The 72,089-nt window shown below is 45.4% G+C and overlaps 1 protein-coding gene and 1 long non-coding RNA gene across 2 annotated transcripts; both read right to left on the reverse strand.

Annotated features, from left to right (window-relative positions):
- Positions 1-288: 288 nt before the first annotated feature.
- LOC140722342 (uncharacterized) lies at positions 289-9,299 on the reverse strand. Its single transcript, XR_012097592.1, has 3 exons — positions 9,178-9,299; positions 3,018-3,104; positions 289-452 (listed from the first exon to the last, which is right to left on the reverse strand). It is a non-coding gene; the product is annotated as an uncharacterized lncRNA (long non-coding RNA).
- A 7-nt stretch (positions 9,300-9,306) lies between these two features.
- On the reverse strand, positions 9,307-34,046 carry LOC140722347 (NACHT, LRR and PYD domains-containing protein 12-like). Its single transcript, XM_073037112.1, has 5 exons — positions 34,037-34,046; positions 31,789-31,965; positions 24,195-24,260; positions 10,318-10,915; positions 9,307-9,319 (listed from the first exon to the last, which is right to left on the reverse strand). Exons 1-5 carry the CDS (start codon positions 34,044-34,046, stop codon positions 9,307-9,309), a joined length of 864 nt encoding a protein of 287 aa, XP_072893213.1.
- Positions 34,047-72,089: the final 38,043 nt, after the last annotated feature.

Raw genomic sequence — 72,089 nt, forward strand, 5'->3', positions numbered from 1 at the left:
ACCAGTTTCACTCCTGAATCTCCCAGTTTATTAACACTCAGGTTCAGCCCCGTCAGTGATGGGTTTGTACTGAGAGCGGAGACGAGATCCTCGGCACCAGAATCTGTGAGACCGACATTGACCAGCCTGGAGATGAGAGAGAGTGAGGGTGAAGGACACAGAGAGACAGGAGACGGTACAAATCCCCAGTGTTTATCAGTAACACAATTACTGGTCACATTAATGTTCAGTGTCAGACACCCGGTGACTGTAAACACAATCTCCCACAGTCTGGTACTTACACCAGTTTCTGTATTTTACACTCCGGGTTCCTCAGAGCCGCAGACACCAGTTTCACTCCTGAATCTCCCAGTTCATTATAACTCAGGTCCAGCTCCGTCAGTGATGGGTTTGTACTGAGAGCGGAGACGAGATCCTCGGCACCAGAATCTGTGAGACCGACATTCTCCAGCCTGGAGATGAGAGAGAGTGAGGGTGAAGGACACAGAGAGACAGGAGACGGTACAAATCCCCAGTGTTTATCAGTAACACAATTACTGATTTTTTTCTTCAGCACGACTGCGCAAATCGGCCAGTGAGAAGAGCGAGAAGAGTTTAAAAGGAAGACAGATTTACAGAGCGAGCGTCAGAGGAGCGGGAGACAGAGTAGGAAGGCTTTGGCTCGATGGGGCTTCGGCGATAAAGGGTCGAGGCGAGGTAGGTTATCTGTTTACAATACAGACAGAGAGTATGTGTGTGAGGCTGGTTTTCTGTGCTCGGTGTCAGATGTGGGAGATCCTGGAGACTCCCAGCCTCCTGGACGGCAACATCTGCACCCGGGTGTGTCGAGCTGCAGCTCCTTAGGGACCGAGTTAGGGAACTGGAGATGCAGCTCGATGACCTTCGTCTGGTCAGGGAGAGCGAGGAGGTGATAGAGAGGAGTTACCGGCAGGTGGTCACACCGGGGCCACAGGAGACTGAAGAAGTGGGTCACAGTCAGGAGAGGGAAGGGCAAGAAGCAGGTACTAGAGAGTACCCCTGTGGCTATTCCCCTTGACGATAAGTACCCCTGTTCAAGTACTGCTGGAGAGGGGTGGGGACAGCCTACCTGGTGGAGGCAACAGTGGCCTTGTTGCTCAGAAGTGCGGGGAAAGGAAGAGGAAGACAGTAGTGATAGGTGACTCTGTCGTTTGAGGGCCAGACAGACGATTCTGTGGACGCAGGAAAGAAACGCGGATGGTCGTTTGCCTCCCAGGTGCCAGGGTCCGGGATGTTTCAGAACACGCCCAAGATATCCTGCAGTGGGAGGGAGAACAGCCAGAGGTCATGGTATATATTGGTACCAGTGACATAGGTAGGAAAAGGGAAGAGGTCCTGAAAACAGACCACAGGGAGTTAGAAAGGAAGTTGAGAAGCAGGATCGGCAAAGGTAGTAATCTCGGGATTACTGCCTGTGCCACACGACAGTGAGTACAGGAATAGCATGAGGTGGAGGATAAATGCGTGGCTGAGGGATTGGAGCAGGAGGCAGGGATTCAGATTTCTGGATCACTGGGTCCTCCTTTGGAGCAGCTGTGACCTGCACAAAATGGATGGGTTGCACTTGAACGCCAGGGAAACCGATATCCTGGTTTGCTAAGGCTATTGGGGAGAATTTAAACTAGAATTGCTGGGAGGGGGTGGGAACTGAAATGAAGTGATGGCGGAAAGGGAGGTTGGCTCACAAATAGAGAAAAATTGGAGACAGCGCGAGAGGGAGGATAGGCAGGTGATAGAGAAGGGACGCTCTCAGACCGATGGTTTGAGGTGTGTCTATTTTAATGCAAGGAGTGTTGTGAACAAAGCAGATGAGCTTAGAGCGTGGAACAGTACTCGGAGATATGATGTGGTGGCCATTACAGAGACTCGGATGGTGCAGGGACAGGAATGTTTATTTCGAGTGCCCGGCTTTAGATGTTTCAGAAAGGACAGGGAGGGAGGCCACAGAGGTGGGGGCATGGCACTGTTGATCAGAGATGGTGTCACAGCTACAGAAAAGGAGGACGTCATGGAGGGATTGTCTGTGGAGTCTCTGTGGGTGGAGGTTAGGACCAGGAAAGGGTCAATAACTCGACTGGGTGTTTTGTATAGACCTCCCAACAGTAACAGGGACATCGAGGAGCAGATAGGGAGACAGGTTCTGGAAAGAAGTAATAATAACAGACTTGTTGAAGTGGGAGATTTTAATTTCCCAAATATTGATTGGCATCTCCCTAGAGTGAAGGGTTTTGACGGGGTGGAGTTTGTTAGGTGTGTTCAGGAAGGTTTCCTGATACAATATGTAGATAAGCCTACAGGAGGAGAGGCTGTACTTGATCTGGTATTGGGAAATGAACCTGGCCAGGTGTCAGGTCTCTCAGTGGGAGAGCATTTTGGAGATAGTGATCACAATTCTATCTCTTTTACCACAGCATTGGAGAGGGAGAGGAACAGGCAAGTTAGGGAAACCTTTAATTGGAGTAAGGAGAACTATGAGCGTATCAGGCTGGAACTTGTAAGCATAATTTGGAAACAAAATGTCCTCGGGGAAACTGACCAAAGAAATGTAGAAAATGTTCAGGGGATATTTGCGTGGGGTTCTGAGTAGAATCGTTCCAATGAGACATGGAAAGGATGGTGGGGTACAAGATCCGTGGTGCACAAAGGCTGTTGTAAATCTAGTGAAGAAGAAAAGAAGAGCTTCCAAAGGGGTCAAAAACTAGGTAATGATATGAATCTGGAAGATTATAAGGCTAGTCTGTCAGCGAGGTTGATATCAGGTTCAGCCCCGTCAGTGATGGGTTTCTACTGAGAGCGGAGACGAGATCCTTGGCACCAGAATCTGTGAGACCGACATCCCACAGCCTGCAGATGAGAGAGAGTGAGGGTGAAGGACACAGAGAGACAGGAGACGGTACAAATCCCCAGTGTTTATCAGTAACACAATTAATGATCACATTAATGTTCAGTGTCAGACACCCAGTGACTGTAAACACAATCTCCCACAGTCTGGTACTTACCGCAGTTTCTGTATTTTACACTCCGGGTTTGTCAGAGCCGCAGACACCAGTTTCACTCCTGAATCTCCCAATTTATTATCGTTTAGTCTAAACACAAACAGACAAATTGATGAACATAGTGATTAAAACCGTGGGTCTGAGGGCATTTCTCTCACTCGGATATTTCAGGGAACATTAAACGCTTTATTAATTCACTGATCGTAGTTCCCATCACTGTCAATGTCCCTCACTGCCAAGATCCAATGATTTCATCGAATGTCAGTGATTTTGAATGTCGGTGAGACCCTGTAAACTCCACATACTCGCTCTCATTCCCTGGTGGTTAGAAAAGTGTTCCTGACGTGAGACAGTCGGAAAGGGCATGGGTGAAGGGGAGAAAGTCAAACAGTGAGGAAGATTTGAGAATAGGGAAATGTCGATGGGAGTTGGAGGAAGAGACATCACCTAAGGTAAAGGATGGAAAGACACAGAAGGAAGTGGATGTGGAAGAGAGATCCCACAGGAGGAAGGGGGATGTGGAAGAGAGATCCCACAGGAGGAAGTGGGACGGGGGGAGAGAGATCCCACAGAAGGAAGGGGGATGGGGGAGAGCGATCCCACAGGAGGAAGGGGGTCGGGGGAGAGAGATCCCACAGGAGGAAGGGGGATGGCGGAGAGAGATCCCACAAGAGGAAGGGGGATGATGCAGAGAGATCCCACAGGAGCAAGGGGATGGGGAAGAGAGATCCCACAAGAGCAAGGGGGATGGTGTAGACAGATCCCACAGGAGGAAGGGGGTCGGGGGAGAGAGATCCCACAGGAGGAAGGGGGATGGCGGAGAGAGATCCCACAAGAGGAAGGGGGATGATGCAGAGAGATCCCACAGGAGCAAGGGGATGGGGAAGAGAGATCCTACAAGAGAAAGGGGGATTGGGAAGAGAGATCCCACAGGAGGAAGGGGAATGGGGTAGAGGGATCCCACAGGAGGAAGGGGGATGGGGAAGAGAGATCTCACAGGTGGAAGGGGGATGGAGAAGAGGGATCCCACAGGAAGAAAGGGATGGGGAAGAGAGTTCCCACAGGAGGAAGGGGGATGCGGAAGTGACATCCCACAAGAGGAAGGGGGATGGGGGAGAGGGATCCCACAGGAAAAAGGGATGGGGAATAGAGGTCCCACAGGAGGAAGGGGATGGGGAAGGGAGATCCCACAGGAGGATGGGTGATGGGGAAGAGAGATCCCACAGGAGGAACGGGGATGGGGAAGACAGATCCCACTAGAGGAAGGGGGATGGGGAAGAGGGATCCCACAAGAGGAAGGGGGATGGGGAAGAGGGATCCCACAGGAGGAAAGGGGATGGGGGAGAGAGTTCCCACAGGAGGATGGGTGATGGGGAAGAGAGATCCCACAGGAGGAAGGGGGATGGGGAATAGGGATCCCACTGGAGGAACGGGGATGGGGAACAAAGAACCCACTAGAGGAAGGGGGATGGGGAAGAGAGATCCCACAGGAGGAAGAGGGATGGGGAAGAGTGATCTCACAGGAGGAAGTGGATGGGGGAGAGAGATCCCGCAGGAGGAATGGGGATGGGGTAGAGAGATCCCACAGGAGGAAGGGGGATGGGGGAGAGAGATCCCAGAAGAGGAAGGGGGATGGGGGAGAGAGATCCCACAGGAGGAAGGGGGATGGAGAAGACGGATCCCACAGGAAGATTGGATTGGGAATAGAGGTCCCGCAGGAGGAAGGGGATGGGGAAGTGAGATCCCACAAGAGGAAGGGGGATGGGGAAGACCGATCCCACAGGAAGATTGGATTGGGAATAGAGGTCCCGCAGGAGGAAGGGGATGGGGAAGAGAGATCCCACAGGAGGAAGTGGGACGGGGGAGAGAGATCCCACAGAAGGAAGGGGGATGGGGGAGAGAGATCCCACAGGAGGAAGGGGGTCGGGGGAGAGAGATCCCACAGGAGGAAGGGGGATGGCGGAGAGAGATCCCACAAGAGGAAGGGGGATGATGCAGAGAGATCCCACAGGAGCAAGGGGATGGGGAAGAGAGATCCCACAAGAGCAAGGGGGATGGTGTAGACAGATCCCACAGGAGGAAGGGGGTCGGGGGAGAGAGATCCCACAGGAGGAAGGGGGATGGCGGAGAGAGATCCCACAAGAGGAAGGGGGATGATGCAGAGAGATCCCACAGGAGCAAGGGGGATGGTGTAGACAGATCCCACAGGAGGAAGGGGGATGGGGGAGAGAGATCCCACAGGAGGAAGGGGGATGGTGTAGAGAGATCCTACAAGAGAAAGGGGGATTGGGAAGAGAGATCCCACAGGAGGAAGGGGAATGGGGTAGAGGGATCCCACAGGAGGAAGGGGGATGGGGAAGAGAGATCTCACAGGTGGAAGGGGGATGGAGAAGAGGGATCCCACAGGAAGAAAGGGATGGGGAAGAGAGTTCCCACAGGAGGAAGGGGGATGCGGAAGTGACATCCCACAAGAGGAAGGGGGATGGGGGAGAGGGATCCCACAGGAAAAAGGGATGGGGAATAGAGGTCCCACAGGAGGAAGGGGATGGGGAAGGGAGATCCCACAGGAGGAAGGGGGATGGGGAAGAGAGATCCCACAGGAGGAAGGGGGATGGGTGAGAGCGATCCCACTGGAGGAACGGGGATGGGGAACACAGTTCCCACAGGAGGAAGGGGGATGGGGAAGAGAGATCCCACTAGAGGAAGGGGGATGGGGAAGAGGGATCCCACAAGAGGAAGGGGGATGGGGAAGAGGGATCCCACAGGAGGAAAGGGGATGGGGGAGAGAGTTCCCACAGGAGGATGGGTGATGGGGAAGAGAGATCCCACAGGAGGAACGGGGATGGGGAAGACAGATCCCACTAGAGGAAGGGGGATGGGGAAGAGGGATCCCACAAGAGGAAGGGGGATGGGGAAGAGGGATCCCACAGGAGGAAAGGGGATGGGGGAGAGAGTTCCCACAGGAGGATGGGTGATGGGGAAGAGAGATCCCACAGGAGGAAGGGGGATGGGGAATAGGGATCCCACTGGAGGAACGGGGATGGGGAACAAAGAACCCACTAGAGGAAGGGGGATGGGGAAGAGAGATCCCACAGGAGGAAGAGGGATGGGGAAGAGAGATCTCACAGGAGGAAGTGGATGGGGGAGAGAGATCCCGCAGGAGGAATGGGGATGGGGTAGAGAGATCCCACAGGAGGAAGGGGGATGGGGGAGAGAGATCCCAGAAGAGGAAGGGGGATGGGGGAGAGAGATCCCACAGGAGGAAGGGGGATGGAGAAGACGGATCCCACAGGAAGATTGGATTGGGAATAGAGGTCCCGCAGGAGGAAGGGGATGGGGAAGTGAGATCCCACAAGAGGAAGGGGGATGGGGAAGACCGATCCCACAGGAAGATTGGATTGGGAATAGAGGTCCCGCAGGAGGAAGGGGATGGGGAAGAGAGATCCCACAGGAGGAAGTGGGACGGGGGAGAGAGATCCCACAGAAGGAAGGGGGATGGGGGAGAGAGATCCCACAGGAGGAAGGGGGTCGGGGGAGAGAGATCCCACAGGAGGAAGGGGGATGGCGGAGAGAGATCCCACAAGAGGAAGGGGGATGATGCAGAGAGATCCCACAGGAGCAAGGGGATGGGGAAGAGAGATCCCACAAGAGCAAGGGGGATGGTGTAGACAGATCCCACAGGAGGAAGGGGGTCGGGGGAGAGAGATCCCACAGGAGGAAGGGGGATGGCGGAGAGAGATCCCACAAGAGGAAGGGGGATGATGCAGAGAGATCCCACAGGAGCAAGGGGGATGGTGTAGACAGATCCCACAGGAGGAAGGGGGATGGGGGAGAGAGATCCCACAGGAGGAAGGGGGATGGTGTAGAGAGATCCTACAAGAGAAAGGGGGATTGGGAAGAGAGATCCCACAGGAGGAAGGGGAATGGGGTAGAGGGATCCCACAGGAGGAAGGGGGATGGGGAAGAGAGATCTCACAGGTGGAAGGGGGATGGAGAAGAGGGATCCCACAGGAAGAAAGGGATGGGGAAGAGAGTTCCCACAGGAGGAAGGGGGATGCGGAAGTGACATCCCACAAGAGGAAGGGGGATGGGGGAGAGGGATCCCACAGGAAAAAGGGATGGGGAATAGAGGTCCCACAGGAGGAAGGGGATGGGGAAGGGAGATCCCACAGGAGGAAGGGGGATGGGGAAGAGAGATCCCACAGGAGGAAGGGGGATGGGTGAGAGCGATCCCACTGGAGGAACGGGGATGGGGAACACAGTTCCCACAGGAGGAAGGGGGATGGGGAAGAGAGATCCCACTAGAGGAAGGGGGATGGGGAAGAGGGATCCCACAAGAGGAAGGGGGATGGGGAAGAGGGATCCCACAGGAGGAAAGGGGATGGGGGAGAGAGTTCCCACAGGAGGATGGGTGATGGGGAAGAGAGATCCCACAGGAGGAACGGGGATGGGGAAGACAGATCCCACTAGAGGAAGGGGGATGGGGAAGAGGGATCCCACAAGAGGAAGGGGGATGGGGAAGAGGGATCCCACAGGAGGAAAGGGGATGGGGGAGAGAGTTCCCACAGGAGGATGGGTGATGGGGAAGAGAGATCCCACAGAAGGAAGGGGGATGGGGAATAGGGATCCCACTGGAGGAACGGGGATGGGGAACAAAGAACCCACTAGAGGAAGGGGGATGGGGAAGAGAGATCCCACAGGAGGAAGAGGGATGGGGAAGAGAGATCTCACAGGAGGAAGTGGATGGGGGAGAGAGATCCCGCAGGAGGAATGGGGATGGGGTAGAGAGATCCCACAGGAGGAAGGGGGATGGGGGAGAGAGATCCCAGAAGAGGAAGGGGGATGGGGGAGAGAGATCCCACAGGAGGAAGGGGGATGGAGAAGACGGATCCCACAGGAAGATTGGATTGGGAATAGAGGTCCCGCAGGAGGAAGGGGATGGGGAAGTGAGATCCCACAAGAGGAAGGGGGATGGGGAAGACCGATCCCACAGGAAGATTGGATTGGGAATAGAGGTCCCGCAGGAGGAAGGGGATGGGGAAGAGAGATCCCACAAGAGGAAGGGGGATGGGGAAGAGAGATCCCACTGGAGAAAGCGGGATGGGGAAGAGAGATCCCACAAGAGGAATGGGATTTGGGAGAGTGATCCCACTGGAGGAAGGGGAATGTGGAAGTGAGATCCAACAGGAGGAAGGGGGATGGGGAAGAGACATCCCACAGGAGGAAGGGGGAAGGGGGACAGAGGTCCCACAGGTGGAAGGGGGTTGGGGAATAGAGGTCCCACAGGAGGAAGGGGGATGGGGAAGTGAGATCCCACAGGATGAAGGGTGTTTGCGAAGAGAGATCCCATAGGCGGATGGGGAATGGGGAAGAGAGATCCCACGGGAAGAAGGGGAATAGGGAAGAGAGTACCCACAGGAGGAAGGGGAATGGGGAAGAAATATCCCGCAGGAAGGGGGGTGGGGAAAAGACATTTCACTGGAGGATGAGGAAAGGGTAACAGAGAGCCCACAGGAAGAATGGGGATTGGGACGAGATCCCTAAGAATCGAAGGGGGATTGGGATAAAATGTCCCACAGGAGGATTCCAAAGGTAAACGATAATCCTACAAAACGAGAGGATGCAGAACATTTTTGTACGTTTGTGCTGGGTCTGAACAGAGACCCAGAGGAGATGCAGCCTCGCTCTCTGTGTATCTGGTAGTGAGCAAAGTCACAAACAGGAAAGGACAGGGAGGACAATCTCATAATGGTATTTCTTTCCTTCTCACTGGGACAGTCTGCTGACGGTCTCTTGTCCCTCACCGGGAAGGGGGTGTGAATCTCTGACCCACCTGCTGCAGTCAGTGTCGGTCTGGGTGTCAGTAACAGTGAGAAGGAACATTTGTCAATGGACGTGTCACAGCAGCAGGAAACACGGCCATTCCTGTGATTTACTACCATTAAACCAATGGCCGTTGTTCACTGATCTGATGAAGTCTCCAACATCCCTTCACAAGGAACCACAGAACCCTCCCGTCCTTGGGGAATTACTGACCGATCCCCTGGGCATTTGTTACAATTCTTCACAATCTGATTTATCACAGTTTAACCCAAATTCCTTTACATTGAAATGACACAATAGAACAGTTTCACAGTTCCGAGTGAGAGATAAATCAAGTTACCTCAGTTCCTGGCACTTGTGCAGCCCGGGTCCCAGCCGCTGGATTCCTTCACACTGAATGTGGCACTTCCCCAGGTTGAGGTGTTTTATTATGTCACAGAGTCCGATGACATGAGACAGGACCGCGCAGTCAATCGGGGTCACTGTGATTCCACGGAATGAAAGTGTTTCCACAGATCCCAGTGCGTCCTGAGCCAGTCCACGATTCTGAGACTCAAACAGGTAGTGCAATGTGTTCAGGAGGCTCCTTTTACCACCTTCACTCCCTGTGTTTCCACTCTTGCGTTTAACCTCCTCCTTCACCCAGTCAATCACCCGGCAGGTTGTTTCATGAAGAAATGGACCCAGAAACTCCTCCAGGCCCCGAGCTGTCATTGGGGAGGAGAGACCAGCAACAAAACGGAGAAATACCTCAAATCGCCCATCTGTCGTGTTGTGGGCTTCAGTGAGGAATTTCAGGATATCCCCGGGATGTGGATTCAGGAATTGTGCGACTGCAGCTACAAACTCTTGGATGGTGAGGTGTGGGAATGTGTACACCACGCTCTGGGCAGAATCCTCTCTCTGCAAAAGCTCCATCAGAAACCCGGACAGGAACTGGGAAGGCTGAAGATTGTACTGGATCAAATCTCCATCTGTAAACACAATCTTCTTCTCGGACACTCCTCTGAAGGCCATCTGACCAACCATGAGTAACACATCACGGGGGTTCTCAATCTCACGGCCGTGGTTTTTCAGGATGTTGTAAATATAGTAAGAGTACAGTTGGGTGATGGTCTTGGGAACTCGCTGTGGGTCCCTGACTCTTTGTGTGAAGAAGGGGCCCAGTGCCAGAGCGAGGATCCAGCAGTAGGAGGGGTTGTAGCTCATGGTGTACAGGATCTCGTTCTCCTTCACGTGTTTGAAAACAGCTTCCGCCACCGTCTGATCTTCAAAATGTCTGATGAAATATTCCTTCCGTTCCTCATTAACAAATCCCAGAATTTCAGCCCGGACACTGATATCCGCCTTTTCCAATAAATGTAACGCAGTGGGGCGGGTAGTCACCAGCACTGAACACCCTGGGAGCAGCTTGCCCTGGATTAAACTGTACACAATGTCAGATACTTCACACCACCACTCGGGATCTGGGCACTGGTACTTCAGATCTGGTTCTCTCCGACTGTCCGCAAAATCGATTTTGTGTTTGAATTCATCCAAACCATCGAATATAAACAGTAATCCCTCTGCGTTATTCCAGACTTCACTCAGGAAATTCCCAAAGTAAGGATACTGATCCAGAATCAGTTCCCTCAGGTTTATTCTACAATTAATACTGTTTAAATCTCGGAATTTGAAACTGAAGACAAACTGGAATTGTTGGTATATTTTCCCCATGGCCCAGTCATAAACAATCTTTTGTACCATCGTTGTTTTCCCGATCCCCGGGACTCCGGCCACTGCTGCTGAACTCCCAGATTTGGATTTACTCCGGGTAAAGCTGCTCTGGAATAACTGATCAGTACGGATTTTTTCCAGCTGTCTGCGGAGTTGTTCCTCTCTATAATCCTCATGGTCTCTGCCTCTTGCCAGCAGCTCATGTTCCACCAGTCTCCGATCACGAACAGTAGAAATGACCGTGAGCTCAGCGTATCGATCAGCCAGCTGGAAAACCTTCACCTTCTCCGTCATCAGGATCGTGTTCACTCTCAGTGTTTCAGTTTGTGCCCGCAGAGTCTCCTTGTGTTTCTGTTGAACATCTTCCATGGGAACAGAGAACATATTCAAAACGTTAAATGGCTCATCTGACAAAGAACTTTATAATGGTATTTCAGCATTCAGTGTTTGTGATTACATGAATAAATTCAATGCTTCCATGGATATTAGGACAGAAAGTAAAATTCTGTTCACAGACACGGAATTGACAGCAATGGATATCCCTGAAAATGTCCAATCCTCATGTTCTGGTTCTAGTTATTTGTGAAGGTGAACATTCCCCTGATTGCACTTTCTGAGGAAGCTTAAACAAGCATCACTCCCCACTAACATCTTAACTACATTCTACAGAGGCGTGGTTGAGAGTGTGCTGACCTTTTGCATCACAACCTGGTACTCCAGCTGCAGTGCTGCCGACAAAAAAACCTTGCAGGGTGTGGTTAGGGGAGCAGAGAAGGTTATTGGGGTCTCCCTACCTTTTGTCCAAGACCTCTTTCAACGTCGATGCCTCCAGAAGACACGGTAGATAGATAGATAGATAGATAGATAGATAGATAGATAGATACTTTATTCATCCCCATGGGGAAATTCAACTTTTTTCCAATGTCCCATACACTTGTTGTAGCAAAACTAATTACATACAATACTTAACTCAGTAAAAAAAACTATGATATGCATCTAAATCACTAACTCAAAAAGCATTAATAATAGCTTTTAAAAAGTTCTTAAGTCCTGGCGGTAGAATTGTAAAGCCTAATGGCATTGGGGAGTATTGACCTCTTCATCCTGTCTGAGGAGCATTGCATCGATAGTAACCTGTCGCTGAAACTGCTTCTCTGTCTCTGGATGGTGCTATGTAGAGGATGTTCAGAGTTATCCATAATTGACCGTAGCCTACTCAGCGCCCTTCGCTCAGCTACCGATGTTAAACTCTCCAGTACTTTGCCCACGACAGAGCCCGCCTTCCTTACCAGCATATTAAGACGTGAGGCGTCCCTCTTCTTAATGCTTCCTCCCCAACACGCCACCACAAAGAAGAGGGCGCTCTCCACAACTGACCTATAGAACATCTTCAGCATCTCACTACAGACATTGAATGACGCCAACCTTTTAGGAAGTACAGTGGACTCTGTGCCTTCCTGCACAAGGCATCTGTGTTGGCAGTCCAGTCTAGCTTCTCGTCTAACTGTACTCCCAGATACTTGTAGGTGATAACCTGCTCCACACATTCTCCATTAATGATCACTGGCTCCATATGAGGCCTAGATCTCCTAAAGTCCACCACCATCTCCTTGGTCTTGGTGATATTGAGACGCAGGTAGTTTGAGTTGCACCATATCACAAAGTCCTGTATCAGTTTCCTATACTCCTCCTCCTGTCCATTCCTGACACACCCCACTATGGCCGTGTCATCAGCGAACTTCTGCACATGGCAGGACTCCGAGTTATATTGGAAGTCTGATGTGTACAGGTACATCATTAAAGAACCCTCACAACCTCTCCATGAACTGTTTGTTCTTCTGCCATCAGGCAAACGTTACAGGAGCATCAAAACTAAAACCACAAGGCTACTAAACAGCTTCCTCCCACGGGCAGTCAGACTGCTAAATAGCTGCTCTACCTGACTCTGCTTTGGACACTTTTAACTTGGACCGGACACTTATAACTTGATTTAAAGCGACATGTGGCTGTTGTGTTTTATTATTTATTGTGTTTATTATTTAGTGTTGTGTTTGTTATGTTATGGTTGCACTGCTCCTGGGAAACGCTGTCTCATTCTACCCTGCAGAGCTGATGTACGGTTGGAATGACAATAAAGTTTTTGAATCTTGAATATCCTATTGCAGTCCTGACTGCACTCCCGTTACAACAACATTTCACTATATTTAAAGCATTGTTTGCCTCATTAACTGACGATGTTAATGTTGATCTGGTGTGGAACTATGGAGAGCAGGACACTGTGCATTTTGGCCAATCTGCACACTGGGGAGTCACAGGTGTCCACTGCTCTTGCATCAAAACAGGAGCAGAATACGCGGGAAATACTCAAGTCGGGCAGCGTCTGGGGGAGAGTCACAGTGAAGTTGCGGATCGATAACCCATCGGAATGACAGGAATGAAAATGGGTCGTTTTCAATCGCAGTGATGGAGGATTGGTGGAAAGATGGAATATCTGTTAATGGAAGAAGCCACAAGCGTCTGTCTCAGTGATGTACATCGTGTCTGTGGGAGAGGATGGTGAAGTCTTGGCAACTGTTACTCATCAGTCTTGCTGTGGGGGTGTGGGGCTCTGTCTAATGAGGCCTCCGTCTGTCAGAGTCGACCATAGATGTTCTTCCCCTGCAAGCCGGGACACTCCGATATGGAGAGGAAGCTTCTGCCGATGTTGCAAACTCTCTCTCTCTCCATGCATCTGATGTACACAAAGGAACGACATAGACTGACACAGCTTGGCACCAGAGGTGTCGCAGGAGATGCCAGTCTGCGTTGAACACCATTTAACACTGACTCAGGTACTCCAGCTCCGGGCTTTTCCCATTGGGTTTACTCCCAAACTCTTCCCCATGAGGGGTTACAGTTACAAGGCAGTGGGGTTTTGAGATCAGAGTTTTCTTGTTCCTGGGTGAGCTGCCAATCACGGCCGATGAGACCCATCTGCCCAAAGCGACTGGTTGTAAGGCACCAGTAACCCACCTCTGCCCCTTCTCCTGTCAGAAGAAACGCTTCCACCTGGATTAGTGGCTAAACAGCACGTGAAGGCCAAGAGCTGGACAGAGGCTACTCGCCACTGGGAGCATTTAATAGGTCGTGGCAGCTCATCCGCACTGTCACCCCACCCCCTACACCCCGGTTATAACAATCTTAAGCAGCCCAGGGGCGCTGTATTATTGACAATGAATCGGTAAATTGGTTTATTATTGTGACATGCACCACTGTAAAATGGAAAACTTTTCTGCATGCGATCCAAATAGATCATTACATCACATCGGTGCAATGAGGTTGTACAAGGAAAAATGGAACAGAATAGTTCAGGGAAACAGTGTTTCAGTTGCCGAGAAAATGCAGTGCAGGCAGACGATAAGGTAGAAGGCCAAAGGATCATTGGGAGGTCAGCGTTGAGTTTTTTTGGGACTATGTTCCTAAACTGTAGAATTCAACACCTTAAACTACAGTACTGTGCAGAAGTCTGAGGTGTATATTAGGACTGACACATTTTGTCTTTTATTTTATAGTTTGCACTTTATCCCGTTGTGATGCGGTTTGAACGGCATCGTCTGGATGAAAGGTGCTTTAGAAATAAGTTGTTATTATTATTATTATTATTATTATTATTATTATTATTATTATTATTATTATTTTCATAGCCTAAACTGGTAAAACTTGAGGTACAGGCATAGCCAAGCACACTCATGTCTCAATCGATAGGAGATTTCAGACTATTCTCGTGGTGTATAGTGTTATGGGTTTTCGAAGATTTACACAAGTATCACCGTGTGGGCTTAATTTATTAATACTGTTCTGTAAAGCCTTTAGGATGATACCAGTTATTGATATTACGACTGGGATAAATAATACCCTGTTCGTGTTCCATAGTCTTTCATTTTGCCCTTTCAATTCAACATCTTTCTGGTATTGTTTTTTACTAATTCATTTCTGTCAGTTTTGTGTGTTTGGAATGGCTATATATATTTAAAAAGTTGATTTTGCTTGTTTAACCTGTAAGTTACATCCGAACGCAGATCATGTATTATCCTATCTGAAATAATGATGGGACGCAGTATGATAGAAAGGACTCTAACTCTAAAATTGGAAGAGGCTTGTACGTTTAGTAAATTATGGTGGTTTTCATCAGTTGCAGTTTAAGCAATGTTTTTGTGAATGTTGTCCGCCATTTTATTGTGCTTGTACAAGTAATGAGATTCAGTTGAACTACTGCAGAATCTTGTAAAGTCAGATTGTTTGTAGTTTCTCTTATAATTTTCAGCATATATCGTCTTGGACCTATGAGTTGTTCATTCTGTATTATTGATAACTACATGTGTCAACATCCTTGTCCTGTATTGCTACAATGATCCCTTCTGTTTCTGGGAAGAGGTCTCCAACTCTGAGACAGGGGCTCGACGCTTCCTTGTCGACATCTAATCGGCTCAGATCGTGTGGATGTCCTCCGTGGGGAGTCAGACTCTTCCATTGGTTAACGTTTTCTACTGTTATGATAGTTTCTTCATTTTTATGGGTTATGCTTTCATTTACGTTCAGTGATGTGTACCCCTTATTGGATTTGCATATGCGTGTATGGACTGCTGAATCCTGCTTGCGTTATGAAAGTATGTCAATAGAGCTAATTGTAGATTTCAGAAAAGGCAAGATGAGGGAACACGACACACCAGTCCTCACAGAGGGATCTGATGTGGAAAGAGTGAGCAATTCTATATTCCTGGCTGTCAATATCTCCGAGTATCTAACCTGGACCCAATATATCGATGCAGCTACAGAGAAGGCACAACAGTGGCTATATTTCATCAGGAGTTTCCAACATCACTTGAATATTTCTACGGGTGTGACTTGCAGAGCATTGGAACTGGCTGCATCACCGTCTGGTTCACGAGGAACGGAGTAAGGCGCACACTCAACGATTCAGGAGCAACTTCTCCTCTACCATCCAGTTTCCGAATGGACATTGAACCCATCGAAAGTGACTCACTAATCTCTTTTTAAATTGCTATTTCTGCACTACTTATTTAGTTTAATATTTCATATAATCACACAGACATGCACAGCTATATATGTTCAACTTCCAGGCCCTGAAGCCACTTCGCTGCTCAGCCAGATCCACCGTCTGACAGGCCACATGTCTCGCATGGATAACTCCAGGTTACCGAAAGCAGTACTCTACGGAGAGCTCTCTCAGGGCGAAAGAGATCGTGGTGCCCCGCGCAGGATGTACAAGGACCAAATTAAGCAGAGGCTCTCTCAGGTAAATATGGAGGTCAACAACTGGCAGCCGCTGATCCACGGATAAGCCAGGAATTCTGAGGAACCCAGAAGAGCGACTGCTGAAAAGAAGAGGGGATGCAAGAAGGATCCAACTACTCAAGCGCCTGCATCCCAGCTGTCCCTCTGTCCCAACTGCTCCAGAGTCCACAGATCCAGAATTGGCCCCTATCGTCACCAACAATCGTGTCGTCATCCAGTACCACCACCCCCCTCACAGTCACTCACACACACACACACACACACACACACACACACACACACACACACACACACACACACACACACACACACACACACACCACCACCACCACCCCCCGCACAGACACACACACACACACCACCACCCCCCTCACAGACACACACACACACACACACACACACACACACACACACACACACACACACACACACACACACACACACACACACACACACACACACACACACACACACACACACACACACACACACACACACCTATTTGGGAAGAGAACAGGATTTAGGGTATGGTTCATGATCATTAATGCTTGGTGGAACCCCGGAATGTCCATGCCCTCAAATCCTTTTGTTCCCCCGATCTGGAATACCTGGTGCTGCTGTGTAAACCTTTCCGGCTGCCAAGGGAGTTCCCGGCTGTTATTATCACAGCTGTATAATAACAACATCCCCCAGTTGTGTGTTATTGTCACGGAGTGGGGATGATTTCCGTCAGAAATCGGTCAGGACTTCCCAAACCACAAAATTTGTATCAACAGTTCTGTGTGAACAGCACTTGACGTGTGACCGACTGCTTACATTGCCGGTGATCAGCAGGAGCTCAAGAAATTCAGCTCCGATCTGTGCAAAGTCATCCAGGCAGCGAAACGACAATACAGAGATCGTATTCAGGCACAGCTCTCCACCAACAACACACACAGCTTATGGCAAGCTCTGCACCCCAATGCAGACTTCAGAGCTAAGTGCAGTGGTGCTGCCAACATCGCTGCCTGTCTCCCAGAGGATCTAAGTCTCTTTACGCTCGGTTTGATATCGCCAACACTGAGACCCCGAGGAGAGCCGACAAAGCGACCTGCACATTGGTCATCTCTGACGCTGAAGTTCGCAGGTGTTTCCAACGAGTGGACAGTCGCAAGCCTGCGGGACCGGCCGGCGTCCCAGGGCGGGTACTCAGGATGCGCGCGACACAACTGGCAGGTGTATTTACGGATATTTTTAATCTCACCCTCTCCCAATGTAGAGTTCCCTCCTGCTTCAAATCATCCACCATTGTTCCTGTACCTAAAACAACTAAGGCAACATGCCTGAACGTTTGGCGTCCTGTCGCATTCACCTCAATAATAAGCAAATGCTTTGAGAGGCTGGTCAAGGACTGCATCTGCAGCTTGTTACCACCCACACTGGACCCCCTACAATTCACCTACCGACACAACCGATCAACAGATGACACAATAGCCACTGCTCTGCACACCTCCTTAAACATCTGGAGAAGAGGGATGCTTATGTGAGAATGATGTTATTAGACTACAGTTCAGCATTCAATACCATCATTCCCTCCAGGCTTGACAAGAAGCTCAGAGACCTCGGCCTTCACCCTGCCTTGTGCAGCTGGGTCCTGGATTTCCTGTCAGATCGTCGGCAGGTGGAAAGAGTGGGCTCCCTCACCTCTACCCCTCTGACCCTCAACACAGGAGCCCCTCAGGTCTGTGTCCTAAGCTCCCTCCTTTACTCTCTGTATTTCTCCTTTGAAGGTCTCCCACCTACCAATCACATCCTTGCCAGATAACAACCTGTCCCAATCTACGATTTTTAGATCTCTTCTCATTTCTTCAAATTTGGCCCTTTTCAGGTTTAGAACGCCAACCCGAGGACCAGATCTATCTTTGTCCATGATCAAGTTGAAACTAATGACGTTATGATCACTGGAACGAAAGTGTTCCCCTACACACACGTCCGTCACCTGCCCTAACTCATTTCCTAATAGGAGATCTAATATTGCATCCTCCCTAGTTGGTACATCAAAATATTGATTTAGAAAACTTTCCTGAACACATTTTACAAACTCTAACCCATCTAGACGTTTAACAGTATGGGAGTCCCAATCAATGTGTGGAAAATTAAAATCCTTTACAATCACAAATTTCTGTCTCCTGCAGTTGTCTGTTATCTCTTTGCAGATTTGCTGCTCCAATTCTCGCTGACTATTGGGTTGTCCATAATACAACCCTATTAATGTGGTCATACCTTCCTGTTTCTCAGCTCCACCCATATGGCCTCAGTAGACAAGCCATCTAATCTGTCCTGCCGAAGCACTGCTGTAATATTTCCCCTGACTAGCAAAGCCACCACCCACCCTTCATCCCTCTGTCTCTATCACGTCGGAAACATCGGAACCCTGGAACACTGAGCTGCCAGTCCTGCCCCTCCTGTAGCCAAGTTTCAGTAATGGCTATGATGTCATAATTCCATGTGTCAATCCAGGCCCTCAGCTCGTCTGCCTTTCCCACAATACTCCACGCTTTGAAATATACACACCTCAGAAGATTATTACCAGCACACACAACCTTGCTATTTGTGACCTTGCATGAACTACCAACATCATTTATTTTTACCCCCGTTCCACTATCTGCTCTGGCACTCTGGTTCCCATCTAGTTTAAACCCTCCCCAATAACACTAGCAAACCTCCCTGCAAGTGTATTGGAGCCCTTGTAGTTCAGGTGTAACCCGTCTCTCTTGTACAGGTCCCACCTGCCCCGGAAGAGGTCCCGGTGAGCTAGAAATCTGAAACCCTGCCCCCTACACCAGTTTCTCAGCCACGTGTTCATCTGCCAGAGCATCGCACTCTTACCCTCACTGGCACGTGGCACAGGCAGCAATCCGGAGATTACTACCCTCTGTGTCCTGTTTTTCAACTTCCTACCAAGCTCTCTGTACTCACTCTTCAGGACATCCTGACTCTTTCTATCTATGTCATTGGTACCGATGTGTACCACGACATCTGGCTGATCACCCTCCCACCTCAGAATGCTGTGCAGGCGATTAGAGACATCCCTGACCATGGCACCCGGGAGGCAACAAACCATCCGGGAGTCTCTGTCACAACCACATTATCTCCTGTCTGTACCCTTGACTATGGAGTCCCCTATCACTACCGCTCTCCTCTTCCTCCTCCCTCCGTTCTGCACTGTAGAACCAGACTCAGTGCCAGAGACCTAGCTGCCGCAGCTTGTCCCAGGTAAGCCATTCTCCCCCACCCCCCAACAGTATCCAAATTGGTATACCTATTTTGGAGGGGAATGACCACAGAAGAACCCTGCATTAACTGCCCTTTCCCCTTCGCTCGCCTGACGGTAACCCAATTACCTGTGCCCTGTTCCTTAGGTGTAACTACCTCCCGGAAGCTACTATCTATAAACTGCTCAGTCTCCCGAATGATCCGGAGGTCAGCCAGCTCCTGCTCCAGTTCCCTAATGCGGTCTGTTAGGAGCAGCAGCTGGATACACTTCTTGCAGGGATCGTTGCCAGGGACACTGGATGTCTCCCTGACTTCCCACATCCTGCAAGAGGAGCATTCCGACATCCTGCCTGGCATATTCTCTAGTCTGAACAAAAAAAAAAACAGAAAAACAGATGGTTGAGATGGTTGAAGACATTTGGGATGGGCCCCTAAATGCTAACGATTTTCTATAGGGGCACAATTTTGTGCATCCTGACTGGCTGCATCACTGCCTGGTATGGGAACTGTACTTCTCTCAATCGCAGGACTCTGCAGAGAGTGGTGCGGACAGCCCACTGCATCTGTAGATGTGAACCTCCTACTATTCAGGTCATTTCAGAGATAGGGGGTAAAAAGTGCCCGAAGCATCATTCTGGACCCCAAGTCTCACCAACCACGAACTGTTCCAGCTGCTACCATCCGAGAAATGGTACCGCAGTTTAAAAGCCAGGACCAACAGGCTCCGTGACAGCTTCTTCCACCAGGCCATCAGACTGATTAATTCATGCTAATACAATTCTATTTCCACAATTGTACACATAAATACAGACTCACTGCACACACTTTACTGTAATCGTGCTGCTGGCGCAGAAAAACAATTTTCACGACATGTGTCCATGATATTAACCCTGATCCTGAAATTTTTTATCTGGCTGTTGTCTCATTTTTTTAGATCTGTTATTCATCATCCTCATACTGTCCTCGTTCATATCAATCCAAGTGCACTCCAGTGCACACGGTGTTTTCCAGAAATTGCTATTTAAGTTCTTATTGTTTTGCATATTTTCCAGATCTGTTTCAGACCAGGATATTTTACCAAAATTATACATCAATATGGGCACAGTGAGTGTTTACGACCTTCGTTATATTTTTATCTGTTCAGCTCTGTTTGGCAGATTTTCTTGATCCTTGATGTAAATTCAAAGTTTGTTCAGCCTTGCAGTAAATTCAGATTTTCTTCAGCCTTGAAGTAAATTTTGTTGGAAGGTTTTCCTTTATCACACTATTATCTATTTTCTTTGCTTATTGATATCCTAAATATCCTTTTCATATTCTGTTGCATTGCATCCCGATTCTCTGTTTGATATTCTACCGGCTCTATTGCACCTTTCTTTATGTATAATCATGTTCTGTACTTTCCTAGTCTAAAGTTCATGCTTATATATTTGGAAATTAGTCCCAGTATTTGAATTATTTGTTTCAGCTTTACTGCTGCAAGAGCAAATAATTTCAAATCCTCAATGTATAACTGTGTCAAGGTATAGTTCGTATATTTTTCTGATTAGATACCTGATTTTTGTCTGTTTCAGTAAATTATGAGTTGGCTTAAAGCTAGACAAAACCATAGTGGGCTTACTGAGTCGCTTTGGAAAATCCTTCCATTTATTTTGATAGTGGTCGTTGCTCCTCTGTGGTTGTTAATAGGATGATTATTTTACGCGAATGCTTCATCAGTTGTAGAAATTTCACAAGTATTGTATGAATTTTATATATATTTGGAACTTCTCTTAAACACAAGGAACAGAATCAGATGTGGTTTTTTTTTGATTGACAATATAACACTGAAAGTTTTCTGCTTTCCACAGGGTTTGAAATAGAATTACATAATCTGTTATTTGTTGTTCAAACCCGAACGGTATTCTATCTGCTCTCCTGTGAGTATATTGTGGTTATCTACATTGTTATCTGAGTTGTTATTAGTTACGAGATGTACGATGCTATAATTTTAGATATAAAATTGTCTTATTATTATTAAGAGCCAATAATAACATAGTAGGTGACCATTTAGTAGTCTTATAAATGCAGAATAAAGCTGTCGTTGAGACTGGTGGTACATACCTTCAGCCTTTTATATGTTCTGCCCCATGGGACTATGACAGAGAGGATGTATGAGGTGGATTGGGGTTCAGTAGCAAGGCTTTGGGTCGGGTTTGTGCCTTGCCAGCTTGATTGAGTTCCTCCAGGAGGTGACAAAGGTGACGGATGAACTTACACATGCATATTGTCTACTTGTATATTGGTAGAGTGTTTGACAAGGTCCCACCTGGGAGGCTCATACAGAATATTAACATGCTTGAGAACTGTGGGGAATTGTCCTGGCTGCCAGGGACACAAACTGGGAGAAATTTCTTGGCTGGTGGGTGGTGAATCTGTGAAATTATTGTCATACACGGCTGAGGAAGACCCTTCATTGGATATATTTAAAATGCAGGTCGATATGTTCCTGATTAAGAAGTGTATGGGACATTCGAAAAATGGTTGAATTTCTCCATGGGGATGAATAAAGTATCTATCTATCTATCTATCTATCTATCTATCTATCTATCTATCTATCTATCTATCTATCTATCTATCTATCTATCTATCTATCTATCTATCTATCTATCTATCTATCTATCTATCTATCTATCTATCTATCTATCTATCTATCTATCTATCTATCTATCTATCTATCTATCTATCTATGTTCCTGATTAGGAAGAGCATCAACGTTTACTGGGATAATGGGGTAGAGATGAATTGAAGAGCAAATTCACTGAGCCGAATGGCTTAATTCTGCTACTAGGTCTTATGGTTTTCGGGAGCATCTGGAGTATTGTGTTCACTTCTGATTGTCCAGCTCTTGGAAGGATTGGAGAGGGTGCAGAACAGGTTCATCAGGATGTTGCCTGGGTTCGGTGACATGTGCTACAAGTAGAGGTTTGATAAACTTGGTTTGTTTATTCTGGAGTTAGAATAGAGATCTGACTGAGGTGTACAAGTTTGAGAGGTAAGAGTTTGGGTCGACAGCTTGTATTTTGTTTGTTATTTTTTACTTATAACTGGTGTCTAATACCAGAGGGCATTTGGTTAAGGTGAGATGGGGTAAATTTACAGCAATTGTGGGTAGTTTTTTAACAGAGTTGTGGGTGCCTGGAATTTACTGTCTGGGTCAACATGGCTTTGTGAAGGGAACGTCGTGCCTCACGAGGCTAATTGAGTTTTTTGAAGAGGTAACAAAAAGCAATTGATGAAGGTACGGTAGTAGATGTGGTCTACATGGATTTTAGCAAGGCATTTGACAAGGTCCCTCACGAGAGACTCATCCAGAAAATCATGAGGCACGGGATAAGTGGAACCTTGGCTGTTTGGATAAATAATTGGCTTACAGGAAGAAAGCAGAGGGTAGTAGTGGAAGGGAAGTATTCTGCCTGGAGATCGGTGACTAGTGGAGTGCCGCAGGGATCTGTCCTGGGACCCCTGCTATTTGTGATTTTTTATAAATGACCTGGATGTAGAGGTGGAAGAATGGGTGAGTAAATTTGTGGATGACGTGAAGATTGGAGGAGTTGTGGATGGAGCTGTAGGTTGTTGAAGGTTACAAGAGGATATAGACAGGGTGCAGATTTGGGCAGAAAAGTGGCAGATGGGGTTCAATCCGGATAAGTGTGAGCTGATGCATTTTGAAAGGACAAATCAGAATGCTGAGTACAAGTTTAATCGTTGGTTACTTAAGAGTGTGAATGAACAGAGGGACCTTTGGGTTCAAATCCATACATCCCTTAAGGTCGCTGCACGGGTTGATAGGATAGTTAAGAACTCCTATGGGATGCTAGGCTTCATTAATAGGTGGATTGAGTTCAAGAGTAGAGAGGCCAAGTTGCAAATCTACAAATCTCTGGTGAGACCTCACTTAGAGTATTGTGTTCAATTCTGGTCACCTCATTATAGGAAGGATGTGGAAGCTATGGAGAGGGTACAGAGGAGATTTACCAGGATGTTGCCTGGTTTGGAGAACAAGTCATGTGAAGCAAGGTTAGCAGAGCTGGGACTTTTCTCTTTGGAGCGTAGAGGGATGAGAGGACACTTGATAGAGGTCTAAAAAATTATGAGAGGCATAGATAGGGTGAATTGCTAGAACCTGTTTCCCAGGGCACCAATAGCAAACACTAGAGGGCATATGTACAAAGTTAAGGGAGGAAAGTTTAGGGGAGACATCAGGGGTAAGTTTTTTACAAAGGGTTGTGGGTGCCTGGAACAACTTGCCAGGGATGGTGGTGGAAGCTAAAACATTAAGGGTATTTAAGAACCTCTTGGACAGGAACATGGATGAAAGAAAAATAGAGGGTCACGGGGTAGTGTGGGTTTAGTACTCTTTTTAAAGGAATACATGGTCAGCACAACATCCAGGGCGGAAGAGCCTGTACTGTGCTGTAGTATTCTAGTGTCTAGAGTCTAGTGACTAGGGTCATGTCGGAGGCAACTATGTTATAGATGCTCCTAGTTATTCATGAATGTGCAGGAAATGGTCAATAATATAAGAAAGGATACCAAAGTATTTTTTTTTCTTTCCCAGATATATAAAGAGTGAAAAAAGGGAGAGGGTCGATATCGGACCACTAGAAACTGCTGTTGTAGTTGCAGTAACGGGTGAAAAGGAAATGCCAGACAAACTCTGTGCAAGTCACTGGCAGAATTCCAAAAGGTAAAGATCATCAGCAAACGGAATTGCGTGTAGTGCTATTACAAAGGAAAAGGGGCTTGGAAGATGAAAGGTCTGAAGATAGAAAAGTCACCTGGACTGGGTCATACAGTGTATCAGGAGCCTGCCTGGGGTGTGTTGGGATTCCCAGAGCGTTAGGACCTGGAGTGAAGGCTTCAGCAGAACCAACAGCTGGATTAATAGAAAAATATATTGTAGAATATTCAGGCTGCAAAGAGAGATTCGTTCAATTGTTACTTGAATCCAGAGATCAGCGAATGATTAATGGCGAATTTTGATTCCCAGGTTTTGCCAAGTCACAGACTAACACTTGAGATGTGGTTTGAACTGTGCATTTGATCACTCACCGATCAGCTGAGTGGGTAATTCAGATAAACCTTGGCCGATGTTCATGTATTTCTGTGGATCAGGACCTGTTTAAACATAAAATTAAATCCATGGAAACAGAGCTAAAATAATTAAAATAACTAAAATGTTTATCTCAATGTGCCTTTGTGTTCAGTGCGTGGTTTTAACATACCGAGTTCCTGTATTTCCCTCAGTATTCTGTCCAACTTCGGTAACTCAGTCCTCCACGTCAGAAAGGATTCCCACATCGCCCTCCGGGCCCGGGAGCCTTTGCCATTCACCAAACTGAGGAAGAGTCTGGAACTCTCTGTCCGGTTTCCCTTCTCTGTCAGTTCAGTGACATTCTACAAAAGGAAACAATGGACTTATTGTGGAGCAGACAGACAGACATGGAGAATGTGTAGGAAAGTATCTGTTCATGGCCACAGTAGCTTCAGAACAGATGCAGTCACTGGGTTGTTGCCTCATCCTCTCTGGGTTCAGTCATTAACAGAGAAACAGTAACTGAAGGAAATTCTAAATCAATAGTGTGTAAGAATAAGGATTTCCTGACACCCTGCAGTAGATGCAATGTGATTAATTTCCTTGATCTGTCAATGTGCAGCATTACATCAACAAGATGTGACAACAAGAACGGGAGAGAGGCGAGAGAGAGCAAAAACAAATGGATGGCGGGCATCACTGAATCGTGGCTGACAAAAGTTTATAGTTGGGTGCTTAAATCCAAGGATAAATATTGAATCAAAAGGATATGCAGGTAGGAGAAAGTGTTGCATCTAAGCTGCTGTCATTAAAAATGAAAAGTCCTGAGAAAGAGGTGATATCGGATTAGACGATGAGGATGTTAAGAAACTGCGTAGGTAAAATGACCCTGATGGAAATTATATACAGGCTTGTTAACAGTAACCAGAATGTGGGCTACAAATTACAACGGGGGAGAGGAGAGGCATGGAAAAGGTCAATGCTAAAATTGTCACGGGGAGTTTCAATATCCAGGTAGCTTTGGAAAATCAGGTGGGTGCTGAATCCCAAGTGAGGGAATTTACAGAATGCCTATGAGATGGCTTTTGAGAGAAGCCTATGGTTGAGGCCACTATAGGAAAGGCGGATCTGGAGTCTGTGTTGTGTATTGAACCAGATTTGATTAGGGAGCTTCAGCTAAATAAACCCTTAAGATGCAGTGATCATAAAATAGCAGAACTCAGCCAGCAGGTTGAAAGGGAGAAAGTAAAGTTAGAGGTATCAGTGCTACAGTAGAATAAAGGAATTACCTCGGCATGAGAGAGGAGCTGGGCAATAATAAATTCGAAAATGACACTAACAGGGACAATGGCAGAGCAGGAATGGCTGAAGTTTCTCGGAGGACAAACAATCACAATGATGAAGAATTATTCTAAAGGGAGGATGATCAACCGTGGCTGACGAGGTAGTCAAAGCAGCACAAAAGCAAAGGAGAGGGCAGAGAAAATTACAAAATATAGTAGAAAACTGGAGGACTGGGATGTTTCTACAAATCAACAGAAGGCAATTCAAAAACCGTAAATAGAGAAAATATTTAATAGGAAGGCAGGCTAGAGAATGATGTAAAATAGCTTACCAAAACGAACGTCTGATATATGAAGATTGAAAGAGAGGATAGTGGATATTGGACCACTGGAATATGACAGTGGAGCGGTCCTGTCAGGGGACAAGGAAATGCCGGAAGATATTGGTCGGCATTTTGCGTCAGTCCTCACTGTAAAAACACTAGAACGTGCCAGATATTTGAGAATGTCAGGTGGGAGAAGTGAGTGTATTTGCAATTATTGCGGAGAAGGCGCTTGGTAAGCTGAAAGTTCTGAAGATAGATGAGTCCAGATCAACTCACCCGATTGCTTCTGAAAGAGGAGGCTGAAGAGATTGTGGAGACATTAGTAATGATCACTCAAGAATCACTAGATTTTGGAATGGTTCCGGAAGACTGATCATTTTAAAGTATGGGCCAGTTAGTCTGATCAGCGTTTGGGAAGATGTCAGCAGTCGATAATTGAGGATAAGGTTTCGGGGTATTCGGACGCACATGATAAGAAAAAGGCCAACATCCATGGAAGGGAATCCTGCCTGACAGAAATGTTGGAATTTTTTGAGAGAACAGCATGCTGAGTCGACAACGGAGAGTCAGTGCAAGTTGTTTACTTGGACTTCCCGAGGACCTTTGACCAGGTGTCCCACATGGACCGATGAAAAAATGGACACATCAGTGGCAATTGGAATGTAGTATAGTGAGGTACGTGGCCATATACTTTAGCAGAAATAATGAAGTCGTAGACTATTTTTGAATCTGGGAGAAAATTCAGAAATCGGAGTTGTAAAGAGTCTCTGGAGACCTGGTGCAGGATTCCGTGCAGGTTGAGTCGGTGTTCGGAAAGACAAATACAAAGCTAGCATTCATTTCGAGAGGATCAGAATATAAGAACAAGCACTGGCCAGACCACACTTGCATATTTTGATCCCCTGTTCAGAGAAAATATGTGATGGCATCGTGAAAAATCCAGAGAGGAATCTAAACTAACAGACCCTGTGATATTAAACCAGATTTTGATGGGAATGGATCCTGGATGCACCTGTAATAGCTGGAGTGTGAGAGGATGAGGGGGGAATCTAATTGTAACCTGTGGAATATCGAAAGACATTAAGAGGATGTGGAGATGTTGTTTTTACGTGGGGGAGTCTAGAACCAGACGGAACAGCCTCAGATTAGAGGAACGTCCATTTGGAACAGAAATGAGGATATTATTTAGCCTAGGAGTAGTGAATCTGCAGAATCCATTGGAACTGACAGCTGTGGAGACCAGGTCATTGAGTATATTTAAAACAGGTGTTGGTATCTTCTTGACTCGTCTGGTCAGCAAAGTTCACTGGGAGAAGGCAGGAGAATGGGGTTGAGAGGGATAGTAAATCACGCATGATGTAATGGCGGAGCAGAATCGATGGGCCTAATGGCCAATTGTGTTCTGATGCCTTATGGTCTCATGATGTATAAAGACAAAAGAAGATTAAGAAATGTCAGTGCGGCTATCTTATAATGGAGATGGTTACTGCCTGGCACTCATACCGTAAAATGGTAATGACTTCCTGAATGCAGGCATGGGTTTCCTGATTAACTGAGGAATTATGAATTAAACATTGAATAGTCTTCAAGCAACATACACCTATGATGGAATTAAGGTAACTGAATATGGATGGGCTTAGGACATTGCTCTGAGAAATAAGAGAGGCAGCGTTTAAGGGTAAGCACAACATTGTGGGCTGAAGGGCCTGTACTGTGCTGTACTGTTCTATGTTCTATGTTCTGTGTCCCTGATTTGAATGATTGATCTCCTAGAACAGATATCAGTAGGGAATAATGGACAATAATTATGAAATAAATCAGCATAATTCCCTGATGGCCCACTGCACTGTAAAATAATCCCTCAGTTTCACTGCTAACAGGTCTGAGGAGTTACCGTTGTGAAATAAATTTAACCAGTAAAGCAGACGTCTCCAGATGATGAATTTATAGATCAGCGTCATATTTACAGATTACCTCTTGCCTTTGGATGATGCCTGTGAGATTCATTACAGACAGCGCCAATGAATCCCAACGAGAACAGAGTTACTCACGGGTGTAACACACTTGATTTTCTAATACCACTCATGGCTGAATAGGTCAGATCTAGGACAAGACAATCACTGTTTGTGAGCTCCAAGGAGAGCGACCTGAAATGGTGTGTCCCTGTCTCTCATTAGTTAGATATTCAGCAAGTTAGCAGTTTTTTTTTTTTTGTTTGCCCCTTCCCTTTCAGGAAATCCTATTGATCTTCTTCCCTTTCAGGACAACCTGTTGATTTTTTGGGATCATGAGATATCAGCTAGTCACCAGATTTATTTTATGTTTTGTGCTTTCTTCTGCCCTTTTAGTTCAAACTATTGATTTTTGTGGTCATAAGATATCAGCTTTGTGCGTGATCTTTCACATCTAATCAATCTCAGAGATTTTCGAGGAAGTTACGAGGAAAGTTGATGAAGGCAAGGTTGTGGATATTGTCTACATGGACTTCAACACGGTACAGGATCAACAGGTGTACCTTGTACACCTACAAGGTCCCGTACAGGACGTCGGTCTAGAAGATTCAGTTGCTTAGCATTCAAGATAAAGTAGTAAACTGGATTAGACACTAACTTTTTGGAAAGAATCCGGAGTGTCACTATAGACTGTTGCATTTCTGTTTGGCGCCTGTAACTTGTGCAGTGTCACGGGAATCGGTGCTGTGCCTGTTGTTGTTTGTCATCTATATCAATGATCTGGATGAAATTATGGTTAAGAGCATCAGCAAATTTGCTGATGACTCCAACATTGGGAAGGAGCAGTTGACAAAGAGGTAGATTACAAGAGCTTGCAGTGAGGTCTGGACCAACCGGAGAATGGGTTTAAAAAGGGCCGATGCAATTTAATGCAGACAGGTGCAAGATGTTGCACTTTGGATGGACCAATCAGGGTAGATCTTACACAGCGACGGGTAGAATAAAGTGATCTGGGAATACAGGTACATAAGCCATTGAAAGTGGCAGCAAATGTTGATAGGCTCTGAAAATAAGTTTCTTAGCACATTATCCTTGGTAATTGAAAATATCGTGTACGATATGATGTTGTATAAGACATTGGAGAGGCCTAATTTGGATATTATGTGCAGTTCTGCACACCTACCTGCAGGACAGATGGAAATGTTTGAAAGAGTACAGAAAAAAAAAAAACATTACAAGGATGTTACCTGGACTGGAAGACCTAAGTTATAAGAAAAGAGTGAACTGATTAGGACTTTATTCATTGGGACATGAAAGATTGAGCGGAGATTTGATAGAAGTATACACAATTACATTGGGATATAGATGGGATAAATGCAAGCAGGCATTTTGTACTGAGGTAAAGAGGTACTCCAACAAGAGGTTATCACTAAAGGGTGAAAGGTGAAAAGTTCAAAGGGTACAAAGGTGAAACCGGTTTACTCAGAGGGTGGTGAGAGTGCGAAACTAGCTAGCAGGGCAAGTAATGTAAGTGGTGAAGAGAATTCTGAATAGATGCTTGCGTAATGAGCGTATAGAGTGCCATGGCCCGGTGCAGGTCAATGGGAATAAGTAGATTCTGTAGTCTGGCATGCAATAGATGGGCCAAAGGGCCTGTTTCTGCACTGTACTTTGCTGTGACTGTGACATGTCAGCCACACATTGTTTGGGAACTCACGGAGCCAAGACAAGCTGTGATTAGCTGGTTTCCCTCCCTCAGGTACCGCAGTGAAGCCGGTTGGCCCAATTGACAGTTTAATACTCATCCTGGATTAATGAGATGATGTGAAACTACCCGACGGTTCAGCCAAGATTTGAAATTAGTTTCAGACCGAATGCCTTTTGGAAGTCCAGATATGCAGCCACTGCTCTTACTTCACACTGATAAATACAGCAGGTGATACAAGAAAAGGTGATGCTAAACCTGCAGTTCCCAGTGCTCCCCACCTTAAAAACTGAAACCAGATCTGCGAGAGACGAGTCAGAGATCAAAGTCTCCATTCCCAAGTCGATCTCCTAAAACGTGCAGGAGATTAATGTTGATCACTATTCCCTCTGATACCAGCAGATCAGTGACAATACACGAACTGCACTCACCTCATTTTCTTCTCTACTGAAATGTCCCTCCTTTGTCAACATCCAACCGAGTCTCTCAACCTTTTCTTCAATTGCTTGTTTGAGTCTGTCCCTGTAGAACTTTGTCAGTTGGTACAGTCGATATTCCTCCCCCTGTGCCAGGAGGTCAGAGATTGTAAACTCTGGCTCTGTGAATATAAAAAGGAAAATGTAGGCTTGAACTCAGATATCCCTCGTCTCCACCGCTCTCACCCAACTCAACAAAAAACCGTGTCTTGAACCTGCCTCCAGATACAAAATTGGATTAATTCTCCATCTCCAACACCATCCCACTGAGCACGGAGTCCCCCTACGGCTGTGTGCACAGACCACTGCTGTTCACTCTGCTGACCCACGACTGTGCTGCAACACACAGCAAGAACGACGAGTCAGCTTACAGAGAGGAGGTGCAGCGGCTAATGGACTGGTGCAGAGCCAGCAGCCTGTCTCTGAATGTGAACAAAACAAATTTCTTGGTGTTCATCTAGCGGAGAATCTCACCTGGTCCCTCAACACCAGCTCCATAGCAAAGAAAGCCCAGCAGCGTCTCCACTTTCTGCGAAGGCTGAGAAAAGTCCATCTCCCACCCCCCATCCTCATCACATTCTAAGGTGGTTGTATTGAGAGCATCCTGAGCAGCTGCACCACTGCCTGGTTCGGAAATTGCATCATCTCGGATCGCAAGACCCTGCAGCGTATAGTGAGGTCAGCTGAGAAGATCATCGGGGTCTCTCTTCCCGCCATTACGGCCATTTACACCACACGCTGCATCGGTAAAGCAAACAGCATTATAAAGGATCCATGCACCCCTCATACAATCTCTTCTCCCTCCTGCCATCTGGGAACATGTACCGAAGCATTCGGGTTCTCACGACCAGACTATGTAACAGTTTCTTCCCCCAAGCTATCAGACTCCTCAATACCCAGTGCCTGGCCTGACACCTTACTGCCTGATTGTCACGTATATTATTTATTGTAATGTCTGCACTGTTTTCTGCACTTTATGCAGTCCTAGATAGGTGTGTCGTTTAGTGTAGTTGTTGTGTGTTTTTTTTCTTTTCCTCTGTTGTTTTTTACGTAGTTCAGTCTAGTTTTTGTAATGTGTCATGTAACACCATGGTCCTGAAAAACGACTCATTTTTACTATGTACTGTATCAGCAGTTATGGTCGAAATGGCAATAAAAAAGTAACTTGACTTGACTTGAATCTAACACTTGCCTTAAAGCCTACCCAACAATGTTCTAGGCATTACGTAATAGAAGGACCACATTTAATATAAACCAGTCCATCCCCCATCCGACCCATTCACCTATTTAAATTTGGATGGGCATGAATGTTGGGACTGTCGGTAATATTCGCTTCCCAGAGATACTCTCTCCATCCTGGCGTATACATTTCCCCTGATACACATCCCAGAAACACTCTCCTCATCTGGACAGCTGCATTTCCTCCAATTCACATCCTGGAAATCCTCAGAGCGGGTAGTACATTTCCTGTAATGGGGTAACGGCTGCCCAGTGCACCACATGTACCACACCCACACATTTTCCCTCTCCTCTGACCAACCCTCCAACAAGGCCTCACCTTTACCCTCCACCCTGCCGCATTCTGTGAGCACATCACCCTCATATTTCACTCACCTGCTCCGTCTTGTGGACTTGACAGTTCTGTGTTCAATGAGCTTCCGAGCTGACAGACAGTCGCCTCACTTGTGCTGGTTCCAGGGTCCTGATCGGTGTCTCTGACGTCACTGTCTCTGGGCTGACAGACAGTCACCTCACTTGTGCCGGTTCCAGGGTCCTGATCGGTGTCTCTGACGTCACTGTCTCTGGGCTGACAGGCAGTCGCCTCACTTGTGCTGGTTCCAGGGTCCTGATCGGTGTCTCTGACGTCACTGTCTCTGGGCTGAATTTTCTTCTCCGCCTCTAGGGCCGGACCGCATTCCATTGGGACATCGCTCTCAATCTGACCCTGCTTTCGTACCTTGCTTCCCGTGTCCAGATCATCTTCGCTCGATGATCCGCCTGGTAAAAACCTCTTCAGTCGTTTCGCTACTCGTTTCCATTTCCTACCTGAAATAAGTGATGAATTGCAGGTCATACAAGTATGATTTAGATCTGAGCAAAACTGATTCAGACTGCAATGGAACTGAGACTCAGGCTGACCAGATTTGGAGTGGAACTGTGCTGGGCAATGTGAACCGTACATCCTGTCAGGTGATCATCCCGATAAGCCGGTGACTGGACACATTTACTCCCAGTAAAATAGCAGGATAGGCACAGTAATACTAATCACAGCAGTTGAATGCACGGATGACCACGGGATCATAATGCACTGGTGTCCGGTGATACTGGGAAATATCACTGTGATTATCTTCCACAAGCTAAAATCTCCCTCGGTCACTAACTGTCCAGTAGTCTGTGTCACACAAAGACCAGCAACGGGATTACACGTGGTCCAGTCTGCTGGATCACACATTCTCCAGTTGCTTTGTCACACGAGGGGCTGGAGACTGGACAAGGGGACTGGAGTTGCTTTCTCCAGTCCCCTTGGTCACAGACTGACCATTCCCTTGAGACGCACGTCCTCCGGTCCCCTGGGTCGCAGGCTGACCATTCCCTTGTGATCTATGCTGACCTCTCCTCTGGTTCCCATCTTATCCCCCACCTGCTGATCATCATGTAACAACTATGCATGTCATTGGCAAATTCTTGGTTATAGAGCTTTGTGTGTAGTTGCAGTTGCTAATCTATAGGATGGAGGTGATGAAGCTGGAAAGTGTGTAGTGAAGAATGAACACCACGGTACTGGGCTAGGGTGTTGTTTTTGTGTTATATGGTTGGGCTGGGACAGCTTGCCCTGGAGCTCAGGAGCTTGAAGGTGACCTTACACACACACACACACACACACACACACACACACACACACACACACACACACACACACACACACACACACACACACACACACACACACACACACACACACACACACACACACACTAATCAGGGGTGCAGATAGGATAGATGGTCGCAGTCTTTTTCCCCGGGTAAGGGAGTCTGAGACTCGAGGGCAGAGATTTAAAAGGGACCAAACGGGCATTTGTTCACGTGGTGGCTGATGGGAATAAATTACATCCATCCGGAGGAGGCCGCAAACACAAATAAAATTACAAAATTGAGAACATGTGGGCAGGAAAGAGGGGAGAAGAAGTTTACTAGGGAAATTTGGGAAAACTGCAGGAAAATGGGACATTTAGATCAGCATGAATTATATGGGCCGAAGGACCCGTTTCCAGGCTGGAGCATCGTTTTTATTCCAGCTGGAATCTCAGATTTGAGCACAATCACATTGTCTACAGGTGACAGAGACATTTGGTCATTGGTTATGCCGGGTTTCCCAGCCAAGATCCTGGGAATTTAAATTCATGTGGAAGATCACATCAAGAGGGAAATATTTAGAAACTCAGGTTCACCATTTCTCCACAGCCCAGATATTCACTGGGGTATTAAAACTCCGAAGCAGATCACAAATGTATCTAGAATGAGCTGCCTCCTGATCCTCAGCCATTCCCAGCACCGGCAATGATCTCCGCTCCGCTACAGAAAACAGATTTCGGTGACACCCCTCCTCCTTTGCGTAGCAGGCAAGAAAAACCAGGGGGGAGTTGGTAGCTTTCCTTCCAAAACCTGAAATGCTGTGTTATCATAGAATCTCGGAAATCCCAGAAATGCTCCTATCATCTGCTTCTGAATTTTATAAATGAAAGTTGAGGATGTCTTACACATCAGGGCCTGTCTGGAGGTGAAATGGACCCTGACCCTGAACATTCACATAAACCACAAGATCGCTGTCACATTCCTGTCTGTGTTTCACTCACAACCACCTGATTCAGGAGCCTCTGCTCCTTTCGCTCAGCTGAAGCTTTGTATGATGAGCGGAGTGATTCGACCATTACTGGTGTCAGGTCCCTGCGCTGGAACTGTTGGATAGATCAATTACTCAAGGCCGCTTTACCAGTGGGATAAATGACACTGCTGGATGAAACTTTTCTATGCACTGTTAACACCTGTCAGTTTGTTCATCTGAACTATTGTGTACAAACGCGATAAAAGTTTAATTCAAAGATCCCTGTGATCATACCTTTGTCCATTCTGACTCTGACTGGCGATTGTTGATTGTCGTCGTCTTGTTTACACTTTGGTCGCTCTGCAGGACAGCTCCACCTGCTGGTGAGGTCTAAATTTCAGAACAAGCAGACAGTGAGTCAGAGAGTACGACGACTTTGCAAATATGACAGTATTTCCATCCCCTGTAGCATTTGGCATGGGGACCAAACATTCCCTGTTAGTAACCACTTCCACACCATATCTGTCCACTGATAACTGGCGCATCTGCTGACAGAGCCACAGAGCAATAAAATCCAAATTCAGAGCGTTCAGCCCAACGAGACAATGCCAACCACAGTGCCCACTGAGATGGTCACAATTTCCTGTGATGGGGCCATCTCCCTTCTGGCCTCTTCACTCCATCTACACACCCCAACTGTTTTTTGAATTATGCAACTGCACCTGCCTCATCCACTTCCTCTGGCTGTTTCCTCCACATGATCCCCAACATCTGCATGAATCCGCTGCTGATCAGATTGGCTTTGCAATCTCTTTACCAGCCCCTGTCCATTTAGATCCCCTAGATGCTACGATAATCTTCTCTGTGAACAGCAACTACTAATGTTGTGCATTCTGCGAAATTACCTGTCAAGTAATCCTTGTGTAATCGCATCCAAATCATTGCTATAAAATAACGAATATCACAGGTCCCAACTTGTAGCCTCATGGCAGACCGCTAATTACTCGCCTCCATTGCGAGGAGAAACCTTCAACCAGCACTCTTTGCTTGCTACCTTAAAGATTATTTAGAATACATCCAATTTGCTCTCTCCGGACAGCATGGGACCTGATCACCGAGACCAAGCTGCCATGTGACACCTTGTCAAAGGCTTTGCTGAAGTCCCATGCACAACATCCATGGGAACATAACTTTGAATTTCCACCTCTGCTTAATGTCACGTTCACAGGTTCTGACAATGTAATTAGCAGAAAAGTACTTGATGAGGCCAAAGTATGTCAGTGTAAATTATGGGTTGCCATGTGCTAGTGAGGACTGAATAAAATGCAGTGTTGGGATATTTTGCTTTATAAATGGTCTGTTCTCAGCAGAGGCCTACGCGACGATATATTCGAGGGTAAGTATATCACTGCAGATTGCAATAGCCAGAGGGATCAAGGGCATGTTGCTGCAGTTCATGGTAATTCCACATTTCTACAATCACTACAACACGACACACTTGGGGCTTCTTATAAAGGCAGGAAATTGTCAACGCATTTTAAGATGATTATAACGTAACAAGGAAACATCAGAACTAACCAAAAGCTTCTTCAGATGATGCAGGACCTTCAAATGAGCAAAGACTGAGAGAATATGAGTGACTGTAAAGAGCTGGGCTTCTGAAAGCACATTACCAGACCTGGAGTGATTGCAACTGGGACTGACAGAGGCATTCCACCTATTCTACCAGATCTTTAGTGATTGGAGCTGGGTCAGGCAGAGGCAACCGGTATCTCTGGGCACATTCAGTCCATTCCACCTATTTCGTACCTTCCTTGGTACAGGAATGTAATATCTAAAGGACCAGTGTTTGACTAAATGAGACTCACCAAACTTTCTCCTGACTGAATTAATGGAAACTCTGAGTCAGAAGAGTTCCTCTCCTGTTGATGCTCTCAATCCTCGGGCTGGTTCATTGTTGCTGCCCCCTCGTCTTCAGTTGTGGTTTGCTTCCAGTGGTGGACTTTTCTTCCAATAAATCTCTCACCGCAGGTCTAACTTTAACCAGAGAGATAATGAAGCACATTAAAACGTGCCCACTGAGTGTAGACTTCTTTTCTTTTATCAACTGCCAGTGAGATTTATTACAGGAATATTTATCCTAAATATCACTGCTAGATATATAAAGTTTTTGTTAAAAAAAACACAAACAGAATAAAACACACATATTCGTTAATCCACGCAACCCTAAGGACAATATTGAACTGATAGAAACAATAGCATTACTAGTGAGACCAGTGGGCGTAATAAAGCACCATAGCATTTCCCCTATGACCCTGTCCTTACCTGGTGCTGGACTCCTGATTCTGTTTCCAGCGAATCCGAACATCTGAATTTTATGGCGCTACCAGTAAGTGAACACACCCTGAGCAATGTTCAGTTGATAACACGCTCATAAACCTGAACTTCAGCCTATTCAGCATGTAACGCCACACCCTGTTCCACAACGCTTGTGTTAAACCACATAAAAGCTTAATTTCCATGAACAAGTCACTCTTACAAGCAGTCTGAACCAGAATTAATACTACAGTGCAAGCGGTGCAGTAATTTCCTCTCTCCAGAATACTTGATCTGCTCTAGAGAGGAATCGCAACCCGCATCCTGGCGTCGACACTTCAATTTATTGTACCAGTTAGGGCCAGTTTATTGTCAGATTATAAACTCCAGCGACAGCTCAGGGCAAAGATCGCCGTGGGTTTATTGCACAGAGACAGCAGAATAAAGGGCGCTCTCAACTCTGATGGAATATTATGTATTTGGAATAATGTTCTCTTTTGAACAGGAGGCATTCCTTTTCTCCAGATTTAACTGTGTCCCCTCTGCCTGGAGCAGACTTCAAGGTCACCCTGTTAATAACGATCCATCTTTAACAGTTGTCCGCAGTTGGACCATTGCAGTAATGGGCCGACTGGAGAGCAGCTGTCCCGAGATAACCATCTCCCAGAGATAACAACCGGTCAATGTCGACAGCGAGATATGGACGCCCTTCCCCTTCAGTTTATTGCTCACTTACTGGAAACAAGTTACCATGGCAACGTAGAACCATATGAAATTATGACCATGTCCCGCTGGCCAATTTGGCAGGCATTGCACTTATTTTACAAATACATCTACCGTTCCTCGTCTGAGATCGAAGGAAAAACATCAAAAGTTAAATACACCGGGTCTCTTATTTGTCAGAGTGTGCTACTGGTCTATTGAAGTAGTAACAGGACATTCGTCCCCTCAGTCCTGTTCCGCCATTCTCTATGATTACAGCTGCACCGTGATCTCAGTGACACATCCCTGCGACCGGCTGCAACACTTCACTCCGTTGCCTGTCGAGGATCTGTGCGCTGCCGAATTAACCACATTGAAAGAAAACTCTTCTTCTCTTTCCCTTTGAGGAAAAGAGACACTAGTTCCACCTCAGTGGGAAAAAAAAACTGTTTCCCCTTACAGCAGCAAACATGTTCCCCACATTCCTGTTCGGAATCCAGGTGATGTTCGATGTCTCCAGCATAAGCTTAATTCATTTATGTAACCACCAGCGGATAAAATCTCCTCACCTTCATCTAAATGACAGCGAATACAATCAACTCCCCGTCTTTATCGAGTTCCAGCGAACACAGAGTAGAGGTCAGCATTGAAGCGAACGGGTAACAGCAGCAGATGCTCCCGGACATGCACTCAGTGGCCACATTATTAGGTACGGTAGGTACATAGTAAAGTGCCCACTGAGTGTAGAATCTGCTATTTACGTCTACGGCCAGTAAGAATTATCACATTATTTGTTAATATAAATATCACTGTCAGATCTACCTCGTCTTCGCTGAAAAAACACATACAGAATAATCGAGCGCGCAGATCCGTGAAGCCGCGCGGTTTCAATGGTAATATTGAAATGGTATAAATATTAGAAATACTGCCGTTAGAAGTAGGCTTATTAAAACACCATAACATTCCCGAATACAGTCCATGTTCTTACCTGATGCAGGACTCCTAGGTCTGGTTTCAGTGAATCCGAGTATCTGAATTTTATGTCCCTAACAGTAAGTGAACACACCCTGAGCAATGTTCAGTTGATAACACGCTCATAAACCAGAACTTCAGTCTATTCAGCATGTAACGCCACCCCTTGTTCCACAACGCTTGTGTTAAACCACACAAAGACTCACCTTGCTTGAATGAGTCTTTCTAACTTGTAGTCCGAACTAGAATTAATACTTCAGTGCGCGACATTTTACCACCTCCAGAAAGGAATCATAACCCGCATCCCGGTTCCGTTCGGTTGGTGCCGTCGCTTTGAGTTATTGTTCACCTTGGGACCAGTTTATTGTCAGATTATAAACTCCAGCGACAGCTCAGGGCAAAGATCGCTGTGGGTTTATTGCACAGAGTGAGCAGAAGCAAGGGTGCTCTCAACTCTGATGAAATATTATGCATTTGGAATAATGTTCTCTTTTGATCATCGGACATTCCCTTTCTCCAAATTTAACTGTACCCCCGTAGCCTGGACCTGCACTGATTTTAAGTTGGCCATTTAAAAGCCATCTTTAACAGTTGTTCGCAGTTGTTACCTTTGGGTAATGGGCAATTCTGGAGCGGTTGTGTCGAGATTACCATCTCCCAGAGATAACAACCGGTCAAAGTCGACAGCAAGGTAAGGATGCCCTTCTCCTTCAGTGTATTTTTCACTTACTGGAAGCAAATTGCAGGATCACAGCGCCATCATTTGCATTTTAGACCATTTCCCGCCGGTGAATTTGCCTGATATCGCATTTACTTTGCACGTACGTCAATCGTTTTCAATCAGTGAGCGATGGAAAAACTCGAAACATTAAATTCAGGGGGTCTTTTATTTGTCGGAGGTTGTTGCTGGCATATTGAATTAGCAGCAGGATATTCGGCTATTTTTATTTGAAGAAAGAACAAGCAGGATAGAGAGAGGTGAATACGTTGATGTTGGGTGCTTGGATTTTCGAAAGGCCTGTGACAAGGTGCCACCCTTGAGGCTGCTAAATAAGCTAGGAGCCCATGGTATTACAGGAAAGATTCCAGCATTGATAAATCAGTGCCTGATTAGAAGGAGGTCTTATGGTCTTATGGAAATGCAGCTTCTCTGGAGGTGGAGGAAAGAGGTGGAAGAGCCAGTGGGAAGACATGGTTTGTCAGGGCTGGAGGGGGATGAAAGAGGTGGAAGAGCCAGTGGGAAGACATGGTTTGTCAGGGCTGGAGGTGGAGGAAAGAGGTGGAAGAGCCAGTGGGAAGACATGGTTTGTCAGAGCTGGAGGTGGAGGAAAGAGGTGGAAGAGCCAGTGGGAAGACATGGTTTGTCAGGGCTGGAGGTGGAGGAAAGAGGTGGAAGAGCCAGTGGGAAGACATGGTTTGTCAGGGCTGGAGGTGGAGGAAAGTGGTGGAAGAGCCAGTTGGAAGACATGGTTTGTCAGGGCTGGAGGGGGAGGAAAGAGGTGGAAGAGCCAGTGGGAAGACATGGTTTGTCAGCTCTGGGAACTAGGTGAATGTGCCATAACCTTCAGACTGAATCAGAAAACCATTCTGAGGGAATTGGAAATGTCAGAAGCAGGGGAGATGTGATCACATGTGTTGGGGGCAGGGGTTGTGTCTCCATCAGACCCTCAGTGAGATGGTTCAAGTTACATTGTGCAGGGAAATGTGCAGATGAAAGCATAGTGTTTGGAGCAGGTTTAAATCACTGATTCTGACACAGTGAGAGGGTTAGCTTTGCTGTAAGGAAGCAACATTAATCGAAGAAAGCTAAGGAACTTCAACAATTGCCAGTTGTTTAGCTGAAGTGTCCAATCTGTATGTTACCTTGACAGAAACGGATATTCGCAGTGGTGACAAAGGGGTTCAGTCTGGTTCATTTCAAATTGGAGAGGGGTGTGGAGTTTTGAAATCAATGCCTTGCGGTGCCACCATCTTTAATTCAGCGTGTTCGGAGTGGTGGATCACACAGCACGGGAACAGCCTTTGGCAGGCATTACCTGTTCTGACCATCCACTCACTGTCTACACTGGTCCCATTTATCAGCACTTGGTTCATATCCGACTGTCTCTCGGCAGTTTCAATTTTCAGCAGGATTATTCCCTGGATCACGTCTTGAATGACGGATCAATATGAGGTACTAGCCAGTTCTCCAGGAGTTTGCTTGTGGCTAGGCCGGTCACAAGTGTATTGGTCAAGGACCCAGCAATCTCTTCACTTGCCTCTCTCTGTAACGTGTAGTATATCCCATCAGGGCCTGGAGACTTTTACGCCTTAATGCACTCTAAGAGACCCAACACTGTCTCCTCCCTTACTTCAAAATGCCTGTGTATACTTGTACTCTCCGCACTGGTCTCCCTATCCTCCTTGTCTTTCTCCTTGGTAACTACTGATGTAAGTTACTCATTAAGGACCTCACACACATTCTCGAGGGCTCTGTTTGATTCGACCTTCCTGAGCTTTACATACTTTTCCGTTTCCTCCTTGACTAAATTCATCACTTCTCACGATATTTAAGGTTCTCTGACGCTGCCGATCTTGTCATTTCATCATAGTGGAATATACGCGTCCTATACTCCGTGCAGATGGACTTTAAACACCCTCCACATCTCAGATGTGGACGCCAGTGTTACGAAGGATGAACAGCTCTGATGGGCAGAAGGGTACAGAGTTGCCCATGTCACACCCCCCCCCCCCCCCCGTTTGGAGAAACACTAACCATTCCTGTTGCTATGCTGCTAATGAGAGAGAGAGATGTAAGAGAAAACATGCTGGAATTGGAACATCTGCTACAGATAAGAGAGAGATAAAGCAGGTGAGTGAGACTTGTTGATCCACCATATTATGACTTCTGAAATACTTATGGCTTCTGAAAGGGTTGTTTACCTTGTACCATTCTGTTCATTAAAATTCCTCAGTGGACAGCTGGAGTGGGCTGGTTTGATGGACACAGCCATTCAAAATTGATGGACAACTGAGACCCCGTGAGAAGGGATAAAAGTGAGGTCTGGGGAGACTCCCTTCAGACACACCAGGAGACACACTATTGAGCACTGCTTGAGTGTTGGAACGCACGTGAATATGTGGGGCATCGGAGACCGAACAAAGGGATCGGTCAGTTTAACTCACGGTGTTATAGCAGGGCCGGTGGTGGCTTGTGCGTGTGTCCACTCATCTCATGCCAGAGTGCCGAGTCCACCACAGAAGAACGGTCTAGCTGAAGGACAGAGGGGTCATACCTGAATGGCCACAACACATCGACGGATCAAGAACGTAAAGGAAGGTTTGCCTACCTGTAGCTGTTACATCTTGCTCGCTCTCTCGCTCTCTCTCTCTCTCTCTCTCTCTCTCTCTCTCTCTCTCTCTCTCTCTCTCTCTCTCTCTCTCTCTCTCTCTCTCTCTCTCTCCCCAACAATTACAACACAACGACCAACATCTACCTCAGCACATATGAACTGAACTGAACTTTATATTCACATATGACAATTCATTATCCACTAGACATTGATAGAGCTTGTTTATTATTGATTATTATTATACCCACACTTTTAGGTTTAGTATTGCTAACATGTATCATATATATATATATATATATATATATATATATATATATATATATATATATATATATATATATTTGCATTATTGATATTGATTTGTGTATTTTACTAATAAAACCTGTTTGAATATAGTACCACCAGACTCCAGCGGATACTTCCTTTTCTGCTGGTTAGACACCCTGTAACCGGGTACGTAACAAATTGGGGGCTCGTCCGGGATTTTAAAATCAAATTGGGGGTCCAGTGAATTGAGCTATAAGTCCATTATCTGATCTGGTTGCGTAGGTAACCAGACGGGAACCAGAAGTGATGGAAATAGACAAATTTATAAAGAACCCGACTTTGGGGGCATTGGAGAATGCCAGGAAGGTGGAATTGGTGAGTGTTGCGAGACGATTAAAACTCTCGGCGGTGAAATCGCCGATGAGAAAGTGGGAGATACAGAGGGCCATAGCCCAGCATTATACATCCAAGGCTGTGTTCGCGCTTGATGCATTGAACCTGTTCCCTGAGAAGAAACCAGTTGATGGGGCGGCTCAGTTAGAGATGGAAAAAAGTAATGTTGGAGATGGAGAAGAGGAAAATGGAGTATGAGATCCTGCTAAAGGAGTTGGAGGCGAAAAGGAAGAACGAAAGCGCTGAGTTGGTTGTGAACGAGAAGCAGAGGCAGCATGAACTTCAGATGAGGCAGCTGGAAGCGGAGTAGGAAGAAAGGAAAGATGAAAGGAAGAAAGAGGAAACTGAAAGGAGGATGGAGGAGGAAGAGAAACAACGGCAGTTCGAGAGGGAGAGATGGCAACATGTGGGTAGCGGGGCAGACCGAGCGGAGAAGTTTAATGTTAGTAGGGAGTTTAGGTTAGTACCTCCGTTCGAGGAGATGGACGTTGATAGTTACTTCTTGCATTTTGAAAAGGTGGCCGTGAATCAGAAGTGGCCCAGAGATCAGTGGGTGGCGTTGTTACAAAGTGTATTAAAGGGAAAGGCTCAACGGGCATATGCGGCATTGTCCATGGAAGAGTCTGAGGACTATGAGGAAGTAAAACAGGCTATCCTTCGGGCCTACGAGTTGGTACCTGAAGCGTATACACAAAACCTCAGAGATTTAAAGAAACTGTGGAAGAAAACGTATACAGAGTTTGTATATGAGAAGGGTGTGCTCTTGGATCGCTGGTGCCCTGCAGAAAGGGTGGAGGAGGATTTCTATCATTTAACAGAGTTAATTCTGATTAAAGAATTTAAAGGTTGTGCTTCGGATAATATCCGGACGTATCTGAACGAGAAGTCGAATAAGTCTATAACGGAATTTGCCAGGTTAGCAGATGAATATGCCCTAACCCACAAGACAAAGTTTCCCCCAAAAAAGAGTTACCAGAAAGGCAGTAGTGACCGTAGAGAAAGTCCACCGGCTAAGGTAGAGAATAAGCCGGGAGCTAGTGGTAAAGGTAAGGAGGAGGACAGGCAGGCTGGCAGGAAGGTTCCTAGCTTTACCTATTATAATTGTGGAAAGGTTGGTCATATTACATCTAAGTGCTTTGCTACGAAGAAGGAGACAGGAAAACGGAAAACAGCAATCCCTACAGGTTGCATTGAGTCGATCAGCAGATCAACGAGGTAGGTAAAGGTAGATAGACTACGAGAGAGCCGTCAGAATTTTTTTTTGGAAGGGAAGGTGTCTATGAAAAAAGGAGAAACCCCAGTTCCAGTGAGAATCTGGAGGGATACTGGGGCTGACCAGTCATTGATCCTAAGTAAGGTGCTAGATTTCGGTCCTGAAACTGGAGGGGTGGTATTAAGAGGCATCGGAAAATGGACAGAAGCTGTACCTTTGCACAGGATCACTTTAAAATGTGACCTGGTATCTGGACCTGTTGAAGTAAGGGTGCGGTCAGAATTACCGAGAGACGGCGTGGACGTCCTTCTTGGTAATGATTTAACAGGTGGTGACGTGTGTTCAGCAGTGAAATTAACAAGCAAGCCGGTGAGGGCTGAGGACCCGCCCCTAGATTCTAAGATCTATCCCGCATGCGCAATCACTCGCAGCATGTCGAGAAAGGCGGCTGAGAAAGAAGACAGTTTAAATGAGTCCACTGTTGATTTGGCTGAGACGTTTTTACCGACCCTGTATCTAGAGGGGTTAGGGGATGGTAAAGTGGAGAATAGGGAGGTGAAAGAAGGTAAAAGAGAGGAGGTAGATTTACCCTTAGCCAAAAGGGAATTTATAGAGGCACAGAGTAAGGATGAGAAACAGGTGAGGCAGTTAGAAGGTCCACGGTTGGACACGGATGATCTGTCTGGCTTGACAGAACTGTTTGAAGAAGTTGAAATATTTAAATGTGTTCCCGATAATGATGTCAGGGCAGTCCTAGATGAAAAGGATGCCATTACCTTGAAGAAGTCTGCTGGGTTAGCAGATGAAGTTGTTTTAACCCGCAGGGTTGAGTTTACTGCGGATGGGAGTTGCCCAGAGAATAACTGGGAGGATCAGGGGAACTTTGAATTTGAAAAGGGGAATGGTATTGGAAGCCCAGAAGAGGCAGATGTCCTGTTTGCTTGTGTTCAGGTTGTTGAAGTACCTGTGGAGTCAGAGGATACTGAACCTAGTGTTGAAGCTCAGAAAAGGTCTGAGGTATCTGATTTAGTTGAAAAGGAATGCAGTCCTTTTGGTTCAGATGGACTTGGTTTAGTGAAGAAAGGGTTAACCTTGGTACCAGTGGAAAGTAAGAATTCTCAGTTGTTTGTATTAAAAGGTGTGTTAAAAGTTAGTGAGGAGATGAAAACTGGTGATGTGAATATTATTGAAGGAGAAGGGAAAGGTGTTGTTCCTAAATTGAATAAAGAAAATGTAAAGTCTGAATTGGTTTTAGAAGCAGTAACCAGGCTGTAGGAAAACTGGCTTGTTAAGAAGGTGCCTGTGAATCAATTACAGTTTGTTTTGGAATTTAAAGGTAAACAACTGCCTGATGTTATTCAATGAGGTGATTTGGAGAGACAGAACCAAAAGTGTTGTTTTGACAAAGAGGGATGTTAAACTGAAAAATAATAGAATGAAGGGTCCTGAAATAGAATTAATGACTTGCTCAAAAATAAAGAATTGTGTGGAAGTTCAGAGAATGGGCTAAGTTTGGAAAACATTGGTGATAAGATAACTCCTATGAAAGGAGTATGTGAAGGCCTATTCAACACAGGTGAGCAAGTTAACCATGTGAGAGTTAAGTGGAAAAGGGGCAAAGGTTGACCAGGTGCCACGTTGAATGGCAGGATCTGGTTTTGAGGGAATTTGACAAAGCATGTGAATAATCAAGACAACACCATGGAAGATTGACTGTTGGGTTTGAAAGTAAAATGGAGATTGGTATTAAACTTCTGTAATGTACCACAGTATAGTTACATATGCATTGGTTCACATTTTGTAGTGTGCACTTGGACTAGGATCACAGCCCTTTGGTATTTTGTTTTTGCTGACGAAAATAAAGGAGGTGGGCGGTTGTTGGATTGGAGTCTGATGCTACAGGAATTTGATGTTGAGATAGAACATATTAAAGTTGATGCTAAGTTGAATGTATAATTGTATTACCTTTGTAGTTAAGAACACTTCTGTATTTTTGTTAAACTCTGTAATCCTGTAAGACGCTGTATTAGTTAATTTTCACCTTAGTGAAAATTCTAAGAAGTATGGGGGTGTTATGAAGTATGACAGCTCTGACGGGCAGAAGGGTGCAGAGTTGCCCATGTCCCCCCCCCCCTTTGGAGAAACACAAACCATTACTGTTGCTATGCTGCTAATGAGAGAGAGAGATGTAAGAGAAAACATGCTGGAATTGGAACATCTGCTGCAGATAAGAGAGATATAAAGCAGGGGAGTGAGACTTGTTGATCCACCATATTATGACTTCTGAAAGACTTATGGCTTCTGAGAAGGTTGTTTATCTTGTACCATTCTGTTCATTAAAATTCTTCAGTCGACAGCCGGAGTGGGTTGGTTTGATGGACACAGCCATTCAAAATTGATGGGCAACTGGGACCCCGTGAGAAGGGATAAAAGTGAGGTCTGGGGAGACACCCTTTAGACACACCAGGAGACACACTATTGAGCACTGCTTGAGTGTTGGAACCCACGTGAAGGTGTGGGGCATCGGAGATCGAACAAAGGGATCGGTCAGTAAAACTCATAGTGTTAGAGCAGGGCCGGTGGGGGCTTGTGTGTGTGTCCACTCACGCCAGAGTGACGAGTCCACCACAGAAGAACGGTCTAGTTGAAGTACAGAGGGGTCATACCTGAATGGCCACAACACATCGAAGGATCAAGAACGTAAAGGAAGGTTTGACTAACTGTAGCTGTCGCTGTTCGCTCGCTCTCTCTCTTTCTCTCTCTCTCCCCAACAATTACAACAAAACCACCAACAACTACCTTAGCCTGTATGAAATGAACTGAACTTTATATTCACAAATGACAATTCATTATCCACTCGACATTGATAGAGCTTGTTTATTATTGATTATTATTATACCCACACTTTTAGGTTTAGTATTGCTAACTTGTATTATCTATATATTTGCATTATTGATATTGATTTGTGTATTTTACTAATAAAAACTTTGAAAATAGTACCACCAGACTCCAACGGATACTGCTTTCTCTGTTGGTTAGACACCCAGTTACGGGATATGTAACACCACAAACAGTTGTCTCCCATTTACTTTCCATAGTTCTTGTTTAGCGAATTAGTAATTTACCCTGTCCCAATTCTTTACTCTCCCGCAAAGTCTACACTTTCCTTCTCTATAGCTCTCTTAAACTTAAGGAGTATTGCCCTAACCATTCACCCACCAAATGGTCGGGTATCTAGCTAGCATAATTGTCCAACATCAGTTTCAGTACAGCTCCTGCTTTTGTTAGACTATCTACATTCTGATTTAAGATGAAATCCTAGATAGAAAAAAATAGTTGAAGCTAGTGAATCGGGCAGCTTTTAATAATTAAAAGAAGGCAATTAAAAAGGAATAAGCACAGAAAAGGTGAAATATGAAGGCAAGCTAGCTAATAATAGAAAATAAGATACCAAAATGAAGTATCATGATGAAGCACAGTAAAGTATCATATTCAAATGTGATTAATATGCATAAAATCTAACATGATCCAGTCTCCAGCGTTCCCACTAAATTACTATTTTTGCCGCTGCGTGGATCAGCCATTGCTCTGAGCCAGAAATGTTCACACGGCCTGAAAAAAAGGGCGACATCTTTTTTGTATTGCGCATCTATGAATATTTAGAATGGACTGACAAAAAATATATACTTTTGTATTTATCTATTAATGGAAGGATATGATAAATCATAATGCAACAAAGAAAAACTCTCAGATTTCGTGAACTTTTTTCCAGCTGCATTATAATCCATCTGTGCTGCAACAAAGGCTCCGTGACGCGAGCATTTTAATCACTGCGCAGCCGCACACCGGCGCAGCTCAGAAGGAACAGTGACAGTCTCTCTCTCCAGGTTACCAAACTGCCTTGTCAGCGACAACCTGTTGTTGGAAACAGGAAAGTCGCACAAGTCAGCACCAAATCTCATCCATATTCAAATTCGAGATAGTGCAGGGCCCGTATAAATGTTAAATGCACTAAATGGCCGTTTTATTAGTTACAACTGTCCATCCGATCATTAATGGGAATCCTGATTTGGAAATTAGTAACAGGACATTCGCCCCGTCAGTCCTGTTCCGTCATTGTCTATGATCACAGCTGGACCGTGATCTCAGTGACACATCCCTGCGACCGTCGGCAACACCTCACTCCCTTGTCTGTCCAGAATCTGTGTTCAGCGGAATTAAACGCATTGAAAGAAAGCTCTGCTTCTCTTTTCCTTTGAGGAAGAGAATTTCAAAGATAAACCAGTTCTCGCTCAGAAAAAATAACCCCATCAATCTCCTTTTGCTTCAGCTCCCCCTACAGTAGCAAACATGCATTCCTGTTCAGAATCGGCGTGATGTTCATTATCCCTTGCAATGGATCTATTCATTTATCTAAACACCAGCGGATAAAATCTCCTCACCTTCATCTAAATGACAGCGCATACAATCAGCTCCCCGTCTTTATCGAGTTCCAGCGAACACAGAGTAGAGGTCAGCATTGAAGAGAACGGGTAACAGCAGCAGATGCTCCCGGACATGCACCCAGTGGCCACATTATTAGGTACAGGAGGTACATAGTAAAGCGCCCACTGAGTGTCGAATTTGCTATTTTTGTCTACGGTCAGTGAGAATTACACATTATTTGTCAATACAAATATCACTGTCAGATCTACCTCGTCTTCTCTAAAAAACACAACCGAGCACACAGATCCGTGAAGCCGCGCAATTCCAATGATAATATTGATATGGTGGAAATATTAGAAATACTGCCGTTACAAGTAGGATTATTAAAACACCATAACATTCCCGAATACAGTCCATGTTCCTACCTGATGCAGGACTCCTGGGTCTGGTTTCAGTGAATCCGAGTATCTGAATTTTATGTCCCTAACAGTAAGTGAACAAACCCTGAGCAATGTTCAGTTGATAACACGCTCATAAACCAGAACTTCAGTCTATTCAGCATGTAACGCCACACCCTGTTCCACAACGCTTGTGTTAAACCACACAAAGACTCACCTTGCTTGAATGAGTCTTTCTAACTTGTGGTCCGAACTAGAATTAATACTTCAGTGCGCGACATTTTACCAACTCCAGAGAGGAATCGTAAACCGCATCCTGGTTCCGTTCGGTTGGTGCCGTCGCTTTGAGTTATTGTTCACCTTGGGACCAGTTTATTGTCAGATTATAAACTCCAGCGACAGCTCAGGGCAAAGATCGCTGTGGGTTTATTGCACAGAGTGAGCAGAAGCAAGGGCGCTCTCCACTCTGATGGAATATTATGCATTTGGAATAATGTTCTCTTTTGATCAGCGGACATTCCCTTTCTCCAGATTTAACTGTGCCCCCGTAGCCTGGACCTGCACTGATTTTAAGTTGGCCCATTTAAAAGCCATCTTTAGCAGTTGCACGCAGTTGTTACCTTTGGGTAATGGGCAATTGGGGAGCGGCTGTGCCGAGATTACCATCTCCCAGAGATAACAACCGGTCAAAGTCGACAGCAAGATACGGATGCCCTTCTCCTTCAGTTTATTGTTCACTCACTGGAAACAAATTGCAGGATCACAGCGCCATCATATGACATTTAGACCATTTCCCGCTGGTGAATTTGCCTGATATCGCATTTACTTGGCACGTTCATCAATCTTTTTCAATCAGTGTGCGATGGGAAAATTCGAAACATTAAATTCACGGGGTCTCTTATTAGGCGGAGATTGTTGCTGGCATATTGAATTAGTAGCAGGATATTCGGCTGTTTCTATTCGAAAAAATAACAAGCAGGATAGAGATAGGTGAATACGTTGATGTTGGGTACTTGGATTTTCCAAAGGCCTGTGACAATGTGTCACACTCGAGGCTGCTAAGCAAGCTAGGAGACCATGGTATTACAGGAAAGATTCCAGCATTGATAAATCAGTGCCTGATTGGAAGGAGGTCTTATGGAAATGCAGCTTCCTTGGAGGTGGAGGAAAGAGGTGGAAGAGGCAGTGGGAAGACATGGTTTGTCAGCTCTGAGAACGAGTTGAATGGACCGTAACCTTCAGACTGAATCAGAAAACCATTCTGAGGGAATTGGAAATGTCAGAAGCAGGGGAGATGTGATCACATGTGTTGGGGGCAGGGGTTGTGTCTCCATCAGACCCTCAGTGAGATGGTTCAAGTTATAATGTGCAGGAAAATGTGCAGATGAAAGCATAGTGTTTGGGGCCGGTTTATATCACTGATTCTGACACAATGAGAGGGTTAGCTTTGCTGTAAGGAAGCAGCATTAATGGAAGAAAACTAAGAAAACATCAATTGCCAGTTGTTTAGTTGAAGTGTCCAATCTGTATGTTACGTTGACAGAAACAGATATTCGCAGTGGTAACAAAGGGGTTCAGTCTGGTTTATTTCAAATTGGAGAGGGATGTGGAGTTTTGAAATCAATGCCTTGTGGTGCCACCATCTTTAATTTAGCGTGTTCGGAGCGGTGGATCACACAGCACGGGAACAGGCCTTTGGAAGGCCTTACCTATTCTGACCATCCACTCACTGTCTACACTTGTCCCATTTATCAGCACTTGGTTCATATTCGACTGTATCTCGGCAGTTTCAATTTTCATCAGGATTATTCCCTTGATCACGTCTTGAATGACGGATCAATGTGAGGTACTAGCCAGTTCTCCAGGAGTTTGCTTGTGGCTAGGCAGGTCACAAGTATATTGGTCAAGGCCCCAGCAATCTCTTCACTTGCCTCTCTCTGTAACGTGGGGTATATCCCATCAGGGCCTGGAGACTTTGACGCGTTAATGCACTCTAAGAGACCCAACTCTGTCTCCTCCCTTACTTCAAAATGCCTGTGCATACTTGTACTCTCTGCACTGGTCTCCCTATCCTCCTTGTCTTTCTCCTTGGTAACTACTGATGTAAGTTACTCATTAAGGACCTCACACACATTCTCGAGGGCTCTGTTTGATTCGACCTTCCTGAGCTTTACATACTTTTCCTTTTCCTGCTTGACTAAATTCATCACTTCTCACGATATTTAAGGTTCTCTGACGCTGCCAATCTTGTCATTTCGTCATACTGGAATATACGCGTCCTATACTCCGTGCAGAGGGACTGTAAACACCCTCCACATGTCAGGTGGACTTGCCAGTGTTACGAAGGATGAACAGCTCTGATGGGCAGAAGGGTGCAGAGTTGCCCATTTCCCACCTCCCTTTGGAGAATCACAAACCGTTACTGTTGCTATGCTGCTAATGAGAGAGAGAGATGTAAGAGAAAACATGCTGGAATTGGAACATCTGCTACAGATAAGAGAGAGATAAAGCAGGGGGAGAGAGACTTGTTGACCCACCATATTATGACTTCTGAAAGACGTATGGCTTCTGAGAGGGTTGTTCACCTTGTACCATTCTGTTCATTAAAATTCCTCAGTGGACAGCTGGAGTGGGCTGGTTTGATGGACACAGCCATTCAAAATTGATGGACAACTGAAACCCCGTGAGTAGGGACAAAAGAGAGGTCTGGGGAGACACCGTTCAGACACACCCGGAGACACACTATTGAGCACTGCTTGAGTGTTGGAACCCACGTGAAGGTGTGGAGCATCGGAGACCGAACAAAGGGATCGGTCAGTTTAACTCACGGAGTTATAGCAGGGCCGGTGGGGCCTTGTGTGTGTGTCCACTCATGCCAGAGTGACGAGTCCACCACAGAAGAACGGTCTAGCTGAAGGACAGAGGGGTCATACCTGAATGGCGACAACACATCGACGGATCAAGAACGTAAAGGAAGGTTTGCCTGCCTGTAGCTGTTACATCTTGGTCGTTCTCTCTCTCTCTCCAATAATTACAACACAACGACCAACATCTACCTCAGCACGTATGAACTGAACTGAAATTTATTTTCACATATGACAATTCATTATCAACTAGACATTGATAGAGCTTGTTTATTATTGATTATTATTATACCCTCACTTTTAAGTTCAGTATTGCTGACGTGTATTATATATATATATATATATATATATATATATATATATATATATATATATATATATATATATTTCGATTATTGATATTGATTTGTGTATTTTACTAATAAACACTGTTTGAAAATAGTACCGCCGGACTTCAACGGATACTTCTTTCTCTGCTGGTTAGACATCAAGTTAAGGGGCACATAAAAAATTGGGGGCTCGTCCGGGATTTGATCACTAATTTGGGGGCCAGTGAATCGGGCTAATAGTCCATTATCTGATCTGGTTGCGTGGGTAACCAGACGGGAAACCAGCAGAGATGGAAATAGACAAATTTATGAAGAACCCGACTTTGGGGGCATTGGAGAATGCCAGGAAGGTGGAATTGGTGAGTGTTGCGTGACGATTAAATCTCTCTGCGGTGAAATCGTCGATGAGAAAGTGGGAGATACAGAGGGCCATAGCCCAGCATTATACATCCAAGGCTGTGTTCGCGCTTGATGCATTGAACCTGTTCCCTGAGAAGAAACCAGTTCATGGGGCGGCTCAGTTAGAGATGGAAAAAATAAGGTTGGAGATAGAGAAGAGGAAAATGGAGTATGAGATCCTGCTAAAGGAGTTGGAGGCGAAAAGGGAGAAAGAAAGAGCTGAGTTGGTTGAGAAGGAGAAGCAGAGGCAGCATGAACTTCAGATGAGGCAGCTGGAAGCAGAGGAGGAAGAAAGGAAAGCTGAAAGGAGGAAAGAGGAAGCTGAAAGGAGGATGGAGGAGGAAGAGAAACAACGGCAGTTCGAGAGGGAGAGATGGCAACATGTGGGCAGCGGGGCAGACCGATCGGAGAAGTTTAATATTAGTAAGGAGATTAGGTTAGTACCTCCGTTCGAGGAGACGGGCGTTGATAGTTACTTCTTGCATTTTGAAAAGGTGGCCGTGAATCAGAAGTGGCCCAGAGATCAGTGGTTGGCGTTGTTGCAAAGTGTATTAAAAGGAAAGGCTCAACAGGCATATGCGGCATTGTCCATGGAAGAGTCTGAGGATTATGAGGAAGTAAAACAGGCTCGGGCCTACGAGTTGGTACCTGAAACGTATAGACAAAAGTTCAGAGATTTAAAGAAACTGTGGAATCAGACGTATACAGAGTTTGCCTACGAGAAGGGTGTGCTCTTGGATCGCTGGTGCGCTACAGAAAGGGTGGAGGAGGATTTCTATCGTTTAAGAGAGTTAATTCTGATTGAAGAATTTAAAGATTGTGTTTCGGATAATATCCGGACGTATCTGAAAGAGAAGTCAAATAAGTCTATAACGAAATTTGCCAGTTTAGCAGATGAATATGCCCTAACCCACAAGACAAAGTTTTCCCCCAAATAAGAGTTTCCAGAAAGGCAGTAGAGACGGTAGAGAAAGTCCACCGGCTAAGGTAGAGAATAAGCTGTGAGCTAGTGGTAAAGATAAGGAGGAGAGCAAGCAAGCTGGCAGGAAGGTTCCTGGCTGGACCTGTTATAATTGTGGAAAGGTTGGTCATATTGCATCTAAGTGCTTTGCTCCGAAGAAGGAGACAGGGAAAGGGAAAACAGCAATCCCTACAGGGTGTATTGAGTCGATCAGCAGATCAACGAGGAAGGCAAAGGTAGATAGAGTTCGAGAGGGCCGTCAGAAATTTATTTCGGAAGGGACGGTGTCTGTGAAAGAAGCAGAAACCCCAGTTCCAGTGAGAATCTGGAGGGATACTGGGGATGACCAGTCATTGATCCTAAGTAAGGTGCTAGGTTTCCGTCCTGAAACTGGAGAGGTGGTATTAAGAGGCATAGGAAAATGGACAGAAGCTGTACCTTTGCACAAGATCATTTTAAAATGTGACCTGGTATCTGGACCTGTTGAAGTAGGGGTGCGGTCAGATTACCGAGAGACGGCGTGGACGTCCTTCTTGGAAATGATTTAGCAGGTGGTGACGTGTGTTCAGCAGTGAAGCTGACAAGCAAGCCTGTGAGTGCTGAGGACCCGCCCCGAGATTCTAAAATCTATCCCGCATGCGCAATCACTCGCAGCATGTCGAGAAAGGCGGCTGAGAAAGAAGACAGTTTAAATGAGTCCACTGCTGATTTGGCTGAGACGTTTTCACCGACCCTGTATCTAGAGGGGTTAGGGGATGGTAAAGCGGAGAATAGGGAGGTGAAAGAAGGTAAAGGAGAGGAGGTAGATTTACCCTTAGCCAAGAGGGAATTTATAGAGGAACAGAGTAAGGATGAGAAACAGATGAGGCAGTTAGAAGGTCCAGGGTTGGACACGGATGATCTGTCTGGCTTGACAGAACTGTTTGAAGAAGTTGAAAAATTTAAATGTGTTCCCGATAATGATATAAGGGCAGTCCTAGATGAAAAGGATGCCATTACTTTGAAGGAGTCTGCTGGGTTAGCAGATGAAGTTGCTTTAACCCGCAGGGTTGAGTTTACTCCGGATGGGAGTTGCCCAGAAAGTAACTGGGAGGATCAGGGGAACTTAGAATTTGAAAAGGGGACTGGTATTGGAAGCCTAGAAGAGGCAGATGTCCCGTTTGCTTGTGTTCAGGTTGTTGAAGTACCTGTGGAGTCACAGGATACTGAACCTAGTGTTGAAACTCAGAAAAAGTCTGAGGTATCTGATTTAGTTGAAAAGGAATGCAGTCGTTTTGGATAAAATGGACTTGGTTTACTGAAGAAAGGATTAACGTTGGTACCAGTGGAAAGTGAGAATTCTCAGTTGTTTGTATTAGAAGGTGTGTTAAAAGTTAGTGAGGAGATGAAAGCTGGTGATGTGAATATTATTGAAGGAGAAGGGAAAGGTGTTGTTCCTAAATTGAATAAAGAAAAATTAATGTCTGGATTGGTTTTAGAAGCAGTAACCAGGCTGAAGGAAAAATCGCTTGTTAACAAGGTGCCTGTGAATCAATTACAGTTTGTTTTGGAATTTGAAGGTAAACAACTCGCTGATGTTATTCAAGGAGGTGAATTGGAGAGACAGAATCAAAAGTGTTGTTTTGAGAAAGAGGGATCACTTGCAGATGTTAAACTAAAAACTAATAGAATGAAGGGTCCTGAAGATAGAATTAATGACTTGCTCAAAAATAAAGAAGTGTGTGGAAGTTCAGAGAACGGGCTAAATTTGGAAAACATTGGTGATAAGATAAATCCTATGAAAGGAGTATGTGAAGGCCTATTCCACACTGGTGAGCAAGCTAACCATGTGAGAGTTAAGTGGAAAAGGGGCAAAGGTTGACCATGTCTCTGGACCTGATGAAATTTCAGTGGAAATCATACAAGCCCCAGAAGATCTGGGCATGGATATTCATTTTGAAGAGTTTAATGGCATATATGAGTCTGGTGTATTGCCTGATGATCTCTTGAAATCAGTATTTATAATTCTGCCTAAAATTCCTGGAACTATTGACTGCGAAAATTTTAGAATAATCAGTCTGATGAGTCACATAATAAAGATTTTGTTGATAATTGTTCCGAGTCGAATTAAAAGCAAGTTAAGGCCAGAAACTTCTGAACGGCAATATGGGCTTATGGAGGATAGAGGAACAAGGAACGCAATTTTCATACTACGAATGCTTTCAGAAAGGACAATTGAGTGTCAAAATGATGTCTTTTTATTTTTTATTGATTTCACTAAAACATTCGACAAAGTGTAACATGAAAAACGATTTCAAATTCTCACTTAACTAAACATTGACGGAAGGGACCAGTAACTTATTAAAAATTTATACTGGAATCAAACAGTGGCTGTAAAAATTGATGATAATATAAGCAGTTAGACTAAAATTCAAAGGGGAGTTAGAGATGCGTTGCCTCACCGGAATTATTTAATATCTATACTGAAATGATTCTCAGAGAAATAGAAGAACTAGATGGGATAAAAATTGGAGGTGTTTGCATCAACAATATAAGATATGCAGACGATACCCCCCTAATAGCAAGTGCTGCAGAAGACTTACAAATCCTCCTAGACAAATTAGTACAAACAAGTGCAGATTTTGGTCTAACCATCAACGGTAAAAAAAAACACATATATGGAAATATAAAAAGGGCAGGATACTCCCAACTGCCAATTGTCTATCGGTAACCAAGAGATTGAACAAAAGATCGGCTTTAATTACCTTGGTAGCTTTATATCACAAGATGCTAGAAGTAAAGTAGAAATAAAAAGAAGAATTGCCATTGCCAAAACCAACGTCCAAAAAATGAATAAAAACACAAAATGCTGGCAGAACTCAGCAGGCCAGACAGCATCTATGGGAGGAGGTAGTGACGACGTTTCGGGCCGAAACCCTTCATCATTCTACCTCCTCCCATAGATGCTGTCTGGTCTGCTGAGTTCTGCCAGCATTTTGTGTTTTTATTTATTTCCAGCATCTGCAGATTCACTCGTGTTTCCAAAAAAATGAAACCCATTTTTACCAACAGACACATTTCTATGAAAACAAGGCTTAGCCTACTAAAGTGTTACATCTGGTAATTCTTGCTGTATGTTTCCAAAACATGGACTGTAACACCTGAACTCCAAAAAAAATTAGAAGCAACAGAAATGTGTTTTTTTTAGAAGAATGCTGAAAATATCATACAGAGATAGGGTAACTAATGAGACGGTACTCCAACGTGCACATGCAAAAAGATCTTTTCTGAGAACATTAAATGAGAGGAAACTTAAATTCCTGGACCATGTCATCGGAAAGGGAGAAATAGAATGCCTTACATTGCAAGGCCCTATGCCTGGGAAACGCGGAAGAGGAAGACAAAGAAGAAAATATATGGACACTGTGAAAGAACTAACAGATCTCAGTGTGCGGGATATCATTGACGCTCTGAGGAGTCATCGGATGTGGAGAGCCATGATCGCCCAAGCGTGTAACGCGCAAGGCACATGCAGAAGAAGTATCAATGTCAGTCTCATATGTCCAGACACTCCTGTGATTAACGTCACTTTATGGACAGACAATCAATCGTTTTAAACTATCATACTTTATGTATTGCGTTTTGTTTATTATTGTGGTCTCTATCATTATTTTTTTTTCTGTCTTGCTTTGGATCCAGAGTATGAATTATTTTGTTCTCTTTTACACTTGTGTACTAGAATGACATCAAACATTTTTGAATCTTGAATCCTGGGGAAAATGCCACGACCAACCTCATTATTTATATTCCATCTTGATTTCATGAACTCCTATAATGTCCCCCTCATTCTCATCTGGACTAAAGATTCAGCTCAGCCAAATGCTTCCTATGACTCGGCCCTCTAGTCCAGGCAACATTTCAGCAATCTCTTCTGCACCCTCTCCAGCTTGATAATATATTTACTACAGTAGGGTGAACACAACGGTACGTAATACTCTGTGTAGCCACGTACATTCATATACAAATCAATGGCATGAATAGTAAATTACAGAGATCTCAACACTGACACTCACATCCCACTCGTCACAGGCCTCCATTCGTTAGAACCATCTACATTCATCCCCCTCTCCTTCTTGTTCTCTAGCCCGGTGTGAATCCACCTCGCCAGCCCCCTGTGAATCCCACGTGACCGAACCTCCTCGATCAGCTGCCATGCAGGATCTTGTTACAGACTTTACCAAAGTTCAGATGAACAACGTCACTGCCCAACTTCACCTAACGCCCTAGTTCATTCTTAAATAATCTCCAAAATGCTTGACAGATATGATATCCTATTGGACAGTGTTGACTATGGTTTCCTCATAACCAATGCCCAACCGCCCGGGATTTCAGCTTCACTGCAGACTGAGAAAATTCCGATCCCAGCTGCAGAATTACCAACCTGGACTGTAGCCCGTATACTGCCAATTCCATATCATCAGAGTCACCAGCCCAATATTATCACCCATACAAAGACGCCTTGGTGCCGGCAATTTGCAGTGGAGTTCCTGCCATTTCCGATTCACAAACTAAGGTGGAATTGGAACCTAATGACCCTCTGCCGGGGCCGGTGCTCAGGCTGGTTCCCCGGTCTGTATAGAGGATGCGGATACACTTCAGCCTGACCCCAGCAGCTAAACCGAGCACATTTGATCTCTATGTCATCGCTGTGTGGGATCTTGCACAGCAGAGCGGGCTGCCATGTTTCCTGCAGTGTAGCAGGAACAAAATGTAAAATTATAAAGTAGAAAATGCTGGGAGCTCAGTACATCAGACTACGTCTCTGAAAGGGCAAATGGTGGAAGACCCAGTTCCAGAACTGAGACTGTCCAAGATGCTGCCGATCTGCTGAGCGTCTCCAGTATTTTCCCTTCCTTGCTTTAAATTTCCTGCAACTGTAGTATTTTCTCCCTCTTCATTTTAATGCACAGATAGTAACTGATTGCCACCCTGAACTGTAAATGCCACCCCACCCCAACCACTCTGTTAGTTCTGAGTTCATTCTGACCCTGGTGTAACACATCCCATACAGCCAATGCTCACAGCATCCTTTCCTCCCACTATCACTCTGTTACATTTGCTCCCGAGGCCACTGTCTCTACGCTGAGAGGCGGTGACCACAGAGCGATAAAAAAATGTCCAACTCTTCTTGCAGCTCTGGTGGGCCGTTACCCTGGAAACGGAGGAAGTGGCTCACCGAAAATAACCGAAAAGTGAAATAACAAACTCAACATCGTATGCTGTGAGTATAATTTTGAAAAAGGTTAACACTGCAGCCATTTTGAAATGAAGAATCTAAAACTGTAAAGTCTGCTTTTAACATGCTGTATTCAATAATCCTCTGATAGTTCTGGATAACAAAAAATGACAATAGTTAGCGATCAATAATATATTAACCTCTGCCGGAAATATATCCAGTGACAGCCCCAATCACCATCTGTTGCAACAATCTCCACAGATCGACCACTCTTTGGCTGGAGAAGTTTCTCTCAGTTTTAAAGGGAAGCTTGATTATTCCGAGGCTGTCCTCTCAGACCCCAGACTCTCCGTCTGATGGAAACATCCTCCACGTGTCCACTGTCTCCAGGCTGTTCAGTATTCTGTGGGTTTAAATAAGATCCCATCCACCTCTGTACTTCTGAACTCAATAGAGTACAAGCTCAGAGCCATCAAATGCTTGTCATACGAGCGGTGGTTGATACGTTCGTGGCTCAAGGTAGAAGGAGTCCATTTTACAAATACCCAGCACGTTTATTTTTCAACATAGTCCCCGCCTACATTTACACGCTTAGTCCAGCGGTCGTGGAGCTAACGGATCCCTTCTTTGCAGAATTCGACAACTTGGACCTCCAGAGCTGGTCGACAGGAAGAGTGATTTATAAGTTTATGGCCTAAGGTAGAAGGAGACGGGTTATACAGCTCTCGTTACATGCACATTTATATCAACTCTTTGAGTGATTATACATAAAGTTTGAAGTTAATAACTCATCTCCTTCCACCACAGGCCACAGACTTATCAATCACCCTCGTACAGAAACCCTCTCGTTCCTGAGATTACTCTTGTGAACCACGTGAGCCACAGTTGTACTGAACACATCTGCTTCATTTCCAACGATTGACAGGCAGGAGACAATGAGGGGGGACTTCCAAACACAGTTTGAACACCAAACTCAGGGTCTATTTCTACTGTTGCAAACTCGGTACAGCCCGTTTACTCACAGCCTGTCACTGTGAGGGATGGGATGGTAACTCATCCTCTTCTCGGTATAGCAGTCATTTCTTCCAAAGAAACTCCCGAAACAAACATCTGAGCCCAGAACAGAAATACTGGCTCAACACCTCATAAACCTGGGCAGCTTGAACCCTGGGTCCATTGTACTTGGATCTAAAACTGTGATTTCTCAGGACCTAACCTCACAGGGTCACACAGCCGAATCTGCCACTCACCGACCCCCGAATCCTCACACATCGTCCCCGCATCTCACACTGCGTGGTATAATCAGAAATTTCCCCATAGCTAATGCCCAGCACCCCGAGGCTTTTGATTCATTGTGAAAGGAGGAACATCCAGCCCCCATCTGTGGAAGTATTGACCTGGGTCAAATCCCCGATACTGACAGCTACATAGGCCCATTGTTTCCCAGGGTTACAGCTCAAGCAGCAACTCGCCCAGGACTCCTTGTTGCCAGTAATATGTTGCAGTGTCTCGGCCATTCAGACTTCAAACACCAACACTCCGACATCAACCTTTGACAGAACGGGAACCTGATGAACCTCTGACTGGGCCAGAGATCGGGCTGGAAAACCTGGGCGCGGGGCAACAGCAGGCGGGTATAATGTTACCCATTGTCTCCACTAGATAAACTGAACACATTTTATCATTATGCTATTGTTAAATGAGATCTTGCCCAGCACAATTGCCCGTCACATTTCCTGCAGGCGAATAGGAATAAAACATTTTAAATGTAAAATTGAAAGTCATGTATTGGAAACTCGGTACATCAGATTGGATCAGTGGAAAGAGAAACTGTGGAAGAACCAGTATCTGAACCGGGACTGTCCAAGACGCTGCCCGATCTGCTGAAGATTTCCACCATTTTCTCTTTTTACTTTAAATGATGCACAACTATTAACTGATTACACGATATTTGTGACGGTCAGAACAAATTAGCACAAATGTAATACCAATATTCATTAGTTTTCTCTTCAATCCAATACAGGGATAATGCAGTCAATGCTCACAACATCCATCCCACCCCACTATCAATCTGTATTCTCTGCTTCCAACCCTCCTTCCGACAACAATTAATACAGCAGACATTTTAACTTTGAAGCTAAATTCGCAATGGCTGTCTTTAACTTACTGCGTGCTGTATTCAATAAACCCTCCGGTAGTTCCAGGTAACAAACACCGATTTCAGTATCAACTCAGTGAGTCAAAAATACGTCATAATGAAGACAACGGCAGAAGAGAGATTGTTGATATATAATCGTTGATGGGATACAGGCTAGACAGATGTTGACCAAAATGGTGTATATATATATATCTTTGTGGTGGTGGGATACAGGCTGGACAATGGTTGACCAAGATAGTTACACTTACATCCTTCATATACATGAGTAAAAATCTTTACGTTTCCGTCTAAATACGCAATGTGCAATTTATAGTACTTTGTAATAAATAGTATGTTCAACAATAGAACATAAGATACGATTTTGTCAGCATGAATTAATCATTCTCATAGCCTGGTGGAAGAAGCTGTCCCGGATCCTGTTGATGTCCTGGCTTTCATGTTGCGGAAACACGAGGAAATCTGCAGATGCTGGAAATTCAAACAGCACACACAAAATGCTGGTGGAGCACAACAGGCCAGGTGGCATCTATAAGGAGAAGCACTGTCCACGTTTCGGGCCGAGACCCTTCGTCAGGACTAACTGAAAGGAAAGATAGTAAGAGATTTAGTAGTGAGGGGAGGGGGAACTGCGAAATGATAGGAGGAGACCGGAGGGGGTGGGATGAAGCTAAGAGCTGGAAAGGTAATTGGTGAAAGTGATACCGAGCTGGAGAAGAGAAAGGATCATGGTTTCGGGAGGCCTAGGGAGAAAGAAAGGAGGGGGAGGGAACACCAGAGGGAGATAGAAAAAAGGCAAACAACTAAATATGTCAGGGATAGTGTAAGAAGGGGAGGAGGGGCATTAACGGAAGTTAGAGAAGCCAATGCTCATGCCATCAGATTGGAGGGTACCCAGATGGAATATAAGGTGTTGCTCCTCCATCCTGAGGACGGTCTCATCTCGGCACAAGAGGATGCCATTGATCGAGATCTCTGAATGGGAATCAGAATTAAAATGCAAACACAAGGAAATCTGCAGATGCTGGAAATTCAAACAACACACACAAAATGCTGGTGGAACACAGCAGGTCAGGCAGCATCTATAAGGAGAAGCACTGTCGACGTTTCGGGCCGAGACCCTTCGTCAGGACTAACTGAAAGGAAAGATAGTAAGATATCCCGTAGTGAAACAGTAAGAAAATGCTTTTAAATATAAAATTGAAAATAAATCACTGGAAACTCAGTTCAGGATTTTGCCTTTTTGATGCACGCATATTGGCTGACTGCGAGATGTTTGTGGCATCCTGAAGAGATTTGCATAAATGCAATCCCAACATTCATTCGTTATCTCTTTATTCCAATATAAACATCATATTTTCCAGAGAGTGATTGCTGAAGGCATCCTCGCATCCACACTGCCTCCTGAAGTCACTGTCTCTCCACTGAAGGACAGTGACCAGAGAGCCATAAAAATGTTCAATACTCCTTGCAGCTCTGGTGGGCTGTTACTCTGGTGATGGAGGAAGTGGCTGAGCAGAACTAAGGGAAAATAGGAAATAAGGAACTCGACCTCACATGCTCTGAGTTTCATTATGACAAAGATGAATACTGGCCTCTCAGCCATTTTGTAATGGGGAAGCTAAAATTCCAGTAATTCCTGCTGCGAGGTGTATCCAGTAAATCTGTTGGTATTTCCATCTCTACAGAACTTCCAGCAGTGCAGAAGCTGTTCCAGAATCAAAACACGTTGTTGCATGCGGCCTATCTGCTTCAAATGGCAACTATGGGACATTTACAAAAGATATCACATGGTGATAACCATAAAGTGTACTTCATTGTTCAATTAAGTGGCTAAAATTCCATCCTGTTCTTGCGGCTGCCAATAGCTTATATCTATGATCAACTCCAGGCATTGATTCATGTTCAATTCAGATCCTGCTACTGGACAGAATGATGGAAGGGAAGGCCTGCAGAAACAACTGAATATATTGAGATTGTAACCTCCGTTACTAGACTCCCCTACTGTTGAATACATCTTGTCCCTATCCGCTCTATCCGGACCTCAGGATTTCATCGAGGTTCCTGTTCCCAGAGTCATCACCCCTCCATTGAGATCAGGCCCAGAAACACCAAATGCTCCTCATACATAAAACCTTTTCAATCTAGAATCACACTTGTGAACTTTGTAAACAACAACTGTAATGAGCACATTCCCTCGGATACAGACAGTTTGCCGGGGGAATAATTTATTGAGCCTCATGTACTGTTTCGTAGTGCCCAATTAATTGTCAAAAAAGAACATTGTGCTATCTAGTCAAGGAACCGAAAGGGATAGGGTAGATCTTCAATGATTTTTGAATGCCAATATTTACCTGGGAGACAGATACAGAGACTATAGAAATCGGGAAAAGCTAGTCTTGCTATAGATTGTATGCGGATTACAGAACAGGTGCTTGCTGAATTAGAATGGACAAATCCCCCGGGCCTGACAATTTGTTCCCTTGGACCTTGCGGGAGGCCAGTGCAGAAACTGCTCGAACACTGTCAGAGACAAATAAAATGCACAGGGCTGTCGCTGATATTGAGGTGGTAGGATACAGACTGGACAGAGTCTGAAAAAGATGTTTGATATCTATCATTGAGGTGGTGGGATACAGACATGACAGAGGTTGGACAAGATGGTTGATATGTATCATTAACTTGAGGAGATACAAGCTGGACAGATTTTGAACAAAATCGGCATGGGGTAAGCTGATGGAACCATGTGGGAGAAAGGATCAATGACAATCACAGATGGTCCTCCAGGAATGCACAGATACTAAATTAAAATCGAATGGAACGATAGAGATAGAACAAACAACGGGAACTTTGAATTGTGACCTCTATCCCTCAGTAAATTTCATCAACCTACCACAGAGAGCATCCCAACAGGATTCTTCACGCGTTCATACGGCTCCTGTTTTACTCGTAAGTGCAAGGAACTGCAGAGAGCTGTGGACAGCTGAGGATATCATAGAAACCAATCTGCCCACCATGGACTGTGCCTGCAATTCCTGTGTGATTGGTAAAGCAGGCACAGCATAACCTCACAACCCGGGGCAGTCTGACATCCCACTTGGGTAGGAGTTTAAAAAAATGGAAAACACTGCAACCAGGCTTAAGGACGGTTTCCGTTCTGTTGTTATAAGCAAAATGAACGGTGGCCAGCAAGATAAGGAGAACTTTAACCTCACAATATAACTTGTACCACATGTCTACCTGCCCTGCAATTTCTCTGAAATAATAATGGACAAGCTGGGCCGAAAGTAATCTTTTAAAAAAGGTGCAAAGAGACGTGGGAGTGCTTGTGTAGTTTTCCTGCAGGTTCATTTACAGGCCGAGCCGGCGGTGAAGAAGGCAAATGCGATCTTTGCAATCAATTCAAGAGGATTGTAATATAAAAGGAAGGATGTGCTGTTGAGAATTTATGAAGTCCTGATGAGGCAACACATAGAAACATAGAAAAATAGAAAAGTTACAGCACAATACAGGCCCTTCGGCCCACGAAGCTGTGCCCAACATGTACCTTCGAACGACCTAGGCTTTACCAAAAGTCCTCTATTTTCCTAAGCTCCATGCCCCCCCTGCAGGAGTCTCTTAAATAACCGTATCGTTTCCGCGTCCACCACCGCTGCCGGCAGCCCATCCCACGCACTCACCACTCTGTGCAAAAAACTTACCCCTGACATCTCTTCTGTACCCACTTCCAAGCACCTGAAAACTATGTTCTCTCGTTCTCGCCGTTTCAGCCCTGGGGAAAAGCCTCTGACCATCCACACGATCAAGGCCTCTCTTTATCTTGTACACGTCTATCAGGGCACCTCTCGTCCTCCATCGCTCCAAGGAGAAAAGGCCGAGTTCACTCAAGCTATTCTCATAAGGCATGCTCCCCAATCCAAGCATCATCCTTGCAAATCTCCTCTACACCCCTTCTGTGGTTTCCACGTACTTCCCATAGTGACGCGATCAGAATTTAGCACAGTACTCCATGTGGGTCGGACCAGGGTCCTATATAGCTGCAACATTAGCTGTCGGCTCCTAAATTCAATTCCACGATTAATGAAGGCCAATACACCGCATGCCTTCTGAACCACAAAGTCAACCTGCGTAGCAGCTTTGAGTGCCCTATGGACTCGGATCCCAAGATCCCGCTGATCTAGCACACTGCCAAGAGTCTTACTATTAATGCTAAATTCTGCCATCATATTTGACCTACTAAAATGAAACACCTCGCACCTATCTGGGTTGAACTCCATCTGCCAGTTCTCAGCCCAGTTTTGCATCCTATCCAAATCCCGTTGTAACCTCTGACAGCCCTCCACACTATCCATAACACACCCAACCTTTGTGTCATCAACACATTTGCTAATCTATCCCTCTAATTCCTCACCAAGGTCATTTATAAAAATCACAAAGAGTAGGTGTCCCAGAACAGATCCCTGAGGCACACCACTGTCACCGGCCTCCATGTGGAATATGACCCGTCTACAACCACTCTTTGCCTCCTGTGGGCAAGCCACTTCTGGATCCACAAAGCAATGTCTCCTTGGATCCCATGCCATCTTACTTTCTCATTACGCCTTGCATGGGTACCTTATCAAATGTTTTGCTAAAATCCATACATACTACATCTGCGGCTCTATTTTAGTCAATATGTTTAGTCACATCCTCAAAAAAATTCAATCAGGCGCGTAAGGCACAACCTGCTTTTGACAAAGCCATGCTGACTATTCCTAATCATATTTTACCTCTCCAAATGTTCATAAATACTGCCTCTCAGGATCCTCTCCATCAACATGCCAACCACTGAAGTCAGACTCACTAGCTTATAATTTCCCGAGCTATCCTTGAAAAGGGAACAACATCTGTAACCCTACAATCCTCCGGAACCTCTCCCGTCCTCATTGATGATGCAAAGATCATTGCCAGAGGCTCAGCAATCTCCTCCCCCGCTTCCCACAGGAACCTGGGGTACATCCAGTCCGGTCCCGGTGACTTATCCATCTTGATACTTTGTAAAAGTTCCAGCACATCCCCTTTCTTAATATCTACATTCTCAAGCTTTTCCGACCAGTGCGATCACCCTTGCCATCGCCAAGATCATTATACGCGGTGAATACTGAAGAAAAGTATTCATTAAGTACCTCTGCTATCTCGTCCGGTTCCATACACGCATTTCCACTGTCACACTTGATTGGTCCTATTCTCTCAAGTGTTATCCTCTTGTTCTTCACATGCTTGTAGAATGCCCTGGGTCTTTCCTTAATCCTGCCCGTCAAGGCCCTCGAATGGCCCCTCCTGGCTCTTCTAAGTTCCTTCCTGTTAGTCCTCTAATCTTCTCGATGACTAACATTACCTAGCTCTCTGAACCTTCTGGAAGTTTTTGTATGATTTGGCCATATTCACTCGCAAAATAAATTCCTGCTCACCACTTTCTAATAGGGCACCCCTCTATTCTGATGTAGGATCATTTGCTTGTAGACGATCCCACCAGAGGAACCATCATCTCCACATCCACTCTATCAAGTCTTTTCACCATTCGATAGGTTTTAGTAAGGTCACTCCTCATTTTCCTGAATTGCAGTGAATACAGGCTCAGAGCCCTAAAGCTCTGTTCATATGACAAGCCATTCAATCGGCGAATCATTTCCGTGAACAGCCTTTGAACCCTCTACAGTTTCAGCACATTCCTTTCGAAGTTAAGAGCCCTGAACCTGCTCAGAACACTCCAAGTGCTTCATAAAGTTTCAACATTACATCCTTGCTTTTATATTCTATTCCTCTTGGGATGAATGCGAACATCACATTTGCCTTCCTCATCACAGACTCAACCTGCAAATTAACCTTTAGGGAATCCTGCACAAGGATCCCCAAGTCCATTGGCACCACAGTTTTCTTTTGTATTTAGAAAATAACTTAAGACTTTCATTTCGTCTACCGAAGTGCACGACTATACACTTCTCCAAACTGTATTCCATTTCTTTGCCCATTTTCCTAATCTGTCAATGTCCTTCTGTAGCCTTTCTAATTCCTCGAAACCTCATGCCCCTCCCCCTATGTTCATACTATCTGCAAACATTGCAACAAAGCCACTGATTCCATTGTCCAGATCATTAACATATGACGTCAAAGAATCGGTCCCAAAACAGACACCGGTGGAGTATCACTAGTCACTGGGAGCAATCCAGAAAATGATTATTTTCTTCCCAGGCTTTGCCCCTTTCCAATCAACAAGTGCTTTATCCATGTCAGAATCTTTCTTGTAATACTATGATCTCGTAGCTTGTTAAACAACCTTATGTGTGGCAGCGTAACAAAGACTTTCTGAAGATCCAAACACACAGCATCAACCGATTCTCCTTTGTCTATCAGGCTTATTATTTCTTCAAAGAACTCAATCGGATTTGTCAGGCATGATTTTCCCTTGAGGAATCACGTCCACTGCGGCCTATTTTATGACGGGTCTCCAAATACCCTGAGACGACATCCTTAATCACCGGCTCCTATACCTTCCTAAACACTGAGGTCAGACAAACGGACAGATGGGTTCTCTTCGTTCCCATTCCTTTCTTGAAGAGTGAAGTAACATTTGCAATTTTCCAGTCTCCTCGAACCATTACAGAAGCTAGTGATTCTTGAAAGAACTTTATTGATGTCTCACGATCTCTTCAGCCACCACTTTTAAAATTCTGGGGTACACGCCACCTAGTCCAGGTGACATATCTAAATTCAGACCTTTGAGTTTCCCAGGAAACCTCTCTCTAGTTATGTTAACTTCACACATTTAATGCCCCCGACACCTGGAACTTCCAATATACTTCCTCCATGAAGGCTGGTGAAAAATACTTATTCAGTTCGGCCGCCATTCCTTGTCCCCATTTACTACCTCTCCAGTGTCGTTTTCCAGCGTTCTGATATCCCGTCGTGCTTCTCTTTTACACTTCATGTATCTGAAGAAACGTTCAGTAACACCTTTACTATTATAGGTTCGTTTTCTTTGGCAGTTCACCTTTACCTTCTTAATGACTTACTGTTGCCTTTTGTTTTCTGTTTGTTTTTACAACCTGACCAATCCTCCAGCTTCCCACAAATTGCTGCTCTGTTACCATCCCTGCGAGTGATCGTTTCCAATCAATTCTGGCCAATTCCCCTCTCCTGCCTCGGTAATTCCCTGTACACCACTGTAATGCTGGTACTTCTGTAATATTGATCCCTCTGTCTTTAGCTTCTCCTTCTGGAGTTTCTATTTGACTCCCACTAGCTGAGAGACAGGGGACAGTGAGAGGGACTTTCCAAACACGGATTGAACACTAAACCCCGGTCCATGCTTACTGCTGCAAACACGGAGCAGCCCATTAACTCACAGCGACTCACTGCGAGGGAAGGAGAGGTAACTCGTCCTCTTCTTCGCTTCCAAAGGAACTCCAGAACTAAACAGCTGAGCACAGAACATTAATACTAACTCATCACTTCATACGCCCGGGCAGCTTGATCGACAGGTCCATTATATATGGGTCAAAACCTGGACCCGACCTGACGGGGTCCCAATCCATGCCAAGAGATTCGCAGATCGTCGCACGTCTGACGTAGAATTCCCCGCGACCCATGCCCATCTGTCCGAAACGTTTGCTTTATTGGGGAAAGAGGAACGTCCAGTGCCATCTGTAGTGGCAATAAGCTCAGACGAACGCCAAACACTACAAATACTATATCCCTGGATTCCCCATCCCAGGATTATAACCTTGGCCCAGGACTCTTTGCTGCCGCTGACGTAATTCGGTGTCTCAGCTATTCCCAGTTCACAAACTAAAACTCCTGAACCAACCCATGACGGAATAGTAACCAGTGGAAGCTTTGTCTGGACGGGGATCGGGGTTGAATTCCGGGCCTTGGGTCACAGCGCCGACGCGGATACATTTCAACAGGTAAACTGAAAACACTTGTTGATTATTTTATTGTTGAGTGGAGGAAGCATATTTGCCTTTCCTATCGATGCATAAATATTGACTGATTGCAAGATGTTTGTGACAGCCTAAAATGATTTCCACAAATGCAATCCCAACATTCATTACTCATCTCTTCATCCCAACACAGGCATCATATATTCCAAACAGTAAATGCTCAAAGCATCCTGGAATCCACACCTGTTTCTGAGGCTACTGTGTCCCCACAGTGTTTACAGTGCGATAAAATGTTCAACCCTCCTTGAAGTTCTCCTTGAACTCTACTAACTGAGCAAGAGGCCCACCAGAAGTAAACGAAAAAGGAAGTAACAGTCTGAACCTCACATGTTTTGAGTTTCCTTATGACCACAATGAATACTGAACACTCAGCAATGTTGTAATGTTGAAAATAAAATACCAGTGTCCAGTAAATCTGCTGTTAGCTCCTTCTCCACAACACTTGCAGCAGTGCTGAGGCTGGTCATTAAATACGGTCAGTCTGCTTCAAAAGTCGGTTATCTGTTATTTACAAAATACATTACACAACACATTGTGGTGATATTCATGAAGTTTCCTTCTTTGCTTAGTTAAGCGATTAAAAATTCTAACAAATTTTTGTAGCTTTGAATAACGTAAAAGTACAGTTGACAATACAGGCAACATTCTGACCCTACTACTGGATAGAATGGTGGAGGAGAAGGCTTGTAGATACATCTCAGTGGTTTGTGAGGTTTTTTCCTCTGTTCCAAGAGACCTCTCCTGATGAAAACATCTTTATCCGTCCACTCTATGGAGTCATCAGTATTTGCTACGTTTCAATGAGTTTCCCTCTGCTAGCGTGCCCCATCATCCATTTGAGAACGGGCCCAGGGACAGCAAATGCTTCACATACATTAAGCTTTTCATTCCAGAAATCATTATTATAAACAACTACTGTAATGAGCACATTTCCACGAGTAACAAACTATTTGGTGGCAGTATATTTATTTGAGAAAACCTGTTGTTTCCCTACTGCCACATTAACTGGACAAACGAACTTCTGAAGATCAGCGTGCTTATGTACGCATGGAGCGAAAAAAAAATGGGGGAGATCTTCAATGATTTATCTGGGTGTGCATGTACTTGGGAGACAGAAATAGAGACGATAGAAATGAAGAAACGTTCGTCAGGTCATGGATTGTATCCAGTTTACGGAACATGTGCTTGCTCTCTTGAAGTGAGTATAGATGGATAAATCTCCAGGGCCTGACAACATATTCCCTGGAAGCATTTGGGACGCCAGTATTGAAACTGCGTGAATGCTGGCAGAGACATATAAAATGGTCATAGCTACAGATGATGTGCCAGTCGACCAGAAGAGAGCTAAATTTTCTCATTTGTGTGGGAAAGGTTCGGTAATAGAACATAGAACATAGAACAATACAGCACAGTACAGGCTATTCGGCCCACAATGTTGTGCCAACCCTTAAGCCCTGCCTCCCATATAACCCTTCACCTTAAATTCCTTCATATACCTGTCTAGTAGACTCGTAAACTTCACTAGTGTTTCTGCCTCCACCACTGACTCAGGCAGTGCATTCCACGCACCAACCACTCTGAGTAAAAAAACCTTCCTCTAATATCCACCTTGAATTTTCCTCCCATTACCTTAAATCCATGTCCTCTTGTATGAGCAGTGGTGGCCTGAGGAAGAGACGCTGGCTGTCCACTCTATCTATTCCTCTTAATATCTTGTATAAGTCTATCATGTCTCCTGTCATCCTCCTTCTCTCCAGAGAGTAAAGCCCTAGCTCCCTTAATCTCTGATCATAATGCATACTCTCTAAACCAGGCAGCATCCTAGAAAATCTCCTCTGTACCCTTTCCAATATTTCCACATCCTTCCTATGGTGAGGCGACCTGAACTGGATACAGTACTCCAAGTGTGGCCTAACCAGAGTTTTATAGAGCTGCATCATTACATCGCGTCTCTTAAACTCTATACCTCCACTTATGAAAGCTAACACTCCATAAGCTTTCTTAACTACCCTCTCTACCTGTGAGGCAACTTTCAGGAATCTGTGGACGTGTACCCCCAGATCCCTCTGCTCCTCTACACTCCCAAGTATCCTGCCATTTACTTTGTACTCTGCCTTGGAGTTTGTCCTTCCAAAGTGTAACCACCTCACACTTCTCCGGGTTGAACTCCATCTGCCACTTCTCAGCCCAGTTCTGCATCCAATCAATGTCTCTCTGCAATCTTTGACAATCCCCAACACTATCCACAACACCACCAACTTTTGTGTCGTCTGCAAATTTGCCAACTCACCCTTCTACCCCCACATCCAGGTCGTTAATAAAAATCACGAAAAGTAGAGGTCCCAGAACAGATCCTTGTGGGACACCACAAGTCACAACCCTCCAATCCGAATGTACTCCCTCCACCGACACTCTGCTTTCTGCAGGCAAGCCAATTCTGAATCCACCTGGCCAAACTTCCCTGGATCCAATGCCTTCTGACTTTCTGAATAAGCCTACCGTGTGGTACTTTGTCAAATGCCTTACTAAAATCCATGTAGATCCCATCCACTGAACTCCCCTCATCAATATGCCTGGTCATATCCTGAAAGAAAACTCTATCAGGCTTGTTAGACACGATCTGCCCTTCACAAAGCCATGCTGACTGTCCCTGATCAGACCATGATTCTCTAAATGCCCATAGATCCTATCTCTAAGAATCTTTTCCAACAGCTTTCCCACCACAAACGTAAGGATCACTGGTCTATAATTACCCGGATTATCCGTACTACCTTTTTTGAACAAGCGGACAACATTCACCTCCCTCCAATCCACCGGTATCATTCCCGTGGACAACGAGGGCATAAAGATCCTAGCCAGAGGCTCAGCAATCTCTTCCTTCGCCTCGTGGAGCAGCCTGGGGAATATTCCATCAGGCCCCGGGGACTTATCCATCCTAACGTATTTTAACAACTCCAACACCTCCTCTCTCTTAATATCAACATGCTCCAGATCTTCAACCTCACTCATATTGTCCTCACCGTCTTCAAGTTCCCTCTCATTGATGAATACTGAAGAGAAGTATTCATTGAGGACTTCGCTCATTTCCACAGCCTCCAGGCACATCTTCCCATCTTTATCTCTAATCGGTCCTACCTTCCCTCCTGTCATCCTTTTGTTCTTCACATAATTGAAGAATGCCTTGAGGTTTTCCTTTACCCTACTCGCCAAGACTTTCTCATACCTCCTTCTTGCTCCGCTCAGCGGCTTCTTCAGCTCCTTTCTTGCTACCCTATATTCAATAAACCCATCTGATCCTTGCTTCCTGAACCTCATATATGATGCCTTCTTCCACCTGACTAGATTTTCCACCTCACTTGTCACCCATAGTTCCTTCACCCTACCATTGTTTACCTTCCTCACTGGGACAAATTTATCCCTAACATCCACAAGAGATCCATAAACATCGACGACATGTCCATAGTACATTTCCCTGCAAAAAATCATCCCAATTCACACTCGCAAGTTCTAGCCTTATAGCCTCATAATTTGATCCTCCCCAATTAAAAATTTTCCTGTCCTCGCTGATTCCATCCTTTTCCATGATAATGTTAAAGGGCGGGGAGCGGTGGTCACTGTCCCCCAGATGCTCACCCACTGAGAGATCTGTGATTGACCCGGTTCGTTACCTAATACTGGATCCAGTATGGCATTCTCCCTAGTCGGCCTGTCAACATCCTGTGACAGGAATCCGTCCTGGGCACACTTAACAAACTCTGCCCCAATTAAACCATTGAACTAATATGGTGCCGATCAATCTTAGGGAAGTTAAAGTCACCCATGATGACAACCCTTTTATTTTTGCACCTTTCCAAAATCTGCCACCCAATCTGCTCCTCTGTATCTCTGCTGCTACCAGGGGGACTATAGAATACTCGAAATAGAGTGACTGCTCCCTTCCTGTTCCTGACCTACCTGTGCTGGCTCAAAATAGGATTCTGCTACATTACCCACACTTTCTGTAGCTCTAATAGTATCCCTGACCAGTAATGCTGCCCTCCTCCCCTTTTCCCGCCCTCTCTATCCTTTTTAAAACACTGAAGTGCAGGAATATTGAGAATCCATTCCTGCCCTGGTGCCAGTCAAGTCTCTGTACTGACCATTACATCATAATTCCATGTATGTATCCAAGCTCTCAGTTCATCACCTTTGTTCCTGATGCTTCTTGCATTGAAGTACACGCACTTTAGCCCTTCTACCTTTACACCCTTTATTCTGCTTATCTTTCCTCAAAGCTTTTTTTATATGTAGACCTGGCTTTACTCCATGCACTATACTTGCAGTTCTCGCATGACTTTTATCCTTCTCAACCTCACTATCTGCTCTAACACTCTGGATCCCCTCCCCCTGTAAATCTAGTATAAACCCCTCGGAACAGCACAAGC

This window comes from Hemitrygon akajei, unplaced genomic scaffold (genome assembly GCF_048418815.1).
Source record: "Hemitrygon akajei unplaced genomic scaffold, sHemAka1.3 Scf000075, whole genome shotgun sequence".
NCBI lineage: Eukaryota > Metazoa > Chordata > Chondrichthyes > Myliobatiformes > Dasyatidae > Hemitrygon > Hemitrygon akajei.

Excerpts from the sequence above, each read along its gene's own strand:
- LOC140722347 (XM_073037112.1), bottom strand. Across the intron at positions 24,261-31,788 it reads GAAAATTCAGCCCAGAGACA|GTCCTGATCCACAGAAATAC; the intron begins GTGACGTCAGAG and ends ATGTTTAAACAG. Across the intron at positions 10,916-24,194 it reads ATTACCCACTCAGCTGATCG|ATGTTCAACAGAAACACAAG; the intron begins GTGAGTGATCAA and ends TTCCCATGGAAG.